The sequence below is a fragment of the Panthera onca genome, assembly GCF_046562875.1.
Source record: "Panthera onca isolate mPanOnc1 chromosome E1 unlocalized genomic scaffold, mPanOnc1 haplotype 2 h2.Chr16_ul_9, whole genome shotgun sequence".
NCBI lineage: Eukaryota > Metazoa > Chordata > Mammalia > Carnivora > Felidae > Panthera > Panthera onca.
This window is the reverse complement of record NW_027675823.1, coordinates 634,661-695,608: the sequence shown is the minus strand read 5'-3', so window position 1 is coordinate 695,608 and position 60,948 is coordinate 634,661. Positions and strand designations below refer to the sequence as shown.

The window sequence follows — 60,948 nt, the reverse complement described above, 5'->3', positions numbered from 1 at the left end:
GACCACTTTCTCACACCATTCACAAAAATAAACTCAAAATGGATAAAGGACCTGAATGTGAGACAGGAAACCATCAAAACCTTAGAGGAGAAAGCAGGAAAAGACCTCTCTGACCTCAGCCGTAGCAATCTCTTACTCGGCACATCCCCAAAGGCAAGGGAATTAAAAGCAAAAGTGAATTACTGGGACCTTATGAAGATAAAAAGCTTCTGCACAGCAAAGGAAACAACCAACAAAACTAAAAGGCAACCAACGGAATGGGAAAAGATATTTGCAAATGACACAACGGACAAAGGGCTAGTATCCAAAATCTATAAAGAGCTCATCAAACTCCACACCCGAAAAACAAATAACCCAGTGAAGAAATGGGCAGAAAACATGAATAGACACTTCTCTAAAGAAGACATCCGGATGGCCAACAGGCACATGAAAAGATGTTCAACGTCGCTCCTTATCAGGGAAATACAAATCAAAACCACACTCAGATATCACCTCACGCCAGTCAGAGTGGCCAAAATGAAGAAATCAGGAGACTATAGATGCTGGAGAGGATGTGGAGAAACAGGAACCCTCTTGCACTGTTGGTGGGAATGCAAATTGGTGCAGCCGCTCTGGAAAGCAGTGTGGAGGTTCCTCAGAAAATTAAAAATAGACCTACCCTATGACCCAGCAATAGCACTGCTAGGCATTTATCCAAGGGATACAGGAGTACTGATGCATAGGGGCACCTGTACCCCAATGTTTATAGCGGCACTCTCAACAATAGCCAAATTATGGAAAGAGCCTAAATGTCCATCAACTGATGAATGGAGAAAGAAATTGTGGTTTATATACACAATGGAATACTACGTGGCAATGAGAAAAAATGAAATATGGCCTTTTGTAGCAACATGGATGGAACTGGAGAGTGTGATGCTAAGTGAAATAAGCCATACAGAGAAAGACAGATACCATATGGTTTCACTCTTCTGTGGATCCTGAGAAAGGTAACAGAAACCCATGGGGGAGGGGAAGGAAAAAAAAAAAAAAAAAGAGGCTAGAGTGGGAGAGAGCCAAAGCATAAGAGACTGTTAAAAACTGAGAACAAACTGAGGGTTGATGGGGGGTGGGAGGGAGGGCAGGGTGGGTGATGGGTATTGAGGAGGGCACCTTTTGGGATGAGCACTGGGTGTTGTATGGAAACCAATTTGACTGTAAATTTCATATATTAAAAAAAAAAACAAAAAAAAACAAAAAAAAACAAAAAACTATATGCACCCCTATGTTTACTGCAGCATTATCTACAATAGCCGAATTTTGGAAGCAGCTCAAGTGTTAGCAGCCCATCTATCCATTGATAGATGAATGGATAAAGAGGTGGTATACATATACACACACACACACAAGCACACACACTGGAATATTACTCAGCCATAAAAAAGAATGAATAATCTTGCCATTTGCAACAGCACGGATGGAGCTAGACAGTATAATGCTAAGTGAAATGTGTCAGAAAAGACAAATACCACAAGATTTCACTCATATGTTATGAAACAAAGGGAAAAAAAGGGACAAACCAAGAAACACTCTTAACTATAGAAAATAAACTAATGGTTACAAGAGGGGAGGTGGGTGGAGAATGGGTCAAATAGCTGAAGGGATTAAGAGTACACTTATGATGAGCACTAAGTAATGTATACAATTGCTGAATATTGTACACCTAAAACTAACACTTTATGTTAACTATATTGAAATTTAAATAAACAAACTTTAAAAGCCGTAAATGAAGTCGGGGAGGAGTGCTTATTGTTACATGAAATCATAGAATCCACAACAGAGCTAGGATGATTTCAGAAATCTTTCTGGTCAGGGGTGCCTGAGTGGCTCAGTGGGTTAAGCTTCTGACTTCAGCTCAGCTCATGATCTTACGGGGCGGGGGGTTTCGAGCCCCACATCGGGCTCTGTGCTGACAATTCAGAGTCTGGGGGCTGCTGCAGATTCTGTGTCTTCCTCTCTCTCTGCCCCTGCCGCACTTGTACTCTCTCTCTCAAAAATAAACATTTAAAAAAAAAGAAATCTTTCTGGTCCAATACCTTAGTTATATATAAGGAAGCTGATACACAGAAAGATTGTGATTTGCTCACACAACGTACACAAAATAGTAGCAAAATTCAGGTCCCTGACTCCCAAATCCAGGGATACTTTCACTAAATTTACACTGCTGCTTAGTAAACCCAGAGGCACAGCTAGGCAGAAATATGGAGAATCTAACTTTATTTTGTTTTTAGCGCTCTGATGTTTGCACTGCGCTTTCACAACTGCACTTTCTCACTTGCTGAGTTACCACCACCTCCACATCTGCTTCCCTCCCATCACCCACCACTTCTGCAAAGTACTTTCTACTCTTTCCATTTGGGTTCCCTTCCAAACCGCCCCTCACTTCCTCCCTCACTTCCCTTGCAGCGATGACCGCAAACGTCCATTAACAGCAACTGCAGACACCTCTTCACCGCACCTGTTGCCCTTAACGTTCACACATGACCGGCACCACCCCCAACTACCACCTTTAACAATACTGACTGAACTTCCACTTCATGGAAGAACCTGTGCTGTGGAACATTCCAACAGGCCCTGCTCGTTTAGCCTTCTGGCGAAGAAAGTGAGTAGACCTGTGAACACGTTAAACCACTCACCAGATGAAAACAAGTGCTCTACTAGAGGTCTGAGGGTTTGCTCAAGAAGCAGGGAAGCGTCCCAGCCACCATGACCTCCACCCTTCTAGAACCACCACCATTTCCGAGGCACCACGGGATCCAGCCGCGTCTGCCCCTTTAGTGCCCGGCCCGCCCAGTCACATCGCTGCCCCTTCTGGAACCTTCGTCCATCTCCGTAATTGTTCTACTTTGTCCCTCGCACCGGGTGGCACGCTCCTCGGCAAGTCTTGCCTCTCCACCTGTGTCCCCCCGGGGGGGGGGGGGGGGTGTCCCACCGTGAACCCCCTCGGGCTCCCAAGGGTGTCCCCGTCCTCCCGCCTCACGGGCCGAGGCCCTAGCCCAACGGGATCCGAAGGTCCTAGCTGCAGGCCGCTCAGCCCCCCCGCGTGGCCCGGCGCTCTCGCTGCGCCGCCTTCCCGGGCTCCCACGCGACGAAGCCCCGCCCCCAGGTCACCTGACCGAGGCCGACGCTCCGCCCACTGAGAGGCCCGCGCTGGAAGAGCGCGGGACCCAGGGCACGGCCACCGCCACCGCCTCCGCCACCGCGCAGGGGCTCCGGGGCAGCCGGGAGCGGCTGAGCTCGCCGCCGCCTCCGCGCCGACTGGACGGCGCTGCGGCCCCGCGGCTCCACCCCACCTCACAAGGGCCTGTGACCTCACCCGGCCCCGCTCGGCGGCCCAGACGCGAGCTCCTCCCCGCGCGCTGTCCTCCCGGCACCTGGATTTCGCCGTCCATCCCGCACTCCCTACCCTTCCTGCAGCTGTCTTCGTTCCCTGGTGCAGTGTCCCGCCCCAGTCTGACATCTTTTCAGGATTATCCTGTATCCATCCTTTGAATACTTCCCGCCCTGCCTTCGAAAACATTCCATCCTTCTTGGTTTCTACCGCTCCGTACCGGACAACAGCGCAGAGCTCTTTGTCCCGACACTTTGCTGAAATCTGTTCCAGGCTGCCCTTCAGAGGACTAACGCTCTCTTTGGGAAGAGATGCTTTGTGTTTCTTCGAAGATCAATTTCTTGTGTGTGTGCGTGCTGCAGATGAAATGTTACTGGTAAAAGACAACAAAGCGATTTTTCACGGCTTGCCCCAAATATTATGTCGCTAAAACGTTGTACGAATCCAAGACAGTGAAATTAATCATTTTTAAGGTTTTTGCTACACTAGAGTCGTAATGTTCTGTCAAGCGGAGAGCGTTTTGCAAATATTTTCCCTCTAAAGCTCATGATTTGAGGTGTAAAGGTAAATTTTCAAAAAGGTAAAATTCACATTGATTGAGCCAACCTGAGCTCTCCGTTGTTAACATTGTGGTGAGCAGCGTGGGCTTTAGAGCTGGATCTATGCAAATTCAATTATTGAGTCAATTATCCTAATTATTTACTGTATGCAGTGGGGCAAACTAAGCTCTCTAAGCCTCAGTTTTCTCATTCGTTCAGAATTGTGATAATTCAAAAATGTTTATGCAGTGCTCAAAAAATGTTAAAACATTTAATTACTTCAGAGATACTTGTGCCCATTTATATCTCAAATCCTGTTGTGTAGGCATTCTTTAGTATTCTTTAGTATTTTTAGTATTCTTTAGTATTTTAACATGTATGTGTTTTATCTCCCTAAACAGTCTGTAAGTAATGAGTGCTGAGACCATGTCTTTTATTTTTGTAAACACCCCACCCTCCATTCCCTACTTCCCCACCTACCCACACACACTGTTTACAGTCCACCTCTATTAATGAGCTGAGCCCATTTTCCATCTATTCATAAGACATCAACTTCTAACGTGTAAGGATTATAATGGTTTCAGTCTGTCTGATCACCAGATTGTGGACGCTTCACAATCTTGAGCACTTGTAGTTTGTTAGTACTGAGTCTATTGATGAGTTAGTTACTGTATTAGTCAGTTTCAGAGACGCTCACCAAATAGCACCAAGAGTATAGTAGTTAGGATTAGATTCTTTCACCTAACAGAAAATCCCTAAATAACAGTGGCCTAAGCAAGATAGAATTTTATTTCTCACATTCAAGAGGTTCAGAGATGGTCACTCAAGGGTGAATATTGCTAACCATAGTTGCAAGGACACAGTCTTCTATTTTACTGCTCCGGTGGCATTTTTTCCAGTGGTGGCTTAAGGGAGATATCACAGGCAAAAGACTCTCAAAAGATTTTAAGGTTATGCTTCTTGGATCCTCTCATTCAAATAATATGGCTTCTAAGAAGCTTAAGGCTTTTGTCCTTCTGCAGAAGCCCGAGGTAGCAAAAGATTTAGCTCAAAGATATTTATGGGTAGGGCTTTTATTTTATGGGACTGAAACCCAATTAAGATTTGCAGGAGATTCATAATTTTTTTAAAAGAGTATTGTAATTGTCAGAAACACTGCCAGCTTGGGCTGAAGGAGTCAGAGCATGAAAAGGAAAGAGGTCTTTGGACCCTCAAGCTCTATAAGCAGGAAGCAGGCTGAGAAAACTATTTCCATGTAAATATATGCTACCTTTAATGGAATAAAGATGGCTTAAAGGGTAAAACCAAAAGCCTAGAAGATAGAATGAAAATCCATGGAGAATTATTCCCAGGCCTTTCATATGGAACTGCCAGCCTATACCCAAGTGACTTTCAGAACTGCTATGGACTGGGGGCTTCTGCAAACCTGTTTTCTGCCCCTTGAAACTGGAATGTCTATAACAGTTACCCTATCTGTCCTGCCATTTTAATTGGTTGTTGCAGGAAGAGAGCATTATAGCTTTTTCCTTTAGTTCACAGGACTTCAGATTAAGAGGCACTATACTCAAGTAGCCAAATGTAAGGAACTATATCCAAGAAGACTCCTCTGCCCCAGGACCTATTTAGAGGACAAGACTCTGGACTTTGAGTGAATGCTATAATGAGATAAGACCCGGGGTCCTTGGGAAGGGGGAGCACTTGTTGCAAGTGAGGGAACTAGGAATAAGGAGTGACCAGAGGGTGGACTGTGGCAGTTTTGAACTATGTCCACAAGTTCTTTGGTGTATTAGTTTCTTGTTACTGTAACAACTTACCACAAACTTCAACAACAATGTATTACATTTCTGGAGGTCAGAAGTCCAAAATTGGCCTTACAAAGGCTGCATTTCTGGAGGCTCTAAAGGAAAATCTACTCCTTCCCTTTTCCCGCTTCTAGAGGCTTCTGCATCCCTTGACTCGTGGCAACCTCACACTGACCTGTTTCCATCATTACATTTCCTATTCTCACTCTGACCCCCTTATGATTGTATTAAGGCTATCCACATAATCCATGAAATTTCCCTGTTTCTGCCCTTAATTACATCAGCAAAATTCTTCATTCCATGCCAGGTAACATATCCGCTGGTTCTGGGGATTAGAACATGGGTGCCTTTGGGAGAGGGGGATGGGCAGGGGCAACAATTTTATCTACCAGGGCGCTCATACCTTCAAGAAGTGGCATCTAGGTTCATGAGTTCTAGCCCCGCGTCAGGCTCTGTGCTGACAGCTCAGAGCCTGGAGCCTGCTTCAGATTCTGTGTCTCCCTCTCTCTCTTTCTGCCCCTTCCCCACTCATACTCTGTCTCTGTCTCTCTCTCTCTCAAAGCGTAAACATTTAAAACAATTTAAAAAAAAAAAGTGGCATCTGGTCCACGCTTCTTGCATGTGGACTAGTTGTAGCGGGCTGCTTAACAACGAATAGAGTATGGTGGAAATGCTGACGTGACACGTACAAAACTACGTCACAAGAGATATTGCAGCTTCCTCCTGGCTCTCTCTTGGCTTCCGCACTTTGGGAGAAGCCAGCTAACATGCCGCAAAAACTGCAAGATCGCGTTTGTGGTTTTAAGCTGCTAAATCGTGGGGTAATTTATTATGCAGCAATAGATAACTACCACAATCCCTCAGGTCCCATCCTGTTCCGTGAGGTCTGCTTAAGTTCTAGCTATTGTCTCTACAGTCGGCCTACCTGAAGAAGGAAGGGGAGAGGGGAGGCATGCTCCCTTCTTAAATGGCACGCGATGGAAGTGGTATGAACCTCTTCCATTCACATCTGTCTACAAGATGGACAGGGCAGCCTAGGAGAAGCTTGGAGACATAGTATCTATTCCAGGCAGCCATGTGTCCAACGGGAAATTAGGAGTTCTGACTATGTGAGAAGAGGAAAACACATATGGGGGCACAATTAGCAACCTCTGTCACAATGGGGGATTATAAGGGTCAGGAGAAGCAAAGTTGAGCATAGATCCATTAACATTTTTCCTAACCAATCTCTTCATTGGCCACCGAATGATATTTACACACCCAGCACTGTGATCTCTCCAAAGAAATCATGCCAATTGTATGAGTCACAGGAAAACCCAACTAATAGAAAAAAAAAAAAAAACCCACAATGAATTGCGAAATTTTTTTTTTCTTACAAAGCTCTTTTCAGGGACACTGATAAAGAATTTACTGTGGAGATTTTGCCTGAAGGCTGTTAAATCTCCTAAATGTTGCTTTCTAAATGCTTCTATTCTGTGAGCATTCTCCCGTGTATTGTCAGAAAATACACAGCTGATGGAAAATGTCTTCTCTGTGCAAAAGTTTAGAGAGACAGCACTATGGCAGCAATCGCAAGGAACACAATCATGTTAACTGACCTATAATTTTCTTTTCACATGCTAACTATTCTTGGATAGTCTCATTAAGTGGATTTTTAAAAAAATTTTTTAAGTTTATTTTTGTGAAAGAGACAGAGCAAGTGGGGGAGGGGCAGAGAGAGGGAGAGAGAGAGAATCCCAAGCAGGCTCTGCACCATCAGCACAGAGCCCAATGTGGGGCTCAAACTCACAAACTGTGAGATCATGACCTAAGCCAAAACCGAGTCGGACACTTAACCGACTGGGCCATCCAGGCGCCCCTTAAAATTTAACAATATAGATAACCCCAATCACAAGCATTTAAAACTGCCTGTGTGCTTTAGTCAAACTACAAACTATCAGAAATAGATATTTCAAGAAATATGTTACAAAACCAAATAGAAATTATTTTTCAACAAGCATTAAATGGTTTTCTTGCACAGCATATGTTACTGTTTCCTTACATCAGTGTGAAAAATGAAAATTATAGTTGCACTATAATTCCAAGGCAACTTGCTTGTAATTGATCCCGGTGGTCATTACATGGCTGTCACTATAGAGTTCAGACTACACAGGCCAAGAGTTAGGGGATTACAAATATGATTTGATATATAGCTTTTCATTTCATTTTCACATAAAGTCCTCCATTTTACCCAGATATGTAGTCATCAGTTACCATGAAGTAAATAAAACACAGTGTACCTACAAAATTTCACCATAAAAGGTCTCAGTGTGTGTTCACATAATCCTTTTATGACGTCATGCACCGTCATGTTTTTTAAAAATGCACGTTATTTAAGGAATGGAAGACCCAAAGGCAAAGATGATGAGTGTGCCATAAAGTACTTCAACCCCACACTGTCAATGCTCAATACATTTTAAATAGCAAAAAGTGAAGTTGCAAATTCTAGAGTCTTACCCTATAAAGTGATAATGCTAATAATTTCGATATTCATCCCATCTCCTGTGAATTAAAGGTTTTCTTAGATGCCTGCCAAGTATCCTGTTAGTTGGGTTTCTTTCCCTGTGATTTTGATCTAGTACTTCTTTTAGTTTTTCATGGGAATTTGTGGCTGTGAGGGAACCAGAAGCCTCTGATCACTTAATTTGGAAAATGGATCAAAAGTGCATTTTCATTTTGTGTGGGTAGATATTTGGTTCTCTTAATATACCCGCCAAGCTGTATTCATAATCTTTTAGTAACTGAGATGATTTAACTGCAAACTTAGTAAGCCAGAAGGACAGGTAAGTGACTTCTTAAGTCAGTGGTTCTCAAACTTGAGTAAGCAGCAGAATCACAGGGAGGGCTTTGCTGAAACAGAACACCGGGCCCGGCCCCATCTCAGATTTTCTGAGTTAGTAGCCCTGGGGCGTGGCCTGTGCATTTTTATTCCTAACAACTTCCCAGGTGATATGGAGGCTGCTGGTCCTCAAACCACATTTTGAGACCCAATTCCTTAAATAAAAGTTGGGCATTTTTCCCCCTAAAGCTGGGCATTTAAATGATCCTGTCAATAATCTGCCATCAAGCCTTTATTGTACTGATTTATGCCTCCTGCAAACAAAACCTAGGCCAAACTGACAGTCTGTTCTATTGAGATTGCACAAGTTCCTAAAAAATCCCCAATTAAAAGACAAAAAACTCCAACTCTTAGAACAGCAATAACCTACTCAGTTTGAAAACATTATGAAAGTCTAAAGAAACGCTCTGGGTTCTGGAGTAAACTTCAGTCCCCATGGTGGTCATCATTTGGTTACATTTGGAAACAGGCTTGTTCTAAAATAATCATTTTTGAGGCGATGACATTTACTCTTTTCACCCAAAGAAAACAGAAATAACAACACAGGAAGAACTGGGCAGCCTTAGGTCAATTCTTTTTGGAAAGCACATTTAATTTACTGTTGCACAATTCAAACAGAGGGGGTGGTTAGGAAGTCAGGAAGGCACTTAAGTCATTTCAACCAGGAATACCTAACAAAGAGAGGGATCTTGAAATCATGGATGGTCTAGGAATATCTGAGAGAGAAAGAAGGGATTCGTTATGTGACAACTTGTCAGGAGCATCCCAAGCTTCCCATTACTATCCACACACCCTGAGACTGAACATACATTCTCTCCAGATGAGCTGAGCACAAATAAATAACTTCTTTGGGCTGTGCTGATACCAAAATACTATTTAGATGTTCACCCTACGTGATGCCCAAACTGACTGCCATTTGCTGTCTTGCGAACGCAGCTACAGGTTCTCCCCGCATACAAAGAGTATTGGTCTTTTTTTTTTTTTAATCTTTATTTATTTTTGAGAGAGCGTGAACAGAGAAGGAACAGAGAGAGAGGGAGACACAGAATCCGAAGCAGGCTCCAGGCTCTGAGCTGTCAGCACAGAGACTGATGTGGGGCTGGAACTCACGAAATGTGAGTTCATGACCTCAGCCAAAGTCAAACACCCAACTGAACCACCCGGCGCCTTTTTAAAGCCTAGGAGTCTCTTTCCAGAAGCTCAAAGAGTCCTACTGATTTTTTCATCCTTTAAATATATGTTCTTCCTCCTTTGATATAGTGTCTTCATATAAACCATCTTATCTAAAGAAAAGGTCCAACTACTGCTTTAATGGACTCTTGTCTCAGTAGCCAAAGGGTATAGTTAGGTTCTAAACTTCTGGGATTCATTATCGACCCTCCCCTCCCCCATTTACCCCTCTACTGTACTACCATCCCTTTCAGTAAAGAGTAATCCATGGGTGAGACAAGGCTCAGTCATTTGCCCTACTCCTAATTCCAAGGCTTATTCTCAGTGTTAACACACGAATACAGAATACACATTTCAGCTACTTCTTAATGGATTCCTCTCCCTTATATGTGGATGCAAACGTGTGCAAAGTGAGCTAAGGAATAATAAACTAAGTGGAGCTTAAGTGCTACATTAGGAAATGTGACTGCTAACAAACATTGGAGAAGGGGCTCTAAGAGAGGACAGAATGAGGCTTTTTCATTGAGAAAGGTGATGTGGAATGACATCTGCTCTTGCAAAAGCTGGTCTCTCAGATCTCCCAACTTAACAAAAAAAGTAGTATCAACATCTCATGGAATCTTGACTGTATGTCTGATGCCACAGTAAATCCCAGCATCTCAGATTATCAATATTGAAAGACACCTTCCAGACTGGCTGGTCCAAACTATCATTTTTCAAACTAGAAAACTGAGCCCCGAAGGGAAGGAAGAGAGGCTTGCCTTAATTAAGGGTAAAACTTCCTCAGCTGCAACAATGAGGCCAGGACTTACATTTTCTGATCGTCAGACCACTGTCTATAGCTCTTTCCTTTTTCTTGATGAATGGGGGGTGAGGGTGGTTGTTAATGTTTAGACCAATGTGAACACCAAGGAAGCAACTGCTAGGAGAAAAGAACCACTTGTACCCCTCCTGCTCAGAATGGCCCAGCATGCCCGTGGGGCCATCCCCACAGGCTCCCAGGATGAGAGAGCCCCTACAGATCCAGCAAATGGGCAGCAACTCCCTATGAATGATGCCAAGTGGGAGGGTCTGTATCCATCCCAAGTCTATGTGGGGTTGTTTGTTTGTTTTTAAATATGCTCCTTCCTCCTCAAATAAAACTACAAAATATAATGCAAATGTGTTTCTGTACATGTTCCTTTAGATTAAGCAAGCCTCATCATGGTTTCAGGTGACCCAATGAGAAAAATAAAATAAAATTGCACTTGTGGCCTCTCAGATTAAAGACTGAGTTAAAATGAGGTTGCCCAGCCCGTAGGAGAATAGGCCACACACGCTGATACAACTGGCCCATCATTCTAAATGTGGCACATATGCCCAGCAGACTCAGAGACCCATGGGAATGATTCCTTCACAAGACAGCCAAGAGGTAGATAAGTGCAATCAGCCCCATGGATGGATGTAGCACACAGAAGCACCAGATTGGGTGTAGGGGCGGGGGGGTGCCTTGGACAAGGGGCAGAGGGCCTGAAGGGTGGGGCCAGATCTCTGGCTCTCATCACAGCACTCTCCCTGGGAGGAAAAGCGTCCGGTCATGAAAGAAATTCCCAGTATGTAGCAAATGTCTACAGCAGTGAGAGTGTAGACGTAGCAGGTAAAGAGGTGATGCTGGTCTAAGGGTAACACGCGTCCTCCAATCGAACTTCTAGGGTGGGGTGCCAAGGAGACAAATGTGAAGGGTGATGATTATGAACTGGGGGACTCTGGCACATTCATCCAGGCCATGCATGACCCCTGAGTGGCCTTCCCATCCTCACTCCCAACAGAATTGCTGGCAAGGGCTCCCCTTGTGAGAGAACCATACTGGATTGAGGGGACAGCAAAAGACATAGGCAACTCCGATGGCTGCTCTTGCTTCTGATTTCTCCGTCAGCCTGAGGGAAGGCAAAGGAGATCAAAGTCCAGATGACACGACAAGGCTGCGGAGCCCAGCATTTGCTATCAGAGCTGCTGAGCGTCGGACCCAAGAACCGTCAACTCAAGGCAGAGTCAAGGCCCCTTCCTCTGGAACGAGAGGCTCAGCCCTGCCCTTCTCTTCGGGAGAAATGGCCGGAAAAGGAAAGCTGGCTTCTCAGTGAGGTAATGAACAGTACCTGCTCAGCTACGTGGGTCACCCTAAGGTTAAGCAGGAAGGATCCCTGAAGGAGGCATTCTGCGGACAAAGGCTGAGGAGCTCCACGTGTCTGGACACACCTCAAGTTTTAAATTACACACTCCCCCACATGCAGCACACTCACGCGCACACACGCACAGAGACCCACACCTCCACATACTGACATTCTTGTAACCCACCCCACTCCCAGCCCCCGATCCTGCCCCACGGATTTCGTTCCCTGTAAACATGACAGCAGATGTGTCCACAATTCTGGGACAGCCTGACAGTGAACTGAGGATGACTGCTTGTCATTAAGTGCCCCGGTAGGTGATGTTGGTGAAGGTGGATGTGGCCTCTTTATACAGTGGGTTGTTGGCCTGCGGAGAGAACAGAAATGTGTCTTACAGTGAATTCCTCAATTGTTCCCTGCCCTCAATGATTACATTTCGCCTGAAGAGTTTACCCAAGACACCTTTCTCCGGGCTACACCATCCATGAATCGCTTAGTGCTCATTGTAACCCCATATTCGCTCCTGAGATGGGAGTGGGTAGGAAATAAGAGGAGAGAGAAAGTGGAATGCCATTGTGCTGCTGTTTCGAAGGGGTTGAATTCAACCCATTACTTTTTGGTGATCCCCAAACACCTCAGTACCACTTGTAGCCAGTATCTATTTCCTGCTTCTCTCCTGAACTCTCTCTTTTGCCCTTCTCCAATTTTTTTTTTCTTTTGTTGTGACTATGCTGGCGGATGCGGGCAGAGACGAGAAATGTAGCAGGTGGTAGCTGAAACAGAGAGGATAGCTTTCACTCAAAATAATTTTAATTTGTTCTCATCTCATCCTTCCAAGCGCTACCCACTGTCATGTTAGCAGGAAAAAATAAGACCCTCACTGGGTTGCCCAAATTATTTTCTAACAAAAAGTGATAAATCCCATAAGATCTGGCCGTCTTTAGGAGTCCCATTTCAAGAAATACAACACATTCTCATGTGCCGCTGAGATTCCAGATTTCTACACTGTACGAACAGAAACATCTCAAGTTTCTTGGGACCCTTGAGTACCAAGGCCTGAGGTGACCATCAAATGAGAACAAACTTTCAGCCTCCCGCTAGACATTCATGGACTCAAACAGCCATTTTGGAAGGTCCAGAAAAAAAAGTCAGAATGTGGAAGATGAGCCAAAGGAGAACAGAGCAAAATTAAGTATATAGAAAGTTCTCAATAGATGCTTGATTGAATGCAATCAGAATAAATTGCAGAGAGGATATGTTTTAAGAGGCTGGCCCAAAGAGTCATTTCTATCATAACTTGATTCTCTCCCACAATTGGGCAAGCTGTTGAACGTCTCTGTGCTCAGTTTTCTTATCTACAAACTGGCAATAATAACGTTCCCCACCCCCCATCATTTGTCCTGTCTTCCTCAATTAGAGAATATGTTTCCTTTTGATTATGTCAGTGTCCAGAGCAGAGCTGGGCCCTACCTGTACTCAGTCAGTTCTCACCTATGGGACCTATGGTCACTGTGTGGCAGTGAGAGACTCAGGTGGTTTTCAGGAATAATAAAGACAACAGGACCATCTCCCAATTTCCACAACAGAGACTAACTGGGAAATTATGGTGCTGGCTGAACCTGGCTCCCCTAAGTACCTACTATTTCCAGTTGAGGCTCTCAAACCAATGACTTAAGAAAATGCCCAGCCCCGACTCTTACTGTGTCCCATTTTGCTCTGGCTCGCTCTTCCTCAAATTTAGCAAACTCCTTCCGGTCATGGATGGTGATGAGGAGCTTCCAGATGAGCAGAGTAGCAAGGCCGATGAGCAAAATGGCCCCCATCACTGAGAGTAGGACCACCAGGATGTCAGGACCCTTGGGACACTCTGTCAGGAGAGAGCACAGAGCAGGGACGTTGTAAAGGCAACCTGACCAAGTAAGAAATTACTAGAAATCTCTCTGAGGGAAACAGGGCTTACAAAATAAATCAAAATTTTTAAAGGGGGGGGGGGAGCACCAATATTTAAGACAGCAATAATCTGTCCTGAGTAGTTTAAGTTAGAGGTCATAAGCAGGTCACCCCCGGTAGAATCTAACCTACTCAAGTGTTTATTAAAAAGTTGATTTTATGTTAACTCTACTGGATTTAAAACAAAAGCTTGATTAAATTTTTATTTTGTTGGCAGCATGGAATAATCAGGAGATTATCCCCCTAAAACTTCAGATTCTTCTTCTTCCCTTTAAAAACATGAATAAATAGAGGCGCCTGGGTGGCTCAGTCGGTTGAGCGTCTGACTTCGGCTCAGGTCATGATCTCACACTTTGTGGGTTCGAGCCCCGCATCAGGCTCTGTGCTGACTGCTTGCTCAGAGCCTGGAGCCTGCTTCAGATTCTGTGTCTCCTTCTCTCTCTGCCCCTCCCCTGCTCACGCTTTGTCTCACTCTGTTTCTCAAAAATAAATAAAAGTAAAAAAAAATTTTTTAAACATAAATAAAAAGGTCTGGAAACACTGCACCCACAGGGCAGCTCTGGTTAGATGTGAGTAGCTGCTGTCCCCTTTAGATGGGACACATTTTCTAGTTTGCCAGACTTGTCACCACCCTCTTTTCTCCACTAAACAGAGGCAACATGTTAACTTGTCATGGAGGCTGTGCTACTGTGGGTTCTGGAGCTAGACCGCCAGGGTTCGAATCCTGGCTGACAACTTACTTTGCTATGTGACCTTTGATAAACTATTTAACCTTTCTGGGTGTCTGTTTCCTATCTCTCCATGTTTAAAATGGAGAAAGTAATAGCACTGAATTCCAAAACTTATGAAGCATAGTTAAGTTAAATATATACTTTTAAAAATTGTTTTTAACGTTTATTTATTTTTGAGAGAGACAGAGCATGTATGGGGGAGGGGCAGAGAGACAGGGAGACACAGAATCCGAAGCAGGCTCCGGACTCCGAGCTGCCAGCACAGAGCCCAACGCGGGGCTCGATCTCACGAACTGTGAGATCATGACCTGAGCTGAAGTCGAACACCCACTGCGCCACCCAGGCACCCCAACTTATTTATTTTTTTAAGGATTATTTCTTTTTTAGAGAGAGAGAGAGAGAGAGAGTGCGCATGAGTGGGGGAGGAGCAGAGAGAGAGGGAGACACAGAATTTGAAGCAGGATCCAGGCTCTGAGCTGTCAGCACAGAGCCCAATAGGGGCTTGAACCCACGAACTGCAAGGTCGTGAGCTGAGCTGAAGTAGGACGCCTAACCAACTGAGCCACCCAGGCATCGGGCTCCATGCTGATCATGAAGCCTGCTTGGGACTCTCTCTCCCTCTCTCTCTGCCCCTCTCCCCAACTCGTGCATGCTCTCTCTCTCTCTCTCTCTCTCTCTCTCCCTCCCACAAAATAAATATTTAAAAAAAAAGAAACCTGTAAAAATAAACAAATAAGTTAAATATATTTAAAGAACTCAGAACACTGCCTAGCACAGACTCAGTGCTCAATAACTATCAGCTACCATTATTACTCGTGTTCTTGTTACACCTGTTTTCACTAATTTATTTACCTAGCTCCTTAGGCATTTGTATTTGTTTCTCTGGTTTGGATATGTACATCTCTGAGGGCTGGGAACCTAATGTCCTTGTTAGCACAGAGACCAGGAAGCCTGCCAACCCAGACAATATTTTGGGTTCCTTCCCAAAATATTTCGTCATCTTTAATCCTAACCCTATTGAAAGCCGACTTCCTGTTCAACCCTAGTCAACAACCAACACAGACAGAGGTGCATCACCCCTCTGAAGACCAAGCTGACTGTGCTCTGCAGAGCTCTGCTTCCCATAAACCACAGGTGTCTGATGGGTGACCTCACTCCAGTAACTTCTCAGGTGTTATGTAATTAGGTGTTTGAATATACGGGTATTGATGGGTCTGGAGAGGTGGTCATGCCTACTTTCCACACTGTCTCCCACCTTCTTCTCTAAACATACACCCTATGCTCACCACACATGACCCAAAAACAACCACCGATGCAGACCCAAGCTGGCTATTTCCCAAGCTACCAAATTATAACCTGTCTATAATTAAAGGAGCATCTGGAGAGAGGCTGTGAGGTTCCAGTGTCTGAGTTCCCAGGAGTGAAGGGCACCAGCTCTTCCGGGAACAACAATTATGAATTCTTGGGAAGAGAGGGCTGACCCTCAAACCTCAGAGTGAAATCTCTTCAATTCTGCATGTCAGTATGGGCAGGACAAGTAGAATGTCAAGAGGTCTTCAGGCAAAAACATCTATTAAGCATTTGTCCTGAAAGGAGTAGATGGCAGGATTCCCGGAAGAAGATGATGAGATCAGCTAGTCTCTAGAGAGCTCTCTCAGCCACGGTGATGAGGACCCATCGTGGAGACCCAAGGTCAGGAAAGACTGGGCAGGGCTGGCAGGTTTGACAAAAGCACAGGAAATCCAGTTAAACTTGAATTTCAGATAAACAATAATTTTTCAGCCTAAGTAGGTACTAAATGTTGAATGGGACATATTGTATTCGACGAGGCAACTCTATCTGGGAGTGATAAGGACCCAGCTCAGCGGAGCCCACTCCACATAGTAGGCTGAACACCACCCAGTCAAGGCCAAGCCCTTTGGCAGTGCTGTCTCTACTGCCTTGCAGTGGCCCAGCCCTTCAGGGAGACCATCCGCAAAGGCATGAGTTGGGGAAGAGAATGAGAATAATCCCCTCCTATGCTCTGGGACCTCAGATGACACATTCTGCACAAAGCCAGAACCCCTGAAAATAGTTGGGGGCGGTAGGTGAGAAGAGAGGTCAAATTCAGAATTCCAGGGCAACAAGATAGGGAATATGGGTCTGGGGTCCCATCTCCTCATGTGGAGGATGGAATCTACATCAGAAAAGCTACTCCACCCCCCACCCTGGGGGGTTATTTGTACCAGCTCAGGTTATCACCATCTTTCTGCCCCATAATTCCAAGTAGTGGATTCCATCTAAGAATATCAAGCCAAAAGATTTTGGTGTTACAGCAGAAGCACCTGCAAGGATTGTTATAGCAGAGATGAAGTAACGTTAAACCCCAAAGCAAGAACGTACTGCCCTTCAAAAATGAGAAAGCACAAAGGTGCAAATAGGGCGGGTGTGGAAAAATCCATGAAACGTGTTAACACAGGTGGGCGGGAAAGTGTGAGGGGTCATGGCCAAATAATCCACATGTGCTCCCCCACAGATACATACCCAGACTCTGCCCTCTCCCCTTCCCATGTCAGCTTTCCCTTGAGTCGCTAAATAAAATTAAGGTCATACCCTTTCCTTTACCTTCCTTCTCCCTTCTGAAGGGTGAGAGCCCTGGGAAAGGCAGGTGAACAATATCACGGTAGGGGGCGCCATGCTCTCCGGTACCCATGCAGCCAGCAACACCCTGGCTGACCCGGATGTAGTAGAGCTTCTTTCCACTGTCACCCGCTTCCTTCTCCAAGCAGCCAAAGTTCTCCGAGCAGGTTATCAACATGTATGCAAGCCTGCCTGTCAACTCGAATAATCAGTCCTAGTAACTCATTCAAAACCCGTTTACTAAGTATCTTCTCTGTAGATGACTGAGCCAAGTATGGAGATATAACGATAGATAAGACAGATGGTTCGTGTGTTCGTGGGGCACGTGATCTACTGAGGGAGATGGGTGATTAAAGAAGCAAGTTAATGGTGGAATGAAGGCCCATCTAAGGGAAACACAGCTGCTCTGGGACTCAAACAGGAGCACCCAACCGAATCAGAAGAAAGGATGATGGAGGAGGTCTGAGAAGGCTCACTAGGGGAAGTGATGTGTCCAAAGCAGAGGCACTCAAATATTGGGGCGTCTCACAACTGCCAGGAGCACTATTCAAGAACACAGAGGCTGGGGACACCTGGGTGGCTCAGTCGGTTAAGTGTCTGACTTTGGCTCAGGTCATGATCTCACAGTTCATGGGTTCGAGCCCTGCGTTGGGCTCAGAGCCTGGAGCCTGCTTCGGATTCTGTGTCTCCCTCTCCCTCTGCCCCTCCCATCTTTCTCTCGACTCGTGCTCCATCTTTCTCTCAAAAAATGAATGAACATTTAAAAATGTAATAAAAAATCAAATAAAAAGAACATAGAGGCTCATGGAAGCAGCATGGGGCTCAGGACTCTCGATTTTTTAGCAAGGGGAACATAGAAAAGTTGGAGACCCACTTTCCTAAAGCAGGGGCCAGCAAGCTATTGTCTGGGAGCCAAATGTGGCTTGCCACCTGTCTTTCTAAATATACTTAGGCTTGTGCATTAAATATAGACTATGGCTGCCTTCCTGTTACAATGGCAGAGTAGTCATGGCAGAGACCACAAGGCCCACAAAGCCTAAAATATTTATTTTGAGACAGAGAAAGCACGAGTGGGTGAGGGGCAGAGAGAGAGAGAGAGAGAGAGAGAGAGAATCCCAAGCAGGCTCCACACTGTCAGTGCGGAGCACAATGTGGGGCTCAAACCGATGAACCATGAGATCATGACCTGAGCTGAAATCAGGAGTCACACACCTAACCAACTGAGCCGCCCAGGTGCCGCCAAAGCCTAAAATATTTAACCCCTGGCCCTGAACAGAAAGTGTTTGCTGGACCCTGGTCTGAAGGAGGATTTGAAGAAATTTCTACAGCTGTAGGAATCAACTGACGAGCAACCAACTGACTTAGTCTCTGCCTTCAGACATTGTTCCTTCACTCATAGAAGCTCCTGTCTACCCCCCGCCTTGGCACAGCCCTTGTCCCTCAGCAGTATCACTATCAATTTACATGTCCCTCTCCCCCTGGCCTGTGAGTGCCACATCTGCTTGATTTATTGTTATATTCCCAGCACCTAGTCTACTGGCTGATATACAATAAGTACTCGAAAATATTTTCTAGTGATTCATCGCTTCGTCTGTTGTGTAAGAGAAAGGAAGGAGACGGGGGTGGTAAGGGGAAGAGAGCTAATCTACTACACTGGATGGCGACAAACCTGTGGTTGGTCTGTGTATGACGGATGAGCTCCTCCTGCTTCCAGAAGGCTGTGAGAGCAAGCACTATCTTTTCAGTGCTCAGAACACCTTGGCTTGGTGCCTCAAAGCCAGTACTGTGTCTCATGGTGACCCTGGTAAGGTCAACACCTCAAAGCATCAGGCCTTCCTCTGAAGCAGCGAACAGGTTGCCCTTGGCAACCACCTGACCTTAAGTGGAGCGGATGCTGAAGAGTCCCAGACTTTAAATTCCTCACTTCTTAATACTGTCACCTCAAAAAAATGCCAGGATGTATTTTGTCCCTTCGTGGGATCCATATCTACCTTCTTCCTTTCCTTACTCACCTTCTTTTTCTGCCTCCTCAATTAGCAAGTCACTTTCTCACAAAGATTGGTATTTAAATATCTCCCACCCCCAGATGACAGGCCCTAACTTACCACTTGTAAGGTAGTCTTAACTTGGCTGTTCTGTGTAAGAGGCGTAATGGGTGGAAATTGCTGCCTAACGTGGCTCTCCCTCTCCCTATAGGTGCAGTGTCAGGGGCCCTGGCGGTTCACGTACCTGGCTCCTCTACCACATAGAGAATGGACTTTCCACTGGAGTCTTCATAGTACTGGAATCTGACAACACAGTCATCTTCATTCTTGTACGTGCAGTTCACTGCATCCTTGCCAGTATCCTCTGAGGAAGGGGAAAATATGGGAGAGTGAAAAACAAGGCAATTCCTGGAAGACGGGGCCATCCCCAAACCCCAGTCATGGGACTTCTGAGAAAGTATGCAACAGGAAACCCTATGCCTGACATTAGGCAAGATGCCTAGACTTGAGATGGCTGTTGTGCCTGGCAATTGCCTCTAGATGACCCTCGCTGCTGAATTTTGTCCCTCCCAGACCCTTTTTGGTTCGTATTCCTTCCCTTGGAAGGGACATGACAGAACACATGACACAGTGTGATTCAAAGCCTGGCTCTACCACCTGTCAGCTGCGTAATATTGGGGAAGTTACTTGACCTCATTGGCTCTTTCTTCATCTATGAAAGGAAAAGGATAACCCACCTCACAACACTGGTAGAGAACTAAATGATGTCAAGTGAACAGTACCTAATAGAGAAGGGTGTTCCCTTCCCTCTCTTTCCTTTCCCTCCTGGCTCAACTATTCTCAATAGTTTGTTGGCAAAGCCCTTACATTTCTTCCGTTTCTGCGTCTGATCCAGTGTTCCTCTCCAGAGCCAGCCTCTCTTCTCTGACTCCCATCACTTTTTTGTAGGCTTCACCCCTTCTAATTCTGAAGCCTCTTATTCTGACAGGGAAACTATAGGTGCCCCTCTATCATTTGCACCACGTCCTATAGTGATGCAACCAGACAGGTAAAACTGACACACGATGATGTTAAGCAAATGCACCAAGATCACAACACAAGTACGTGATGGAACAGAACTAAAACAGGAGTCTCAGAGCACACCAGACTTGAACTCAATGATTGTTTCTCGGCCTTTTGGCTAAGATCAAGTGTAGTATCAGACTTGAACTCAATGAGCCGCCCGAAAACTAGTGGTATAAGAGTACAGTGGAAAGAGTAAGGATTTCCAGATTCATTCTAAGCTTAACTTGTTCGGGCAAGTTATGTAGCTTTCCTGAGATTCAGTTTCCTCATCTGCAAAATGAAGATAACAACAGTACCACAGTTCTACTCTACTAGGTGGCTGAGAAAAAGACAAGATCATGTGTATGAAAAGATACTTGCCTAACTTTTATAAGTTACACAATTCCATACAAACAAGCATTTATCTTTATGATTATCATGGCACGGGGGTGGGGGTAAGAGAAATACTTTCAACTAACCTGAGATTCCCCTCTGGTCTAGGTAATAAAAACATCTCACATCTCTCTCAGCAGTCTTGCCCGCCTGAGCTAATCACAGCATACCGATTCTCCTCAGGAGGAAAAGCCGTCTCTTCAAACTCAATCCCCAAATCATGCCCCTCACCACCCCCCCCCACCAGCCCCACTTCTGATATTAGCCAAAGGATCCAGAGAGCTGACCCTTTTCTGTAACACCCCAAGCCAGAAGCCGACTGACTGGCTGTGTCTCACTGTGGCTCTCACTGAAAACATGTTTCCTGCCTTCGTGAGAGACAGCTATCTCAGGAGAGATTGCCATCTCCCTAGACCAACCAATGCCTAGCTGACCCAGATAACATCAGATGTGCTGACAGCAACAAAGATTATCCCCTTTTTGGTCAAGGTGAAATTCAAACTACAGGGGCGCCTGGGTGGCGCAGTCGGTTAAGCGTCCGACTTCAGCCAGGTCACGATCTCGCGGTCCGTGAGTTCGAGCCCTGCGTCAGGCTCTGGGCTGATGGCTCAGAGCCTGGAGCCTGTTTCCGATTCTGTGTCTCCCTCTCTCTCTGTCCCTCCCCCGTTCATGCTCTGTCTCTCTCTGTCCCAAAAAATAAATAAACGTTGAAAAAAAAAAAAATTAAAAAAAAAAAAAAAAAAAAAAAAGAAATTCAAACTACAATGACTGCAGGCAAGAGTTTTGCTCACCACTGTATTTTTATCTGTCTTATTCTAGGAAGGGCTCCAGAGAGCCAAAAAAGGCTACAGCATTATGATTTTAGCTAAAATCCATAAGGGTGAAGGTTTCCCTCCAAACCAGCAGAGCAGTATGCCTGGGCATTGCTGAACACTCTCAGTTAAGTAAACTCAGTAAATGGTTACTAGCCTCCTAAACTGACATCACCTAGCCTAGGTTTCTTCATCCGTAAAATGGGATGCATTGTCTTCCTCTCCCTGGGGAGGTCAAGTTAGGGTTGATTTCTACATACTTTAAAAGTTATCTGTAGGGTCTTGCTGAGTCTGTGGGTGCCGGGAAGCAGCAGAATGGGGAGGGACTGTGGAACAAATTAGCAGAGGGCACAAGAGGACTCAGGGAAGCTGGCCTTTATTAAGTGCCTAGTGTGCATCAGGTCTGTACAACATGCCTTTGAGGCAGGGATTACTCTTCCATTTTACTGATGAGACATAGACACGTTTTGGGATCAACTGAAAACTTCAGCAGCCGCATATGTGCACAATTCTAAGACATGCTGAGCTTACTGAGCTCCTTCACAGGCTCAATCTCATCACGACAGTAACGGCTGCAGGTATTTTCTTTATGTAGGTCTCCTCGGTCAAATTTCTTACACTCCACACACTTCCTAAAAGAGAGACGACACAGAGATTAAGACAAGGGAGGAGAGGGACGCCTGGGTGGCTCAGTCAGTTAAGCATCCGACTTCGGCTCAGGTCATGATCTCGCCGTCTTCGAGTTCGAGCCCTGTGAGTTTGAGCCCTGCGTCAGGCTCTGCGCTGACAGCTCAGAGTCTGGAGTCTGTTTGAGATTCTATGTGTCCCTCTCTCTGCCCCTCCCCAATTGCACTCTGTCTCTCTCTCTCTCTCTCAAAAATAAAGAAACAAAAAAGACGAGAGAGGAGCAAACCTACGTGTGTGTCAGTCCAGCTCTGACATCCACACACCAGAAAGCTGCCCCACCTTGGAAAACAAACACCGAAACAAAAACCCCTGTAAGACAATTCTGGGGGACCCAGAGGGTCGGGTCTGGAGTTCAGGGGTGGGAGTTCCTCCTCACCCAGAGGCAGGGCCTGGCAGGCAGAAGGCCCCAGTCCCCTCATTAAACTTCTTCATGTCCCATCCGAGAGTGTGACAGGAGGTAAGGCGTGTGCCACTTCGAGGAGCCTTAAAGGCAGAACCGGTCATGTAATCTGGGGACCCAGCACAAAAGAAGATGTCAGGCCCCTTGTTCAAAAATCCCTAAGCATTACAAGACAGTGCCAGCAGAGCGGTAAACCAAGCATGGGGCCCTTCTAAGCACAGGGCTCTGTACAAATGCACAGGTTGCATGCCTATGAGCCCAGCCCTGCTGAAAGTGGCAAGAGAAATGGCAGGAGCTTCCCCTGACCCCAGATGAGTGGAGTTTGTACTAGCGAACATCTCCTGTTTCACAGAATCCTTCATAACTCCAGCCCAACTCTCCCACACGATCGGAACATGAGAACGTTCCCCAGAAGTTCCCTGGTTTAGCCTTCCTCCCAACTCAGGGATTCAGGATGCCATCCCAGGAGAGGGGTTTCTCCAACTGGAGTCCAGCGGGTGCTACTTTGGCCCCTGCATGGTTGGCTCTCCCTCCCTCTTTGCCCAAACTTTTCCGTGGGAAGAGGAAAGCTAGCCTCTTAGCTGCAGCGGACGCCTCCTCCTGAAGCTTTGGTGAGTAAGAACCTGGAGGGTTGGGGATTCTAGCCTGGGGGACCCCCTCCCTCCTTCTAGCACCCGACTGGCTCCAACTCACTTCTCTGCCCACTCACTTCTTAAAGGTGCAGGCGTCAGGGCAGGTGGGGCACTTCTCACAGGTGTCCCCGTAGGAGCCGGGCTGGATGCACTTGCAGCTGCCGCACTTACACTCGCCCCGGCCGCTGCACAGCAGCCCGTTGCTGGACATGCAGGTGTCGGTGCGCGTGGTACAGTTGCAGTAGAAGCCGGTCCAGTCGGAGTCACACAGACAGTCCCCACAGCTGCACTGGCCGTGACCTGAAAGCACACAGCCCGAGGGGGCGGGCAGCAGGTGAGGGGCCCCAACCCGTGGCTCAGCCTGCTCTCCAGCTTTACCCTCATCCACCCTCCTCCCACGGCCACTCATTAACACCCCACGGAAGCGTCACCACCTTCTATCCTTCTAGCCTCATGCTGCTAGCTCTGCCTTGACGCCCTTTCGTCCTGTGATCGCTACCAAACTCCCACTTACCTTTCGAAGCTCAACTCAAAAGTTCCTTCCCCTCCATAACTTTTTCTGACCTCCCCGGAGCAAATTGTCTACTACGTGTTCTCCCAGCACTTACATATGCCTCTATTTTAACCCTCATGACCAGCCCATTTGCTTGCCTATCTGTTTCTCTTTCTAGATTTTGAGCTCCACAGTGAGAGAGGACATATCAATTTGTCCGTCGGCAGGGATTAGCGTAACGTCTGAAATACAGTAGGCATGCAATTAATGTTTCTTTATCCATTTATGCAACAAATATTTATTGAGCTCACACTGGGCACTGGAGATTCGGCAGTGAATGAGACAGGAAAGGTCCCTATTACCGTGGAGCTTGTGTCCTAGTTAAGTTCCTGGGTAGGGTGCCTGGTGGCTCAGTTGGTTAAGCATCTGACTCTTGATTTCAGCTCAGGTCATGATCTCACGGTTTGGTTAGTGAGGTCAAGCCCTGCATCAGGCTCTGGGCTGACAGCCTGGAGCCTGCTTGGGATTCTCTCTCTCCCTCTCTCTCTCTCACACACAAAATAAGTAAATAAACATTAAAAAAGAAAAAAAAATCCTGGGAACCACACACACATTCACCAGCATGTGCCCTGTGTTGTATCATCACAGTACTGCAGAGAGCCATCAGCCCTAGTAGGAAAGACCTACTCACTTTACTGCATGAATGTAGGAATGGGAAAGAGAGATTGGGGTAGGGGGTAGATTGGTTAAATGCAGGTGTTAACTCTCAGTGCTACATCCCCCTAATCACTTAACAAGGCTTGAAAACTTGGCTCTCCCAAACTCAGAAGAAAGGGTGACTCATTCTCAAGGATTCCGAATCAGGAAGAAGTGGATGAATAATAAAAATCTGACTGTTAATCAGAGGAAAGGCAGGGAGCCAAGGGGAAGTAACCTCAACGGGTCTCAAAATCATGTCACTGTGTGAGCGGATGGGCCCCAAGATGGTGGAGGAGAGCGAGGTGCATAGGCTCAAACAGACACTAGCTGGCATCTTCTGCTCCCCAGGGACCCCAGTGGGTCTGACTAGAGGCCCTTGGTCAATGAGTCTCTCTGCCAGTGATCCTAGCACCATCCTCTATTCAAGACTCAGACACACCTTTGCTGCCTTGGAAAGAGATGTCTGCTTCTTTCTGGATGGCAAACATAAGGTCAGCTGCCCCAGCTCCAAATATCTGGAGAGTAGAGCCCGCTCCACCCGGAGGCAAAGGGAATGGTCTTGTGTAACCTTTGTCCACCAGTCATTGGCCCAGGTCTGAGGGCAAGACAGCTCCTGTCAGCTGAAGATAATTCCAAGGAAGGGGCAGCTGTGAGCCATTATCAGCAGCCCTAACAGCAGCTGGAGGGGCCCCACAGTGTCTACTACAAGCAGCTTTCAGTGATGGCTCCCGAACAGGGAAAGGCAGACGCCACAGAGGTCTGGCAGCACCCGGAGGCCTCCGCCTCCTCAGAAACCCTTGTCCCATAGTGTTTCCTTTGTGAGGCCAAACAAAGTAACCTTTGAGAAGATGGTCTGCCAGGCCAGCCACGGAGCGAGGCTGGAAGTAGAGTGGCGGGCCGGAGCCGGCAGGCCGAGCCCGAGCCCTGGCAGGGTCAGCCCTCAGAAGGAAGCTACAGTGCGGTAATGTCACAGGACTGGCATCCCTCCAGCAAAAGGGTGGCTGAGCCTGGGTTCACAGCAAAGTCAGAGGAGGAGGGTGAGAAATGAAGAGAGAGTGTAAGAAAGAGGAGGGAAATAGAAAAGAAGGCAGCAGGGGAGGGGTGGAGATGAGGGAGGGGGAGGGGTAAGGGAGGAGCAAGTATTTTAGGTCAGAGGGAATGACCTCTCCCTATAGAGCGTGACTCCCAGGCCGATGTCAGCCCCACTCCTCCCTGCCTTATGAGCCGACCCTTTGTCTGACATCCTACTTCCTCCATGAAGCCACCCAGGCCTCCTCTGTTCACACTGGGTCTCTCTCCAGGAGACTCCTATAACATTCCCCAGGGACAACTCACTTCTTTTCTTTAATTTTTTAAAAATGTTTTATTTATTTTTGAGAGACAGAGTGAGAGTGGGTGGAGGGGCAGAGAGAGGGGAAGACACAGAATCGGAAGCAGGCTCCAGGCTCTGAGCTGTCAACACAGAGCCCAACGCGGGGCTCAAACTCACAAACCACGAGATCATGACCTGAGCCGAAGTTGGACGCTTAACCAACTGAGCCACCGAGGCGCCCCAAGGACGCCTCACTTCTAAGATCTGGCACGTTCTGCCTCATGTTGTGAATTATCCTCAGGTAAGTTAATTAAGGGCAAAACTGTCTTATTCATGCCTCCCTATCCCACAACACTACAGCACAGAACCTGGCTCAGGGGTGTCTGATCAATCTATGCTCATGGATGTCCCTCGGGGAGAAGGATGAGTCCCTCGGGGAGTCCCTCGGGGAGAAGGATGCACTCCCTGATGTTTCCGAAGGAAGTGCTGATAACAGATGACCACAAAAGACCATGCCTCCAGCGGGGAGGGGGAAGGCCAGAGGCTGGGGAAATGGCTAAGTCATAGCATGCCCCCCTCGTGAGCCACTGCTTGCAGCAAAGAACAGACCAGGCCAGCAGCCCAGGGAAGAGACAATGGTGAACTGGTCTACAAACTGAGTGGTCAGGAATCACGCATGCCCCCTGTTCACCCGTGTGGACTGAGCGCCTGGCACAGAACAGGTGCTCAATAAGTGTGTGTCCCTGAGCATCCGTCACTGGGGAGTGTGACGGCAGCACCACAGGATCCAGACCTGCAGCCAGTAGGCACACAACACCCGGGCTGGCAGTGGGGGAGGGAGGCCTCTGAGCTGCTGCCTGGGGTTCCCTCCTGAATTGGGTGGAGCGCATTGCTGACGAGCTGTGCTTGCACCAGTGAGAGGCAGGAAGCAGGCTGCTGAACCCGATGGCTTTGTTTCGCAGCATCGGTGGGGCCAGCAGCTGAAGGAAACACACTCTGCCCGCGGTCCCTCCCACCCTGCCTCATACCAGACCAGGAACCAGGAGGCTTGGAGGACAAGTGGCCCTCCCTCTGTCCCTGGTGCCCCCAAGGGGCTATCTGTAGGCCTCACGTAGGACAACCCTCTTCCCCTCAGCCCCACCCTACTCCCCGTGGTCTCCCACATCAAACTTACCATTCCTTTTGGTACTCTGAATATGATGTAAGTACTATTCACTAGTAAAATGAGCTGAAATGCCTCCCTCACCCTCTAATTCAAACTGCTGTTGGGGGGTCCGTGCCTGATCTCTTTCTCCCCTAATCTCCCTGCTACCATTTTTTTCCAATCTCTGTCAAATTTTGCTGACATGAATAAAGGAAACAATGTTGTAGATAATAAAAAGAAGTCTTTTTTATGTGACTTGGGCATGTTTTAGAATGACATAGATTTATGGGGCACCTGGGTGGCTCAGTCAGTTAAGCCTCCGACTTCAGCTCAGGTCATGATCTTAAGGTTTGTGAGTTCGAGCCCCATGTCGGGCTCTGTGCTGACAGCTTAGAACCTGGAGCCCACTTCGGATTCTGTGTCTCCCTCTCTCTCTCTCTCTCTGCCCCTCCCTCACTCATGCTCTGTCTCTGTCTCTCTCTCTCTCTCTCTCTCTCTCTCTCTCAAGAATAAATAAACATTAAAAAAAATTTTTTAAGTTTTTTTAGAATCAAATTGTTTTTTTAACATTTCTTATTGAGAGACAGAGACAGAGCATGGGCACAGGAGGAGCAAAGAGAGAGGGAGACACAGAATCTGAAGCAGGCTCCAGGCTCTGAGCAGTCAGCACAGAGCCTGACGCAGGGCTGAAACTCACAAACTGCAAGATCATGACCCGAGCTGAAGTAGGATGCTTAACCAACTGAGCCACCAGGTGCCCCCTTTTTAATTTTTTTTTAAAAGAATGACATAGATTTACCTTTCTAATCAAGTTTTCATATACATATATATATATACATATATATATATACATATATATATATATAAATTTTAAAGTTTATTTATTTGAGAGAGAGAGCGAGCTCAAGCAGGAGAGGGGCAGAGAGAGAGGGAGAGAGAATCCTAAGCAAGCTCCACAGTGTCAGGGAGGAGCCCATCGTGGGGCTTAAACTCACAAACCCTGAGATTGTGACCTGAGCCGAAATCAAGAGTCAGTTAACCATCTGAACCACACTGGCAGCCCTTTCTAATCAAGCTTTCTTAAAGGCAGATGTTAAAGTGAACATCTGGTTGGATTAGTTCGGCTCCTTTAAGCCCCATTGCAAAGGAAGCCAATCTCCGCCATAGATTTGATCACCAAAGAAGCCAATTATAATCTGTGTTAATTAACCACACAATACACCCATAAACCAATCCTAAACAACTTGCAAATGTCTTTGATCTCTCTGTCACAAGAGGAATCAAGCCTCAGAGACCATAATCCAGCGAAAACCTATCCCCAGTGCCCCAGGAACTACTCAGGCTGCCTAGTTGCCTCTGCAAGTATTGTCAGCACATACAGACGACATTCACATTAGTTCCACTTGGTCTAGCTGGGGAAGTAGCCTAGGAGCAGTCTTTAGGGCAAGGAAAGACCAGGTTGAGATTTTCCGTGGGCCTCAAGACTTTACTGAATTTTGTAATGAGAAGGACAAAAAGTATCCTGCAGGTAGAAGGAGCCAAAATCGTAACCCCCAGTTTGCAGGCTGGGCCTCTCAATGGCAATCCTTTCCCATGTCTGTGCTGTCCAGCATGCCACGAGCCACGTGGAGCTCCTGAGCAACAGAGGAAATGAATTTTTCATTTTTCATTTATTTTTTACATTTTTTTAAGTTCATTTGAGAGAGAGGAAAAAAAAAAAAACCTCCAATGGGGGAGGGGCAGAGAGAGAGAGAGAATCCCAAGCGGGCTCTATGCAGTCAACACCCTGGCAGTGCAGTCAGAGCTTTAACCTACTGAGCCACCCAAGCGCCCCTCATTTTTCATTTAACTTAAATTTATTTAAATTTTATTTAAGTTATAATTCAATGTGACTAATTTACAAATAAATAGCCACACGGGGCTACTATATCTGACAGCACAGATCTAGAATCCAAAACGTTATAGTGCCAATAGCGATAACAAAATAGTGCCAGCATGTAAAAAGAGCTTATGATTTTCCACTCATTGTTCCGAGTGTATTGGCTGTTAAACGTGCTCCATTGCCTTGCTTTTTTACTATTTTCCAAGTCTTGTCATGAAAAGACAAATTCATGTAAAATAATTACTACCAACTTTACTACGCATTCTGATACCATGCAGTTTCCGAATCTGTAACTACTAAAAATCTAATTACCAGCAGCCAGAGATTTTTTTTTTTAACCTAAAAAGGGAGTTGTTCCGCATCCTTGAAATGATCAAGAGCCAGTGATTTAAAGTATTAGCAGGATGGCAGGTGGAAGAAAAGAAAATAACGGTCTTCACCTTCAGGCTCCCCCACTCGTTCCCATGCTCCAGGAGAGCAGAGGCTCCCTTCCGCTGTGTACCCCAGGAGCAAGGACGCGGGGAGCAGAGCGGAATTACAGAGAACCTCCTTCCTGTCTTCTGCCGTTGGAGTGGAAGGACCATCCACTCGGCTCTGCCTGCTGGGCCTTCCTGTGCCCACCTAAGCCCCGGCCTAAGTTTCCAGAGGCTGTGGATGTGCGAGCGAGCGTGCGCGGGTACAGGGGCGGGAGGGTGTGCAGTTTCACTCACCTGAGCACATCTCCCCCTTATAGCGGACGCAGGAGAAGTCATCACACTCGCAGTACTTGCCCGTGATCTTGCCAAAGTCACTGCTGTGGCAGACGCACTGGCCACACAGGCACTCGCCCCGCTGGCTGCAGGCGGGCTGGCCCTCCCGGGGGCTGCACTCTTCCTGCTGCGAGGGGCGGTAGTCCTCTTCGGAGCACTCGCACTGGGACCCCAGCCACCCGGGCCCGCAGCGGCACACCCCACACTCAAAGGTCCCGTTGCCATTGTTGCAGCGGCGGCTGTAAGGCTCAGCATGGGCCTGGCACGCACAGTCACAGTCGAAGGTGACCTGAACGGTGAGGCTGTCTTTGAAGCCTACAGGCTTGATGGTGAAGGACTTCTCCCTCTCCTGCGGGCAGCCTCGCACCTTGGCCTCAATGCTGAAGCTCACCTGGGTGGAAAGGAAGACCGCATTCAAACACAGGCGCACCCTGTTATCACTCCAGCCCTGGAGGGAAAGAAGCCCCGCCCTGCCCCGCCCTGCCCCGCCCTGCCCTGCCCGGGAATATCCAAACTGGGTGTCTCATCCCCCAGCAACCTGGAGTTCCTCAGCCTCCAAATGACCAAGGTCTGCAAAGCAAAAAGAAAAGCCTGGGGACAGTTGTCCAGTTGTATCTGGTTGGGTGCACAGACATAATTTACAGTCAGGAGAGAGGTTGGTTTTGGTTTTTTTTATATATATATCTATTTTTTGGGAGACTGCAAGTGGGGGAAGGGCAGAGAGAAGGACAGAGGATCTGAAGCAGGCTCTGCGCTGACAGACTGACAGCAGTGAGCCTGAGGTGGGGCTCGAACTCACGAACTACAAGATTATGACCTGAGCTGAAGTTGGATGCTCAACCAACTGAGCCACCCAGGTGCCCCTGGATATGTGTGTGTGTGTGTGTGTGTGTGTGTGTGTGTGTGTTTTAATTCCACCTGTGAAATAAGCCAGCTCAAGCGGAACAGAACCTGTGATCTTATAAAAATTCTTCTCTGGCCAATGAAGCCAGCTGGACTGATTATACACAAGGTCAGTCAGCCAGACACACAAAGCACTATATGGCACCACACGATGCCACACAGTGACCAAAGGCTCAGGATCTACTGTTTAATTTCCATATAGTACATCATCACTTGTGCAGTCAAACACCTTTCCGGCCAATATTTCTTAGACAGGATATGTGCACATGTTCTAGAATATAGATAGGTGTACGGACAGATGGATGGACCTAGATACAGAAATGATAGAGATACAGGTGATACCGGTGATAGAGATATAGCTATCCCCCTTTCTGCTTCCCTCCCTCTTCACCAACCCCTCCCCCCATCGGCAGAAGCAGAAGAGAACCAGTAAGGAAAGAAAGCCATAGAGGCCACAGAGGGACCTGAGAGGCAAAATGAACATTTGCGTTCTGGAAGTCTATGACAGTGGGTATTTGGTATTTTTGCCTGTTCCATTTGCTGTTGAATCTCCAGCAGCGAATGATGCCTGGCACAAAGTTGGCGCTCAGCAACTATCGGTAGATGTGACTGCCATTTCACATTGTAGAGGAAAGACAGGTATTACCTTAGGGGAGGCTGGAGACTGGGCCAAAGGTAAGAAATATTTTCATTTGCAATCAGCTGTGCATAAACAAACAGAGGTAAGCTAAACGCAAGTTTTTTAAAGATCTCCACGTAGCGGAGAAGTTTAGACAACAGGAGTCAGAGGAAAAGGTTGGCAGCTCCGTTATATCCAACTTGTAATGACCTTCGGGAAGAAGGTGCAGGGGAGGAATGGAAGGGTGCCCACAGACGCTCAGGGGCAAAGGCCAGGGCCAGAGCTGAAGCTTCAGCCCCTGCCCAGCCCAGCCCACCTCACCGTGTCTCCAATCTTGAGTCCGACACAAGACTTGAGCCCAGGGATGACCTCGTTGTTGAGACAGGTGGCGTTGAAGGATAGAGACAGCTCCTCGGGGAGGTCCCGCACTTCCAGCTCTACTTTAGAGCGGATTTTCTGAGCAGAAAGGGGGCAAAAGAAGGTTAAGGAGATGAGCCGAGAGGAAGTAGACAGGAACCAATTCCACCCCAAGTAAAATACCAGGTGGCCATGGACTCACCGCGGCAGTGCTGGGTGCTGGGGTTTGCTTAGAAGCTGCCAGAGGAGAGCATCCTTAGGAGCCTATTTCTTACAATATTTCCTGCCCAAGGTCTGCTCCTCTCTCTCTCTCTGTGCCCCCTGGTGTCTAGTTGAATCTGGGTAAAATCTAAACCAGCCACACCCTCCTGCAAGCCTCAGAGACATGCAAAAAGGGAGGGCTAGCACTGGTCACCTTGGATAGTAGCTTTTTTTACCTAATTTTTAACCAACCTCATCTTCCCCTTGGCTCAGCTCCCTCTTCTCTCTATTGTTGGAGCCCTATCCCTCACCCTGTCCTTCCTCATCACCACCCCCAACCTCTCTTTCCTTTCCACCTTCTCTAAGCTCTTCCACCCACTGCTCCTGACACTCCCTGGCAATTCTTTCTGAGCCATTTCCCTCTCAGAAGGCTGCATTCCTCCCAGTGCTGGCCACCAGCCAGCCTCTAGAAGAATAAGAGGAAGGCAGTGAAGGCTGCATCGTGGACTCACATCCAGGACTCCAAAATCTGCGTTCCCTCCTGGGGAATGCCGAGTGAGGTGGATTCTTAGCAGACCCAACCCCAGTGCGAGACACTTACCCCATAAGCATCAACAATGAGCTGAAGGACGTTGCTGGAATTGGCAGACAGAACCCCCACTGTCGTCCCTGGGATGAGCTCGCTATAGTTCTAGAAGGTAAGACAGAGAGATGTACAAGGCTGACTAAATGAAGAGGGTGATCTCAAAAGCCCTCCCCAAATCAGAATGAGGGTCTTGAAACGAAGATTGAGGGAAGGATGGGATATTTTACTTGTCACTTCCAGGAACAAACCTAGCAGTTTTGCAGCCCTGAGAAAAATTATAAAGAACTTCTCACACCCCTCTCCCCCAATAAATTACTCCCCTCCAGCACCACAAACACCAACACACCCATCCCGTGAGGTTCAAGGTTGGAGGAGAGAGACCATAAAAAGGAGCCATTTGCCCCTGGGAATAGGCTGGAGGAGGGGCTTTCCTGGTTGGGAAGCATGGCCCGTGCTAGTGTGCCTGGGTTCCCAGAGACGGCTCCACCCAATACAGACCCCACTCCCGAAATCCCTGAAGGCACAGTCACCTGGTAGAGACTGACTACATTTTCCGTTACAGCAAAGATCAAATTGATGTTTTTCTGGGATAGCTTCTCGGTCATCAGCCCCAGAGAGGGATACTCCTGTAAAATGGGAGGATGTGGAAGTCAGTTAAGAATTCACCTGAATTCTACACCTTAGAACTTGGCTGATTTGGGCTGTGGCCCAGACGGTGGTGGTGCTGAAACCTTTTCACGCCATGATCAGTGTGAGGCAATGGACTAAGTGGCAACGCAAACCCAGTTGTGAACTCCAGGGACAGATGAAGAGGCAAAGGCTGGTCAAAGCCAAGCATCTCAGGGCACCTGGCTGGCTCAGTTGGTTGAGTGTCTGACTCTTGATTTTGGCTTAGGTCATGATCTCACAGTTCATGAGACTGATCCCCGCATCAGGCTCTGCACTGACAGCGTGGAGCCTACTTGGGATTCTCGCTCCCTCCCTCCCTCTCTGCCCCTCCCTGCACACTGCGTGTGCTCTCTCTTTCTCTCAAAATAAATAAATAAACATTAAAGAGAACCCAGGCAGCTCAGTTGGTTGACGGGGTCATGATCTCACGGTTTGTGAGTTGAAGGCCCTCATCAGGCTTGCTGCTGTCTGCACAGAGCCCACTTCTGATCCTCTGTCTCCGTCTTTCTGCCCCTACCCCACCCATGCATGCGCACGTGCGCGCTCTCTCTCCCTCTCTCTCTCAAAAATAAATAAAACGTTTAAAATAAATAAGCATAGGGGTGCCTGGGTGGCTCAGTCGGTTGAGCATCCGACTTCGGCTCAGGTCATGATCTCACGGTCCGTGAGTTCGAGCCCCGCATCGGGCTCTGTGCTGACAGCTCAGAGCCTGGAGCCTGCTTCCGATTCTGTCTCTCTCTCTCTCTCTGCTCCTCCCCCGCTCACACTGTCTCTCTCTCCTTCAAAAATAAATAAACATTAAAAAAAATTTTTTTTGGGGGCGCCTGGGTGGCGCAGTCGGTTAAGCGTCCGACTTCAGCCAGGTCACGATCTCGCGGTCCGTGAGTTCGAGCCCCGCGTCAGGCTCTGGGCTGATGGCTCGGAGCCTGGAGCCTGTTTCCGATTCTGTGTCTCCCTCTCTCTCTGTCCCTCCCCCGTTCATGCTCTGTCTCTCTCTGTCCCAAAAATAAATAAAAAAAAACGTTGAAAAAAAAAATTAAAAAAAAAAAAAAATTAAAAAAAAGGAATTGAAGATGTAAAGCTGAGGGCTATCACTCTTGCCAGCCTCAATTTTCTTAATGAATTAAAAAAAATCTGGTTGAAAAAAATGATGTTCAATGAATGCTTAGGGAATTCTGGTACTGGAGGCAAACATTATGTAGTTCTAAACAATAGTAGGTTGACTTTTGATGAATGAACTTCCAATTTAGTTTTTTCTATTTATTAAGTTCTCTGAATCACTGCTAATCATTTATATTTTTTCCCATGTAAACATGAAATTTGATATTTCTCTTCCTGAAAATTTCGAATATGACAAGAAAGTGTGGTGCTTTACTTCCAAGATAGAACATCAGATTCAACTGCTAAAATAAAGATTGAGGTCCAAAAAAGCATACATTTGCAATCAGTACATATGACAGATGGCAGCATTCAAATTCATATCTTGGAAACAGTATAAAATGAAGATCTCATATTCATTTGTATTCTTATTATGTTTCTCACTCACCTTTAAGGGACTTCACACCATCTAGCAACCTGTTTTTAAAGACCTTGTTATCATCTATAAAAAAGAACACAATTAAGGTCATAGAGAAATGATGTGGCTATTCACTAAAACTCTAGTAAAACTGAGATTTTCATGATTTGCCCTAGAAACTTCCCTCATTAAAATAAAGTTTGAGAGAAAATTAGGGAAAGTTTATAATATGGTAAGTCTATCTAAAATTTAGCATACAAGGCACTCTATAACATGCACAGCTTTTTTGGAAAATATCACCTCTGACCTTTTATCCCCTTCCGGTCTAACACCACTTCTTTCCCTTGGTTGCTTCCCACAACTGCCTATAGGTATCTAAAAAGGTAAGGGTAGCCTCAGAAATGTAGTCCCCTTGATGGCATGAGTCAGCATCATGGGGATGATTATTCCAAAACAGAGAGTTAAACTGCATAGATGGAAATTTCCCTCTACAATAAGTGAACATTTAAATTATTTTGTTTGGCATTTGCTTGTTTATTTACTGTTGCATCTTAGCAAATGGGGATAGTTTGAGTTTCTAAAAAAAAAAAAAAAAAAAAGCTTAAGAGGGGACAAAACAAACACGGGGTAAAAAAGAAAGGCAAACCAAGAAACAGACTCCTAACTATAGGGAACAAACTGATGGTCACCAGAGGGGAAGATGGTGAGGGAAGGGTGACACGGGTGATGGGGATGAAGGAGGGCACTTGAGATGAGCACAGGGTGATGTGTGGATGTGTTGAATCACCAAATTGTACACCTGAAACTAGTATTACACTGTATGTTAACTAACTGGAATTTAAATTAAAAAATCTTTAAAAGCTTCAAAGAACACTTTAAGGTCACATCAGTATATAAATGCCTACCATTGAAAGGCAGATTTTTCAGCAGCTTCAAACGTTCCTTATCTGTGAACTCTATTCCCATGTTTTTCAGAATAGCTTTCACATCTTTGACATCAACCTCCCCTCCTTAAAAAAATAGACATCATTACATATACGAATTTAAAGGATCATCTAATGACTCCAAACAGGGAAAATTAATCTATGGCTATATAGATTGAATCGGTACAGAATAAAGAGCATAGGCCAATGAGACCTCTCCAAATATACTGACGATGACTTTCACAGAAAAAGAATTTGATCTCTAAGTGCTAATAAAAGAAGTCACAGTCACAATGACAATGGCAAGGCAACTCTGAACCCTGTGAGATTTACATTATGTATCTGCTATTCAATTGGAATATTATAAATTACTTATTCAAATAAATGTATAAAATAAGGTAAGATCTGTTAGTCTCATTTTTTGTCAGTTATCTGTAGTCTTTATCAAAATTTTACTTCATATATTATTTCACTAGTACAGAGTTTGGCCATTCTAAAAAAGAGAAGAACAAAATATACAAATAAAAAATATACCAGAAAACAAATGAGTTGCTAGTAATTTAATGAACCAAGAAATAAATGCCATAACTAATATGGCAATTGAGGAATAATGATGAAATGTAATTATTATAAATACTAAATGTTTTAGATTCATAATTTCTCTCTTACCTGTAGTAGCTTTTACTCCATCCATCACCTCTTTCAGACCAACCATTCCATTAGCTACAAGAAAAGGCACAATGAAAATAATGTCAGAAGCCCAGAAGACAAATTTAAGACATATATTTTAAGGAAACAATTCCATTAAAAATTCCTTACATCTTCATTTTACCTGAGACCATTTAGAAAATGCCTGGATCTCAGGGAGTTAAGATGATCTCCATCAATACAAAGGTCTCTTGTATACTAGAAACTGGGTCAGGAAAAGTGTGCTCTTCCTAGTATTTTGGATGCCATTATAAGCCATAGCTGAAGATACTATTGGAGTTGGCCAGGTATTCTGGTAACTTTACTTCATGTACCCACAAACAGCTGAGGAAGGGACCACTAATCCAGCTTGGTATGTTCTAAGATTGCTTCCTGCAGGAGATGTGTGTGAACTACATTAATGTATCAGAGCAGTTGATACGAAATATGGAAGGATGGAAGAGCCTTCACATGGAGGAGAAGTTGAGAAAAATGTCCAGGGACATCATGCTATGTGGGTAAAACTACAAGCAGCTCAACATGGCTGGAACAGTAGAAAAATGAGAGAAGATATGTCCACACAGGCAGATGGAGCTTGAAGGTCTCATGCACTATGATAAAAATCTTTGAACACGTTTTCGAATGAAGATTTCATTAGACAGGAGGATAGATAGAAGAATGGCTTGTTGACTTCTCTATAAATAGATTTTCAGATCCCTATTATTTTGCTTTCTTATTGTTTAGACTATTAGAGTCCTGACAGCACCCTCTGCAGTTTTTGGTATATTTACGGAGAGGTGATGCTGTTTTAGGTTAATTGTAATGAAGATCCAAGATTTATTCTGACTTTAAAATTGGGCTCTCCTCCAAGTGTCCATCAATAGATGAATGGATAAAGACGTAGAACATGTGTGTGTGTGTGTGTGTGTGTGTGTGTGTGTGTGTGTGTGTGTATGATGGAGTATTATTCAGCCTTAAAAAAGAATGGAATCTTGCCATTTGCAACAACATGGATGGAGCTAAAGAGTATAATGCTAAGAGAAATGTTAAAGACAAATACTATATGATTTCACTCATATGTGAAATTTAAGAAACAAAATGAGTAAACAAAGAAAAAAAAAAGAAGAGAGAGACAAACCAAGAAGTAGACTCTTAACTATAGAGAACAAACTGGTAGTTACCAGAGGGGAGGTGGGTGCGGGAATGGGTGAAACAGGTGATGGGGACTAAAGAGTATACTTATCACATATATATAGAATTGTTAATATATTATATACCTGAAATAATATAATTTTCTATGTTAACTATATTGGAATTAAAATTAAAGACTTCAGTAAAAAAAATAAAATTGGGCTCTCCTCCAAGCTTTCTAACATGTATCTGTCAATTAAATCTATTTTCAAACATATCAGATATAAAGGAAAAATTAAAAAACGGCCTGAGGTCATCTGTAGTGTTCACCATCAACTTGTAGATTTTTTGACAGCTTTGCAAGTTCCTCTTCCGTGAGCTCAAGTCCCAATTTTTTAAGGGTGTTGTCCAGGTTATTTACATGAACCTTTCCCCCTTAGGAAAGATAGAAGGTAGGAACATGAAAAAAAAGTGTATTATGCCAAAATTCTGCATGCATATCAACTTTCTATTTATTTATTTATTATGTTTGTTTGTTTAAGGTGAAGTGATTTTTTCGTGCATAGAGAAGGGGTGTACAGAGTTGAAAAAAAATGCAAGTTCCATATGGAACTTCCTACAAGATAAAATATACGCTGTTATCAGTTAAAATGTGGGTAGACTGCAAGAATCATAAATAAGGAATGATACCAAAGTGAGGAGCCAGGATTCATAATTGGAATAAAATTGTCAAGTTGGGGAATGTCAGACAGTATGACTTTTAATTAGGTCTTACTCACCATTGAGAGATTTCACACCCTTTAGCAACCTGTTGTGATATACCTTTCCAGCAGCTGTAAGAAAAGCCATAATTCATGCAATGGGGAAATTAACATGAAATCGCAAAAATGGTGTGAAATAAATAATAATTTAAATAAACAATTTCAAAAATAACATTTTAAGAAGAGTTGTCTCTAATTTTTAGTTTATTTCATCTAATATAATGAAGGTTGGAAACAGAAACCTCTCTCCTTGTGACAAACCTCTTTATTCCAGTACCTGAGGAAGTCTCCTTGCTCAAACATGAGTATAGCTTCCCTTTGCTTTTAAATTTCTGCTTCCCATCTTTATTTTTTTTTCATGGATCTCCAATCTTTCTTTTTTTTTCTCTTCTCATGATATGAACAAATTAGTAGCTTGATAGGTAACAATATGTTTATCTGTTAATGTCAACTCTTGTCTAAAGGGTTATTTAACTTCCAATATAAATTCTAAGCGACAGTGACAGGTTGCTATATACTTATAACTCAATTTAATATTTTTTCTTTTATACTTTTGGGGAAAAATAAATAGAAACAAAGTTGAAAATATTTGCACAGACCTAAAGACCAACAAAAGACCTCCATGACACCTCTATCAATCTCACCATCAATTGGCAGTGTTTTCAGTAGCTTCTCTTTTTCCTGATCTGTGAGCTCAATCCCCAGGCTTCCCAGGAAAATTTTCAGGTTATTAGAATCAACCTTCTCATCTTTTAAGAGAGGGAACAATAGACATATAAGCTTTCGGAACTCTGGTATTATATCAAGTTGTAAAATATGTACTATGAAGTTTAATGATATCCTAATTTCAAGATGAGGTGTTAGGCGAAGATATTCTCAATTGCAGAACCCTTGAGCATATCTTATGGTAATAAAGCATATCTTTATGAGCGTATCTTATGGTATCTTATGGTAATAAAATACCACATTTATTATAAATTGAAGACCATTTTTCCTAAAGCTGGAAAAAAACAACTTTCAGAATAAAATCTGATGAGTGAATTAAGATAACGCAGATTCTTATATAAATTATTCTTCAAAAACATTTGCTTTGGTAAGAATTATTGATGATATCAGGAATACATTATCTTGATCATTTCTAAGCTTCACCATGCCATTTTCTATACATTTCTAGATATTTTTCATTTAAACATTTGTGACCCGAAGCATATTACTTGCACAAGTAACAGAAAACTTAGGATTTAAAATTGACATATAGTCTTGTATCCTAGTGTAGAAACTTTCCTAATGTCAATCCATGATTCATATATTTAAAAATAAAACATCAGAATTTATAAGATACCAGAAATACCACTGAAAAAAACTATTATAAAGGACTGAAACCCTAGATTTACATCAACTTCTCATTTACCTGTAAAAGTTTGCAGTTCCTTCATCGGTGTTTTAGGAGAAGTCCTCCTATCAACTGTAGAAGAAAATTAAAGTCATAATGAGATATAAAAGACTCATGAAATATTGTGAAAGACAATGTCGGAGTAAATATAATAAATCCTAACTGACTATGTGCCAGGCATTATCTTAAGTACTTTATATATGCTTACTTAAGAACTATTTACTGAAGAATATCTTTCTAGGCTATTAATTTATTCAGTTTTCATTGGCTTCATTAATACTAGAAAGAAAAGCCTAAACATAACAACATGCCATTTCAAAAATATTAATTTTACTTATAGTTCTATACTATTTCAAAGCTATATGCATTAGTAATGGGAAGAAATTCAGAAGTACTGTCATCTAAGTGGCCTGCATTTTTCTTTTTAAAATGTGGAAGACTGTCTTCTAGTGACCATAATATGGGTAAAGAACATAAAAGACATTCATACAAAGGGCAATGTTTTCACGGTGACTTGGTAGCTGGCTGCTTATATGCTCTTTACATGCTTTGCCCATATTTATAGCTTCTTACTATCAGTGTAGATTACCATTCCTAAGGGCCCTTTCCCCTCAACCTTTATTGTCCAAGCTCTCCCAACATGGAACTATGGTATCTGGAAACTTGCTCACCATCACCAGGGAGATTTTGAGTCAGAGCCTCAAGTTCCTTATCTGAGAGCTTGATTCCCATATTATCCAGTATTGCGTTCAAGTCGTTGACATTGACTTTCCCATCTAAGGAAAGAGAGTCCATGAAGAAAATTATGTAACTTCAAAAAAGAGGTTCATAAACCTTTTAGAGACACATGCCCTGTTGTGAATTTCATGAGCTATATGCTAGTGTTCACAAAGATTACATATCATTTCAGGGGGGGTCATATATTCTCTAAAGCCTATTCACAGACCCCCCTTAGTAGTAAGGTTAATAATCCTTGTTCTAAAATGTGGAGAAAAAAAAACCACAGCAATTTTAGAACAAGAGACTAAGGACCTTATTATGCCTATAGAGAAAGTCAACTATGACATTAGAACGAAGGTCACTTCTCGTGAGATTTGTCTTGGGGATCAGACTACAAAATACAAAGTTTTAAATATCATTGAATAAATGCTAAGTGAATTCTAGTTCTGGAGGCAAACATTTTTTACTTCTAAACAATAGGTTTTGATGACTGAATTCCCAGTTTAGTATTTATCTGCAGCTGATTAAATTCCCTGAATCAGTACTAATTCTTGTCTGTCACATTTTGCTATGCAAACTTGAAATCTGGTATTTTTTCTCTTGAAAAGTTTGGAAGAATCTTGAGAAAGTAGAAGGCTTTCTTCCTAGATATAAAGTAAAAGATCAGCAGCTACCGTGAAGCTTGATCTTCAGTGGGAGCATAAATTTGCAATCAGTATATACGATCAGTATAGCAGCAACCACTGATACCTTGGAAACAGTATAAAAGCAAGGATCCCATATTGGTCTACACTCTCATTATGCCGCTCATGTACCTTTTAGAGACATCACAACTTCTAGCAACCTGTTTTGAAAGATCTTGTCATCATCTGTAAGAAAAGGCAGAATTTAAGTCAGAGAGAAATGTGGAAAATCACAGAGAAATTAGGAAAAATGACTTTTCGAGAGTTTTCTCTTATTTTAATAAAATTTGAGAGAAAATTGGGTGAAATTTAGCACATCATGCACACCTCTGTTCTTCTTCCCAATCCTGCCTTTATTCACTTCCAATTATTAATCCTTTCTTCTTTCACAAATCCCAGTTTAACCTTTGTTTTTTCCTTTTTTGTTTTTCCCTATTGATAAAAAGACTCATCATAATGGAAATGCTGCTTCCTAATCTAAAAGTAAAACCACCTAGGGATTCATTTCAGGTATAAGTGGACTTTCTAAAAAAACATTTTTTTTTTTTTTGAAATGGATTTTCTATATCCTAGAACTTAGGAAATGGAGGTAATTTTAGAGCTTCTCGCAGACGCAGAAATCTAAAACTTCTTTTTGGGGACAGCTGGGTGGCGCAGTTAATTAAGCATCCAACTCTTGGTTTTGGCTCAGGTCATATCTCACGGGTTGTGAGATCAAGCTCCGAGTCCAGCTCCGTGCTGACAGTGCGGAGCCTGCTTGGGATTCTCTCGCTCTCCCTCTCTCTCTGCTCCTCCCCAACTCACACATGCTCTCACCTTCTCAATATGAATAAATAAACTTAAAAAAAACCACTCTTTGAATACATCAATATTTAAAATGCTTACCCTTAAAAGGAAGAGTTTTCACCAGCTCCAAGCATTCTTTACCTTTGAGCTCGATCCCCATGTTTCCCAGAACAGCTTTAACGCTACTGACATCAACATTTTCTCCTTAACAAAAAGATCAAAACAATGACATACATGGAATTTAAGTACAATCAAATTATTGCAAATAATTAAACTAAATTATGATGCTAAAACAATAGGATTATGAGCTGGGGAAAGTAATGATCACTGAGCTCTGCCCAAATACATGGAGATAATGTCATTTATGGAAACATAATTGCCTTTTTTTAAAATAAGTTTATTTATTTTTGAGACAGAGAGAGACAGAGCATAAATGGGGGAGGGGCAGAGAGAGAGGGAGACACAGAATCAGAAGCAGGCTCCAGGCTCTGAGCCATCAGCCCAGAGCCCGACGCAGGGCTCGAACTCACGGACCATGAGATCGTGACCTGAGCTGAAGTCAGACGCTTAACCGATTGAGCCACCCAGGTGCCCCAGCTTTCTAAAGGCTAATAAGAGATGGCACTCTCACTCTTAAATACTGAGAACAATACTGAGGGGTGATCGGGGGTAGGGGAGAGGGGAAAGTGGGTGATGGGCATCAAGGAGGGCACCTGTTGGGATGAGCACTGGGTGTTGTATGGAAACCAATTTGACAATAAATTATACTTAATAAAAAAACAAGAGAGAGAGAGATGGCACTCTCAACGGCGGTCATGAGAATGTATCCACAGGAGTTCCAACTATGGAGAACATAATTAACCAAGGGCCCCACCTTCTGCTTTGAAATTAACCTGTGTTTTTTTGCACTAATGCCATATGTATCATTGGCACTGGCCAATCACAAGTGCAGCCAAGATACTAGGGGAGCCCTGTTCCTGGAAGATACAGAATGGTGATTCTAACCAGAGGATTCTTGAAAGCACTTTTGCCAGGCCCTCCTCAGACTGCATGACAATCTAGGATGCTTCCGCCCAAACATTTCTTCCTCTTTCCTTCACCTGGTGCCAGATTTGCCCTGCAGTCTGACAGCCTCCCAGCCTTTCAGGCATCCTCCTTATTTTCTCTTACGCAGGCATTTCCCCTAATAATGTCCTGGCATGTTTAACCCTGCCCCGGCTTTTGCTTCTTGGGAGGCTTGGACTAACATACTCAAAATGACAATGACACAAAGTGGGTATTATAGATCTCTTTTGCCAATTTTCAAGCTGCAGATGGCTTATCTTCATAATTCTATTGACATGAAGAATGTATCACCTCTCCTTTAAGTAATTACCAGGGTCTTTTCCAAAGATTCATTTCACCCTTTATTGTACGTTTTGGCTGTCTTAAAATAAGGAAAATGAAGCGTATTCGTGAAGAATACATCAGAAAATTCTCCAATTTCTGGGCTACTGGCTATGAAAACCTTAAACAAATAGGAGGTAAAAATGATAGAATTAGCCTAGCAATTAAGGCATGAAGAAAAACAGTACTGTAAAAATTAGGATCCTATGTTTACATTAACTTCTCAATCACCTGTGACAGCTTTCACGCCATCCATCACTTTATTCAGATCAACTTTTCCATTAGCTATGAAGAGAAGGGACAATTGAGACATGTAATCAATGTCATGAGCTCCAAAAAACATATACAAAGGATATATGTTGATGGAAAATTCCACATAAATTCCATTAATATCATAATTTTATACATACTTATATTAAATCTGTGAATTTCAAGGATTTAAGCTGATCTATTTTTCCAGTGTTTCTGGATCATTGGTATTTATCAGCTCTCTGGTAGCACTTCAGGTACTGCTGTGAGCCATGAGTGCCATAGCTCATATAGGAACCACTAATTCAAACTAGACTGTTAAATGTATACATCATAGAGTATGTAGTGCCAGGACAAGTTAAAATATCAGATTTTAACTAAAGGAAAGGGGAATGCATAGAAAGAGTCTTCTACATGGAAGAGGGGCTGAGAAATATAAAGTAAAACCACACCTGGGTACAACATATACAACATATACATATGCAGTGCATGGAGAACTATAGTCGGTTCAGCACTGCAGAAGAATAAAGTATGGATTTGGGAAAGGAAAGTTCATACAAGAGAGGTAGGTTGGACTCAGATTATTAAGGGATTTGTAAGTAATTTTAAGAAGCTTAGCCTTTATCTACTAGGTTATATAGAATCATTGAGTGGTTATAAGTTCAGGAATGATATGGACCAATTTGCATTTTATTTTAATTTTCTTTAACTTTAAATTATAATTAATTTTATTATTACAAAATTACATTTATATTGAAATATCTAGAGAGTGATGTCATCAAGACGGTGACATAAGTTTTTCCTGACTTCAGTCCCCCTCACAAAAAGACCATCTTGCAAGTATCCACAGACAAGACACCATTGTGAAAATCCCAGGATATGGTTGTGAGGCTGATGAATCTCCCTGAACCACAGAGACTGAGAAGGACCACATTAGAAGGGTAAGACAATCAGCTATGCTCTGGCTGCACTGCCCCTCTCCCAGGCTAGTATAGTGCTGCACTGAGAGGGCTTCCCAGAGCTATGGTTTCTCTGGTGGGAAAAAGAGAGCCCAAGGTAGACATCCAGCTCCTCCAGAGTTGGGGGTTGCTTCCTGGAAGGCCCACCTGGGTCCTGTCCCATAGGTATTGGGGAGGGGGGGGGAGGTATCCGTGGGTCTTAACCATTTGAGATCAGAATGAGATGGAGAAGGGAAACATGGCTTACATTAACCAGCACGTGGATCTTGGCAGATTGTTTCTCCTAGCAGCAGTGCCTGAGTAGATATCTGACACAGTGGTTTTGCCCATCTGCAGAGCCAAGATGGTGGTCCCTCTGGCCAGGGAACCATTCTGCTTGAGTTGGGTCCCGAGCCAATAAGCCTTTCTGACCTTGGAGCCTCTTCTATCACCCCATCCAGATGAGGAAGCAAATTCATGGCTCCTGCCTATTGCTGAGTATAGATAGTCCTCTGTCCTGCCTGACCAGAAAACCTATTGAGAGCATCCCAGAGACTGTGTAGATTACCCTACAGCCCCTCTTACAGCAGTGCCTGAGTGAAGAGCCCACTCATTGGCTCTGCCTCTCTGCAGAACTGAGCTAGTGGCACTATCTGGCCAGGGATATTGACGGATACTCCTGCCTGACTCAGGTACCCAGCCAATAAGACTTAGCAGCAAAGGAGCCTATGATACAGAGACTGGGCTGGGAAGGAAATTCAAAGTCCTGACCAGGGATGAATATAGCTTCCAGCCTTATCTGACCAAGAAGCCTAACCAGAACACCTGGGAAGTTGCATAGTCCATCCTACAGATCTGGTTATAATGGTGCCTGAGCAGAGACCCCAAAATTGACAACCTAGAAGAAACGGATAAATTATTCCTAGAAACATACAACCTACTGAGATTGAATCATGAAGAAACAGAAAATCTGAAGAGACCAAAAACAAGTAAGGATATTGAGTCAATAATCAAAATCTTCTTCCCCAAAAGTCCAGGACAAATGGTTTTATTGCTGAATTTTTACCATTTAATGAAGAATTAATACCAATCCTTCTCAAATTCTTCCCAGAAAATTTAAGAGAAGGGAACACTGCCAAACTCATTTACAAGGTAGCATTTACCCTGATACCAAAGCCAGACAAAGATACTACAAAAAAATTAAAACTATAGGCCAATGTCCCTGACGAATATAAATGCAAAAATTCTCAACAAAATTCTAGCAAACCAATTCAATAGCACATTAAAAGGATAATATAGCATGATTAAGTGGGATTCATCCCTAGGATGCAAAGGTATTTCAACATGTGCGAATCAATAAATGTGACATACTGCATTAATAGAATGAAAGATAAAAATCACATGATCATCTCAATTGATGCAGAAAAAGCATATGACAAAATTCAACATCCATTCATGATAAAAGCTGTCACTAAATTAGGTAGAGAAGGAAAGAATCTCAACATAATAAAGGCCATGTATGACAATACTCAATACTTAACATCATACTGTAACAGTGAAAGGTTGAAAGCTTTTCCTCTATAATCAGAAATAAGACAAGTGCTCACTCTTACCACTCCTATTCAGTATAGTACTAGAAGTGTTAGCTAGAACAATTAGGCAAGAAAAGAAATAAAAGTCACCAGAATCAGAAAGAAAGAAAGAAAGAAAGAAAGAAAGAAAGAAAGAAAGAAAGAAGTAAAAGTGTGTCTATTTGCAGATGACATTATTTTAAGTATAGAAAATCCTAAAGACTCAACCAAAAAAAAAAAATAACAACTTGTTAAATTTAATGAATGAATTCAGTAAAGATGCAGGATACAAAATCAACATACAAAAATCAATGGTGTTTCTATATACTAACAATGAATTATCAGAAAAAGAAATGAAGAAAATAATCTCACTTACAACAGCATCACAAACTATAAAGTACTTAGGAGTAAATTTGGAAGAGACACAAATAGAAAGATATCCTGTGTTCATAGATTAGAAGAATTATTAACATTAAAATGTCCACACTAAGGCAATGCCATCTATAGATTCAATGTAATTCTTAAGATTCCAATGGCATTTTTTACACATACATAAAACATAATCCTAAAATTCATTTGGAACCACAAAAGCTAAACCAATCCTCAAAAGAAGGGTAAAGCTGGAGGATCACAATTTTTTACCTCAAACCATATTATAAAGCTATAGTAATCAAAACAGTATGGCACTGGCATAAAACCACACACTTGGACCAATGAAAGAGAATCAAGGGCTTAGATACAAACTCATACATATATGGCCAACTTCTATTTGACACAGAAGCCAACAATATTCAAGCAAGCCTAGAATACTCAATGGAGAAAAGAGTGTCTTCATTAAATGGTGTTAGGAAAATTGGATATTTATATGACAAAGAGTGAGATTAGACCACTGTCTTAAACTGTTCACAAAAATCAACTCAAAATGAATTAAAGAATTAAATGTAAGGCCTGAAATCATACATAAAATTCCCAAGGGAAACGGAGAAAAAAGCTCTTTGATGTTGCTCTTGGGAATGATTTTTTGGATGTGACTCCTATAAAGCACAAGCAACAACATAAAAAATAAACAAATAAGTAGGGCTACATCAAACTGAAAAGCTTCTCTGCATGGCAAAATAACCATAAGAGACCCTTAAATACAGAGAACAAACTGAGGTTGATGAGGTTTGGAGGGGAGGTAAATGGGTGACAGGCACTGAGGAGGGCACTTTTCAGGATGAGCACTAGGTGTCATATGTAAGAGATGAATCTCTGGGTTCTACTCTTGAAGCTAAGACTACACTGTATGTTAACTAACTTGAGAATAATAATAATAAAAAAAGAATCAACAAAATGAAAAGACAGCCTATGTAATGGAAGAAAATATTTACAAACCATATATCTTATAAGAGGTTCATATCCAAACTATATAAGGAACTCATATACCTCAATAACAAAGAAACCAAATAACACAATTTAAAAATGGGTGAAATATCTGAGAAGACATTTTTCCAAAGAAGATATTCAAATGGCCAACAGGTCCATTAAAAGGTGGCTCATCCTCACTAATCATCAGGGAAATGTAAATCAAAACCACAATGAGGTATCACCCCACACCTGTTAGAATGGCTATCATCAAAAAGACAAGAGATAGAAAGTACTGGTAAGGATGTGGGGGAAAGGGAAGCCTCGTGCACTGCTAGTGAAAGTGTAAATTGGTGCAGTCAACGTGAAGAGTATGAAGGTTCCTCAAAAAATTAAAAATGGAACTACATATGATCCAGAAATTATGACTTGGGTATATATCTAAAGTAAACAAAATCACTGTCTTGAAGAGATAACTGCATCTTCACATCCATTATAGCATAATTTATAATAGCAAAGACATGGAAAAAACCTAAGCATCCATTGATGGAGGAATACATAAAGCAAATGTGGGGTATATATACAATGGGATATGAGGGTATATATGGGGCATATATACAATGGGAATGAGTTTTGGAAGCATGTGGGTGTTTAGGAATTTGTCCATTTCTTCCAGGTTGTCCAGTTTGTTGGCATATAATTTTTCATAGTATTCCCTGATAATTGCTTGTATCTCTGAGGGATTGGTTGTAATCATTCCATTTTCATTCATGATTTTATCTATTTGGGTCATCTCCCTTTTCTTTTTGAGAAGCCTGGTAGAGGTTTATCGATTTTGTTTATTTTTTCAAAAAACCAACTCTTGGTTTCGTTGATCTGCTCTACAGTTTTTTTAGATTCTATATTGTTTATTTCTGCTCTGATCTTTATGATTTCTCTTCTTCTGCTGGGTTTAGGCTGCCTTTGCTGTTCTGCTTCTATTTCCTTTAGGTGTGCTGTTAGATTTTGTATTTGGGATTTTTCTTGTTTCTTGAGATAGGCCTGGATTGCAATGTATTTTCCTCTCAGGACTGCCTTCGCTGCATCCCAAAGCGTTTGGATTGTTGTATTTTCATTTTCGTTTGTTTCCATATATTTTTTAATTTCTTCTCTAATTGCCTGGTTGACCCATGCAATCTTTAGTAGGGTGTTATTTAACCTCCATGCTTTTGGAGGTTTTCCAGACTTTTTCCTGTGGCTGATTTCAAGCTTCATAGCATTGTGGTCTGAAAGTATGCATGGTATGATTTCAATTCTTGTATACTTATGAAGGGCTGTTTTGTGACCCAGTATGTGATCTATCTTGGAGAATGTTCCATGTGCACTCGAGAAGAAAGTATATTCTGTTGCTTTGGGATGCAGAGTTCTAAATATATCTGTCAAGTCCATCTGATCCAATGTGTCATTCAGGACCCTTGTTTCTTTATTGACTGTGTGTCTAGATGATCTATCCATTTCTGTAAGTGGAGTGTTAAAGTCCCCTGCAATGACCACATTCTTATCAATAAGGTTGCTTATGTTTGTGAGTAATTGTTTTATATATTTGGGGGCTCCTGTATGCGGCGCATAGACATTTATAATTGTTAGCTCTTCCTGATGGATAGACCCTGTAATTATTATATCATGCCCTTCTTCATCTCTTGTTACAGCCTTTAATTTACAGTCTAGTTTGTCTGATATAAGTATGGCTACTCCAGCTTTCTTTTGACTTCCAGTAGCATGATAAATAGTTCTCCATCCCCTCACTCTCAATCTGAAGGTGTCCTCAGGTCTAAAATGAGTCTCTTGTAGACAGCAAATAGATGGGTCTTGTTTTTTTTATCCATTCTGATACCCTATGTCTTTTGGTTGGCACATTTAGTCCATTTACATTCAGTGTTATTATAGAAAGATACGGGTTTAGAGTCATTGTGATGTCTGTAGGTTTCATGCTTGTAGCGATGTCTCTGGTACTTTGTCTCACAGGATCCCCCTTAGGATCTCTTGTAGGGCTGGTTTCGTGGTGACAAATTCCTTCAGTTTTTGTTTGTTTGGGAAGACCTTTATCTCTCCTTCTATTCTAAATGACAGACTTGCTGGATAAAGGATTCTCGGCTGCATATTTTTTCCTGTTCATCACATTGAAGATCTCCTGCCATTCCTTTCTGGCCTGCCAAGTTTCAGAAGAGAGATCGATCATGAGTCTTATAGGTCTCCCTCTATATGTTAGAGCATGTTTATCCCTCGCTGCTTTCAGAATTTTCTCTTTATCCTTGTATTTTGCCAGTTTCACTATGATATGTCGTGCAGAAGATCGATTCAAGTTACGTCTGAAGGGAGTTCTCTGTGCCTCTTGGATTTCTATGCCTTTTTCCTTCCCCAGATCAGGGAAGTTCTCAGCTATGATTTCTTCAAGTACACCTTCAGCACCTTTCCCTCTCTCTTCCTCCTCTGGAATACCAATTATGTGTAGATTATTTCTCTTTAGTGCATCACTTAGTTCTCTAATTTTCCCCTCATATTCCTGGATTTTTTTTTATCTTTTTCTCAGTTTCTTCTTTTTCCATAATTTTATCTTCTAGTTCACCTATTCTCTCCTCTGCCTCTTCAGTCTGAAGCGTGGTCATTTCCATTTTATTTTGCAGCTCATTTATCGCATTTTTTAGCTCCTCCTGACTATTCCTTAGTCCCTTGATCTCTGTAGCAATAGATTCTCTGCTGTCCTCTATAGTGTTTTCAAGCCCAGCGATTAATTTTATGACTATTATTGTAAATTCACTTTCTGTTATATTGTTTAAATCCTTTTTGATCAGTTCGTTAGCTGTTGTTATTTCCTGGGGATACTTTTGAGGGGAATTCTTCCATTTGGTCATTTTGGATAGTTCCTAGAGTGGTGCGGAACTGCAGGGCACTTCCCCTGTGCTGTCTTGAATAACTCGCGTTGGCAGGCGGGCCGCAGTCAGACCTGATGTCTGCCCCCAGCCCACCGCTGGGGCCACAGTCAGACTGGTGTGTGCCTTCTCTTTCGCTCTCCTAGGGGCAGGATTCACTGTGGGGTGGCGTGGCCCGTCTGGGCTACTTGCACACTGCCTGGCTTGTGGTGCTGGGGATCTGGCGTATTAGCTGGGGTAGATAGGCAAGGTGCATGGGGGCGGGAGGGGCAGGCTTAGCTCGCTTCTCCTTCTGTGATCCGCTTTGGGAGGGGCCCTGCGGCAGCTGGAGGGAGTCAGGTGCGCCGCCGGAGGTGTGGGTCCGCAGAAGCACAGCGTTGGGTGTTTGCGTGGTGCAAGCAAGTTCCCTGGCAGGAACTGGTTCCCTTTGGGATTTTGGCTGGGGGGTGGGCGAGGGAGATGGCGCTGGCGAGTGCCTTTCTTCCCCGCCAAACTGAGCTCTGTCGTCCCGGGGCTCAGCAACTCTCCCTCCCATTGTCCTCCAGCCCTCCCATTCTCCGAGCAGAGCTGTTAGCTTATAACCTTCCAGATGTCAAGTCCCGCTTGCTGTCGGAACACACTCCGTCCAGCCCTTCCGCTTCTGCCAGCCAGACTCGGGGGGCTCCGCGTGGCCGGCGGGCTGCCCCTCCGCCCCGACTCCCTCCCGCCAGTCCGTAGCACGCACCGCCTCTCCGCCCTTCCTACCCTCTTCTGTGGGCCTCTCGTCTGCGCTTGGCTTCGGAGACTCCGTTCTGCTAGTCTTCTGGCAGTTTTCTGGGTTATTTAGGCAGGTGTAGGTGGAATCTAAGTGATCAGCAGGACGCGGTGAGCCCAGCATCCTCCTACACCGCCATCTTCCCCTCCGTCCTAACTCTATTATTCACTGATTTAATACAGAATATTTTTCCCCAACATAGAAGAGGTGTCATATATTAATGTCAAATTTAAAAAAAAAGAATTTGCTACCAAGACACAGAATTGAAATTATTTATTCTTATTTATTATTTTGAAAGAGAAAGAGAGACAGAGACAGAGAGAGAGAATGAGTGAGGGAGGGGCAGAGATAAAGAGAGGGACAGAAATCCCAAGCAGGCTCCATGTTTTCAGGGCAGAGCCCCATGTGGTGCTTGATCTCATGAACCTCAGACCATGACCCGAGGCAAAATCAAAAGTCGTCTGCTTAACCAACTGAGCCACCCAGGCACCCCAGAATTTAAATTTTATTACTAACATGCAGAGATTTAAAAGTCTAACTCTAAGAAATTAGATAAAAAACGATCTATTAAATGAAGGATAAAATGGTAGAATAAGCAAAGAAATAAAAGTCTTTGAAATATAATTTTGAGTATATTCTTAGATTTATATTAACTTCTCACCTGTAAGAGTTTTCACTCCATCCATCAATTTATCAAGATCAACCTTCCCATTATCTATAAAAAAAAAGGTAAAGATAAAAATAATAAAATGATGCAGACTCAGAAAAACAGAGTATGAAAACCTTATATTGTGAAAGTCCACTTCTCTTCGTTGTGCTCTATGTCAATCCTCAACTTATAAATCCAGTTCTTCAGAAATCCTGTGATAGAAGACGTGCCCTATTCCCTGTCAGACATGAGCCAACTATCGTCCATTGGCCAAATCCAGCCCACTGCCACGTATCTTTTTATTTTTTCACCACCTATTTTTATATGGCCCATGAGCTAAGAATCATTTTTACATTTTCAAATGATTGTAAAACCCAAAAGGATATTATTTGTGACACATAAAACTTACACAAATTTAAAATTTTAGTGTCCATAAATAAAATTTTATTGGAACACAGCCACACTGATTTGTTTACACATTGTTTACAGCTGCTTTTGTACTACACCAACATAATGGAGAAGTATGACATCATCCACAAAGCCTGAAGTATTTATTATTTGCCCTTTATAGAAACATTGCTGACCCTGCCCTAGAAGATAGAGTCCACTCAGAGGCAATTTATACTCCTGAATTGTTTAGATTCACCCTACTTTATAAACCTGGAAGAAACTATTATTGATGTTGGCCATGTTCTATGACCCTCCTCAATTATGGTATATCCATAAATCCTACCTATCATTGTATAATAAAAGGAAAAATGAAGTAATCTTTCATATATTCCCAATATAATTTTTTAAAAAAGTCTTTTCAATTACTATGATAATCATGGAATGGCTAGTGACATATGACTGGTGTATTTTTGAAGCAATTGTTAAAAAACTTCATTCATCTCATTATAGGCAAATTTCCCTTTTTTTTTTTTTTCTTATTTTCCACTACTTTTATTTACTTAGTCATCATACATTAGTTACTGACAAGTGGTCAAGAAGTTCCTAAGAAGAGGTATGGTATTTAACAGGATCACAAAGATTGCCACTGAAACTGCTAGGTTGGCTCGTCACATTTCCACAGATTTTGATGGTAATGAGACAATGAGCCCAAATGGATTAAGATAGTTTATTACTTATACCCAAGAAGTAAGATCAGCATGGTGTTGGATCTCTGACACTTTAGTCCCAGAGTACAACACGGAACCAGCTGGACAGTGGACTGGTGGGACATACGATGAGTTGTTCTGCTGCTGGGGAGCTCACTCAAATGGTACGCAGCAAGTTTTATAGACTTATACAGAAATCTGCAGCTGTATCCTAAGGGAGAGAGGCGGAAAGTTGTGTTCAACTGAAACTAGGGAGATGAATGAGAAATGACCTGTGACTGTCTCCTGTAGATAGGGAAACAGATGGAGACACTGCTTGGTGGCAGCTCTTCACAAGGCTGTCTACTTCTCCTTATTCCAGGAGGAAGTGTGACGCTTTCAAGAAAGACTTTGGTAAGATTGTGGTCAAGATATATTTATGTGGCCTAGGTGGAGATGTGCAAAGTTGTTAGAGAAGAACCATTTCCCTCAAATTACATATCTAATATTTGAAATATGCTAGGTCTTAAGGGTACAAAGATAATTAAAGTACACTTTCTACTTTCAAGGACTTCAGAGTTTAGAAAAACTGGTATGCTGAGTAAATAAAATTCAGAGATAGTGTACTTTTATGGAAGACTCTGATCAAATTGCCTGAAATTTTCCCATATACACCACATAGTAATTTTCCTTTTCCATAAATAACAAGTTAAATTAGGAGATTATTATCTATTATTGTTGAGTCAAGTATTTTATTTATTTATATATATATTTTAATAGAATTTACTATCAAATTGGCTTACATACAACACTCAATACTCATCCCAACAAGTGCCCTCCTCAATGCCCATCACCCTCTTTCCCCTCTCCCCCACCCTCCATCAACCCTCAGTTTGTTCTCTGTATTTAAGTATCTGTTGTGGTTTGCCTCCCTCCCTCTCTGTTTGTAACTATTTCTTTTTTTTCCCCTTCCCATCTCCCATGGTCTTCTGTTAAGTTTCTCAAGATCCACATGAGTAAAAACATGTATCTGTCTTTCTGTGACTTACTTATTTCACTTAGCATAATACCTTCTGGTTCCATCCACGTTGCTGCAAATGGCATAATTTTATTCTTTCTCATTGCCAAGTAGTATTCCATTGTATATATAAACCATATTTGCTCTATCCATTCATCAGTTGATGGACATTTTGGCTCTTTCCATAATTTGGCTATTGTTGAAAGTGCTGCTATAAATATTGGGGTACATGAGCCCCTATGCATCAGCACTCCTGTATCCCTTGGGTAAATTCCTAGCAGTGCTATTGCTGGGTCAGAGGATAGTTCTATTTTTAGTTTTCTGAGGAACCTCCACACTGTTTTCCAGAGCGGCTCTACCAGTTTGCATTCCCACCAACAGTGCAAGAGGGTTCCCATTTCTTCACATCCTGGCCAGCATCTATAATCACCTGATTTGTTCATTTTAGCCACTCTGACCACTCTGATCACTTGGTGTGACGTGGTATCTCAGCGTGAGTGTGGCTTTGATTTGTATTTCCCTGATGATGAGTGATGTTGAGCATCGTTTCATGTGTCCATTGGCCATCTGGATGTCTTCTTTGGAAAAGTGTCTATTCATGTCTTCTGCCCATTTCTTCACTGGATTATTTGTTTTTCAGGTGTGGAGTTTGCAAGTTCTTTATAGATTTTGGATACTAGCCCTTTATCCGATGTGTCATTTGCAAATATCTTCTCCCGTTCCGTTCCATCGGTTGCCTTTTAGTTTTGTTGATTGTTTCCTTTGTAGTGCAGAAGCTTTTTAACTTGATGAGGTCCCAATAGTTCATTTTTGCTTTTAATTTCCTTGCCTTTGGAGAGGTGTCGAGCAAGAAATTGCTGTGGCTGAGGTCAAAGAGGTTGTTGCCTTTAAGCAAAGTATTTTAAATATACATATGTCCTATTGTAAAAGATAGATTACAAACTGTAAGAAGAATATGAAAATCATCTAGGCCTGGAAATCGGCTAACTTGCTTTTTTTTCCTTATAATTTAGAATATTTATTTTATATCATTGAATGATGTTTAGAGTTAAACCGATTTTTAAAATATCACTCTTATGCAGGGGCGCCTGGGTGGCTCAGTTGGTTGAGCATCCGACTTCGGCTCAGGTCATGATCTCGCAGTCTGTGAGGTCAAGCCCCCCACCTCGGGCTCTATGCTGACAGCTCAGAGCCTGGAGCCTGCTTCAGATTCTGTGTCTCCCTCTCTCTCTGCCCCTTCCCTCCTTGTAGTCTCTCTCTCTCTCTCAAAAATAAATAAGAAACATTAAAAAAAATTAAAAATTAAAAAAAATTAAAATGTCATGCTTATGTAAACATAAAAATATGCGAGATAAACTTGCAATTACTATAATTTCATATTTAGAATCTAATTCTTTTAAATTGCCATTCAGCTCTTCAACTCAGAATCACTGGTGTCTGCTTTTGTCTCCAAAATATTGTCCAGTGTGCTATCAACAGCACTGGTGACACAGCATTTCTTAGATGAGGGCTCCACTAGAGTTTTTTATTTAAAGCTAACAAGAAATTAAAAATGTTTTTTGAGAGTAGTTGACACATAAGGCTACATTGGTTTTAGGTGTACAACGCAGTCATCTGATAGGTTTTTACACGTGATGCCATAGCACCACAGGTCTAGCTACCATCTGTCACCATACAACACTATTACAATACAATTGACTATATTCCTTATACAGTGTCTTTTATTGCATGACTTATTCATTCCATTACTGGAAGCCTGCATCTCCTACTCCTCTGCATCCATTTTGCTAATACTCACATCCCCACCCCTCCGGCAATCAGTTTGTTCTCTGTATTTACAGGTCTGATTGTTTTTTTGTTCGTTTATTGACTTTTTTTTTAGATTCTACGTGTGAGTGAATTGATATATTTGTCTTTCTCTGACTTACTTCACTTAGCATAATACCCTCTAGGTCCATCCGTGTTGTCCCAAATGGCAAGATTTCATCTTTCTTGATGAATATGGCTGAGTAATATTCCAGTGTGTGTGTCTTCTTTGTCCATTCATCTATTGATAGGCACTTAGGATGCTTCCATATTGTGGCTATTATAAATAATGCTGCAATAAACATAGAGTGCATCTATCTTTTTGAATCAGTATTTTTGTTTACTTTGGGTAAATACTCAGTAGTGGAATTATTGGATTATATGGTATTTCTAGTTTTAATTTCTTGAGGAACCTCCATACTGTTTTCCATAGTAGCTGTACCAATTTACATTCCCATCAGTAGTGCACAAGAGTTCTTTTCCTCTACATCCTCACCAACAATTGTTATCCTCACCAACACTTATTATTCTCATTGTTTTGACTTTAGCCAGTCTGACAGGTCTGAGTTGATATCTCATTGTGGTTTTTATTTGCACTTCTCTGATAGTGATACTGAGCATCTTTTCATGTGTCTTTTGGCCATCTGTATGACTTCTTTGGAAAAGTATCTATTCAGATCCTATGCTCATTTTAAAAATCAGATTTTTTTTTTTGGTGTTGAGTTGTATAAGTTCTTCATATATTTTGGATATTAACCCCTTATTGGATATATCATTTGCAAATATTTTCTGCCATTCAGTAGGTTGCCTTTTTGTTTTGTTGATAGTTTCCACCACTGTGCAAAAAAGGCTTTTATTTTGAGGTAGTCCCAATAGTTTACTTTTGCTTTTGTTTCCCTTGTGTTAGAAGACATATCTAGAAAAATGTTGCTACAGCTGATATCAAAGAAATTACTGCTTGTGTTCTCTTCTAGGACTTTTATGGTTTCAGGTCTCACATTTAGGTTTTTAATACATTTTGAATTTATTTTTGTGTGTGGTATTAAAGAGTGGTCCAGTTTCATTATTTTATATGTAGCTGTCTAGTTTTCCGGACAAATGGTCCAACAATACCATTTGTTGAAGAAACTGTCTATTCTCTATTGTATATTCTTGCCTCTTTTGTCATAGATTAATTGACCATGTCATCACGGGTTTATTTCTGGGCTCTCTATTCTGTTCCTTTGATCCATGTGTCTATTTTTATGCCAGCATCATACTGTTTTGATTAGTATGGCTTTGAAGTAGATCTTGAAATATGGAATTGTGATATCTCCAACTTTGTTTTTCTTTCTCAAGATTACTTTGGCTATTTGGGGTCTTTTGCAGTTCCAAACAAATTTTAGGATTATTTTTTCTAGTTTTGTAGAACGCGCTTTTGGTAAATTGCACTGAATTGTAGGTTGCTTTGGATAGTATGGACATTTTAACAATATTTGTTCTTCCAATCCCTAAGCATGGAATATCTTTCTATTTGTTTGTTGTGTCATCTTCAAATTCTTTCACCAATGTGTTATAGTTTTCAGAGCACAGATTTTTTTCCCTCTTTGGTTAAGTTTATTCCCATTTCATTCTTTTTGGTGCAATTAAAGTTAACAAGAAATTTTGACAAGTTGATGTCTGATGTCCATCCTCATTGCTTTGAACTTTATTTTACCTTTGTGAGGGATTTGGCAGTTTCTTTTGCCTTCACTTACACTGTATGGTGTATCATAGGCAATTCTTTTGTGTATGCATCATTAACAACAGGTAGTATAGATTTTCTACTTGTGGGTTTCTTTCTTTCTTAGGTCCAAAAAGCATTTTGTTGTAGCTTTGCAATAAAATTTTGAAAAACAGAATTGTGGTCTTTCCTCCAATGGTGAGATGTTTTCTTCACTAATCATAAATTTATACTTTGCCACTGTTTCCATGCTTTTCCTGTAGACACAACTTTCCCTTCAATTCTTAATGACAGCGCAATTTTTTTGGAGAAGTTTTTAAACAGCAATTAAACTCCACACATGGGGTACCAACAATACACAACTTAAAGTGGTAACGTGCCACAGTGACAGGCTAAAACCAAATTCACAAATGCAGACTCAATGACAAGAATGTAATAACTCTACTATGTGATTGGTAACAATTATAAGATGCATCCTGATTCACATGCTAAAATGTGAAAGTATTATTTACATATATATATTTTTTAATTTTTTTTTAATTTTAAAGAATATATATTTTTTAAATAATGAAATATGAGGCTGATTCTGATTCTGCCATGGCCGTATCAGCTCTCTACAATCTATTTTTCCTGATGATTAGACTAAAAGTCTAAAGAAAACACAAAAAGCAACAACACTAGACTGTAGAAGAGAACCAAAACTTGCAGAAGTGACTGGCAAGGGGAGTGAGCCTTCTGTTTTTGTTTTCTCTTTTCCCTAATGTCTTTGTCCTGAGGGTGGGGCCCCAATCACAGAACTGCGAGGCAGAGCAGGAAGCTAAGATTGATAAAAACTCCATCTCTTTGACCAGGGAAACCTGGAAAAGAGGCCCCTTCAGGTTGGAAAATATGGCGTAATTCCAGAGAGGAGAGAACAATGGAGAAAGGGATCCCCTAATTCTGTGTATGAATCTGTAAAAGTCTTGGGCTCACTTTTGAGTTGTGCATGCATGAGACAGATACAAAGAAAGCATTCTTGCAACGGCTTTGAGAACTGAATTAAGATTTAAACCAGGGCCCAAGTCTCAGACTAACCCAAGTGGCACATGCAGACAGACCCACAGCAGTAAAACAAAGCTTTGTAGAATGAACTGAGACTGGAACCATCCAGAGAAATGGGAGATGGAATTTGTGTTCTGAATCTCAGAGTTGATTACCTGCTAAAACAAAACCCACCAGCATTGTTCAATGAATTTTAAAAGGACCCAGAGTCTACACAACAAAATAGTTGACAAAGTTGAGGATACAATTCAGAATTATTTAACATACAAAAAGTTAGGAAAATGAGATCAATTATCAAGTGAAAAGGCAATCAACACATGCCAATCCTTGGATGACTCAAGTGTTAGAATTATCAAAAAAAAAAAAAAAAAAAAAAAAAAGGCTCTAAAACAAATATTTTGGTCACAGAATCCCTTTACGCTGTTAGAAGTTTTTGGAGACTCCAAAGAGCGTCTGATTGTCTTGTATGCTAAATCGTAAAACAAGTGTTAACAAAATTCAAAGGACTGAAATCATGCAAAGTATGCTCGCTGACCACAACAGAGTTAAATTAGAAATGAACAACCAAAGGAAATCCGAGAAATTCAAATATTTTGAAATCAAACAACACATTTCAAAGTAATCCATGAGTCAAAGAAGAAATTACAAGAGAAATTAGAATGTATTTTTATCTGAATAAAAATTAAATACATGAGACACAGTGAAGGTGGCGCTTAAAGTAAAATTTATAGCCTTAAATAACTATGTTAGAGAAGAAGAGAGATCTCAAATCCATAATTAAGTCTTTATCTTCATCTAGGGAAGTAAGAGCAAGCCAAACCAAAGACAAGCAGAAGGAAGAAAATAATGAAGATTAGAGTGGATATGAGAACAATGACAGAGAAACTCAATGCAACCAAACATTTAGTCTTCGAAAACATCATCAAAATTGACTAGCCAAGAAAAAAAGAGAGAGGACACAGATGACTAAAATTAGTAATGAAAGAAAGGATTAACCTATTGAACTTAACAGTAATTTAAAGGCTAAAGAGGGAATACTGTGAACAACTTTATGCCAGAAATTAAACAACTTACATGAAATAGATTCCAAAATGGACACAAGCTGCCAAAATGGAATAAAAAAGAAACAGAAAATCTGAGTAGTGTTGTAACACACAAGAAAATTAAGCATTGGAAATTTTCTCAGAGAGAAGGGACTATGTCCAGATGGCTTCTTTGGTAAATTATTACAAATAATTAAAGAAATAATATCAGTCCTACATAAATTATTTCAGAAAACAGAAGTGGGAAAAAACACCAATTCATTCTATGAGGCTAGTGCTACCTTAATATGAAAGCTAGACAAAGACATCACAAGACAAACTCCAGTGGTGATGCCTTGTAATGATACTGGGAAGGAATGAGTTTTAGTAGAAAAATCAAGAGCTCAGACTAAGACAAGTTAAGTTACAAGTTATTTGAGCTATCCAAGTGGAGATTGCAAATAGGTAGTAAATAAGCCAAATAGAGATCCAAGGAGTGTTTTAGGTTAGGAATATCTATCAGTGATTCATTACCATACAGATAGAATTCAGAGCTCAAAAAGTAGGTAAGATCACTTAGAGAACCCATCAGAGCCTTGAGTTATTTCAACGTTTTGAAAGAAGGTACAGAAAAGTAGAAGAGGGGAAGATAAGATGGGGAGAAAAAAACCCCAACTAGTTTCATAGAAATGGATCATTCTGCCCACTGTGTGTAGAGTGGATTTAAAAGTAACAAAATTATAGGCAGAGAGAGAGAGAGTTATCTAGCAGTCTAAGAAGAGATAAAAAGAAATAGAAATAAGGGTAGTGATACAGGGCTAAAGAGTAGGAATGGATTTTAAAAATATTTAGGAGTTTAAATAGGCAGCAGCAAGTAATTAAGTGGACAGAGATTTCTGGCAGGGTCAGTGAAGGAGAAAAAAGGATGATCAGTTTAAAAAGATATGGAATATATTAGATTACGAATTTTATCCTTGAACAGCTATTTGGGGTGGACTAAATAGAAATGTCTCAGAAGATTTAGAATAAAATAGTTTGAAGACTGGGGAGAAGACTGGAAAGAATATAACTGATGGTTCAAACAGATGGTTAAAAGTAGGGGTTCATAAAATCACTCAGGGAGAACACATAAAGCAAAAAAGCAAATGGTTCAGATTGGAAGAACTAAGAAATGAAGCGTTAGCAAGCGTATGATCACTTTTAAATTTAATCCGTAGAAGTTTTATTCTACATTCTGACTATTCCTCAGATAAACATTCTGGCTTCTCTGGTTTCTATATGAAAACATGTTGATAACTTTACATTTTAAAAATGAGGCAGGATTTCTTTTTACTTTAGAATGGGTTCTACTCTAAGATACATTTCCTTTCAGCATCAAATAATCCTAATTTCAAAAATTCTCATATGCACATTCACAGGCAAAGCTCTGCAGAAACACAGAGTAATAACCACAGTGCTTACCGTTAACTGGTAGGTTATCTGTTAGACTTTGAAGCTCCTCTCCTGTGAGCACGATTCCCATGTTTTCTAGAACAGTATTGACCTTACTTCTTTCAACCTTCCCTCCTTAGGAAAGAGACACAAAGAATGACAAAAAATATTAAAATATGAAAGAACATTAAATACTAGAAATCTATCAGTGCTCTGTTACTATTATATTGAAAATGTTTTTACTATTAATATGAAAAAACTAGGAATAAGGAAAAATAGAATCCTTTTCAGTACTATTAATATTGCTTTGAAACATGAGTACCAAACTCTATTTTAACATTGTGTTAAAGAGCCTTAAGCTTTACCTTGATGAAACTATGGACAAGAAATAATTTATGAAGGGATTTTGCAACTTAAGCTAAAGACAACTAATTGAATTTGCAGTAGAGAAGGATTTTGAAAAAAAACTCTCAGTTGCCAAAAAACTTGTACTGCTTTCCACTGGAACCTGACAATTACTTTATGCCTGGTTTATCCATACTGTGAAACAGTTTATGAACACCGAGTTTTTGGTGAATATTTTAAGATAGAAAACTATTTGTATTAGTTAAAAAGAATAGATAATTATCTTGTAAACTACCTAGCATGGTAGTTTACAGAGGGCTTTAGTTAAAATGTTAAA

General features: G+C 42.5%; 1 protein-coding gene and 1 pseudogene across 2 annotated transcripts; one reads left to right on the top strand and one right to left on the bottom strand.

Annotated features, from left to right (window-relative positions):
• Nucleotides 1-9,157: 9,157 nt before the first annotated feature.
• Nucleotides 9,158-32,718, bottom strand: LOC144615448 (integrin beta-3-like). Of its 2 annotated transcripts, none has more exons than XM_078442408.2 (9): nt 32,632-32,718; nt 32,117-32,206; nt 31,279-31,413; nt 29,397-29,826; nt 23,234-23,456; nt 21,969-22,069; nt 19,433-19,552; nt 13,604-13,770; nt 9,158-12,270 (listed from the first exon to the last, which is right to left on the bottom strand). In XM_078442408.2, the coding sequence occupies exons 1-9, from the start codon at nt 32,704-32,706 to the stop codon at nt 12,205-12,207; spliced, it is 1,407 nt and encodes a 468-aa protein (XP_078298534.1). In that variant the 5' UTR covers nt 32,707-32,718; the 3' UTR covers nt 9,158-12,204. The 2 variants fall into 2 exon arrangements, 1 of the variants encoding a protein (XP_078298534.1); XR_013553746.2 differs by lacking the exon at nt 9,158-12,270 and adding an exon at nt 16,074-16,297 and having other exon boundaries at nt 13,706-13,770.
• Nucleotides 20,349-20,503, top strand: LOC144615449 (U2 spliceosomal RNA; annotated as a pseudogene).
• Nucleotides 32,719-60,948: the final 28,230 nt, after the last annotated feature.

What these genes read in the sequence shown, in the direction of transcription:
- LOC144615448 (XM_078442408.2), bottom strand. Translation starts at nt 32,706, where the DNA reads ATGACCGAGAAGCTATCCCAGAAAAACATCAATTTGATCTTTGCTGTA. An exon ending in TAAGGGGGAGATGTGCTCAG is followed by an intron (nt 23,457 to 29,396) that starts GTGAGTGAAACT and finishes GTGTGCTTTCAG; the next exon opens with GTCACGGCCAGTGCAGCTGT. An exon ending in GACGCCTGCACCTTTAAGAA is followed by an intron (nt 22,070 to 23,233) that starts GTGAGTGGGCAG and finishes TCTCTCTTTTAG; the next exon opens with GAAGTGTGTGGAGTGTAAGA.